Source organism: Leishmania martiniquensis, chromosome 12 (genome assembly GCF_017916325.1).
Source record: "Leishmania martiniquensis isolate LSCM1 chromosome 12, whole genome shotgun sequence".
NCBI classification, from domain to species: domain Eukaryota; phylum Euglenozoa; class Kinetoplastea; order Trypanosomatida; family Trypanosomatidae; genus Leishmania; species Leishmania martiniquensis.
In genome coordinates this window covers 413,242-479,881 of record NC_090147.1, presented here as the reverse complement: position 1 = coordinate 479,881, position 66,640 = coordinate 413,242, and the positions used below count along the sequence as shown (strand labels likewise).

The window sequence follows — 66,640 nt, the reverse complement described above, 5'->3', positions numbered from 1 at the left end:
TCCTAACCCTAACCCTAACCCTAACCCTAACCCTAACCCTAACCCCAACCCTAACTCCTAACCCTAACCCTAACCCTAACCCTAACCCTAACCCTAACCCTAACCCTAACCCTAACCCTAACCCTAACCCTAACCCTAACCCTAACCCTAACCCTAACCCTAACCCTAACCCTAACCCTAACCCTAACCCTAACCCTAACCCTAACCCTAACCCTAACCCTAACCCTAACCCTAACCCTAACCCTAACCCTAACCCTAACCCTAACCCTAACCCTAACCCTAACCCTAACCCTAACCCTAACCCTAACCCTAACCCTAACCCTAACCCTAACCCTAACCCTAACCCTAACCCTAACCCTAACCCTAACCCTAACCCTAACCCTAACCCTAACCCTAACCCTAACCCTAACCCTAACCCTAACCCTAACCCTAACCCTAACCCTAACCCTAACCCTAACCCTAACCCTAACCCTAACCCTAACCCTAACCCTAACCCTAACCCTAACCCTAACCCTAACCCTAACCCTAACCCTAACCCTAACCCTAACCCTAACCCTAACCCTAACCCTAAATGTCGGGCGACTGTGATGTGTGTGAGACGAGAAAGCGTGAGGGGAGGAGAAGAACGTGATGTAGGTGGCTGACGCTCCTGCTAGTCGCATGCGCTTGAACAGCCCCCCTCCACATTTGGGGAGCAAATCTCGCCGCGGCTTCGCTGCGCTCGCGGGTCTCACTTCTCCTGTAAGCAGACTTCTGGCCAGGACCAGCCCTCGTCCCCCTCACGGCGCGTGGGGACACGCCGCCGGGGACGCTGGTCGACAGAGCACGCCACTATCGTTTTATGGGAGAAAGCACACACAGACATTAGGCTGCTCGCGGGACGGGAAAGAGGTGCAGACGGGCTCCGCCCGCGAGTGCGCTTATACTTAGTGGTGGGCCCCTCGCTGCGCAGTCCGTGTAGGCAGTGCCACCCGAACACCACTCACGGGCCTGGTGGGGTGTCGGCGCGTCTGCTCCCTAACAGGATGGGGGGAACTAGGGAGCCGCATGGCAACACGTTGACTGGGCGCAGCCATATTTACTTATGAATAAGGAAAGCAATCAACTGCTCACAGAAGGAATCGACGCTCACTGGTTGCAGTTACGAGTTCAACGAAAAGACACAAACTATTTAGGAATACGGCGCAGCCAATCGTTACGGGACAGACAGCAGCTTCGACGGGCACCCTCACTGCCGCTACCGGGGGCCTGTCAGCAACCTCCTGGGCGGGCGGGTGGGCGTTTTTTCCCCCGAAACTATTGTGTGAAAGGCGATGGTGGCGTGGAGGGCGAGAGGGCTTCGCTGCTTCACCAGGTATCCACCGTTTGCGTGCAGAGCACCCATGCGTGTGCAGGAAAGACGATGGGAAACGCAGGGGGAGAGGTAGAGTCATCATCCCGCGCACAAGGTGGCGTCCACGCGTGTCCGGTGCTGTGCAGCCTGGTCGGCGAGCCGGGCCTCCGGTTTACCTCCGCCCCATCTGGCGGGGCATAAACGCATCGAGCTCTGCTGTCCGATTGGCAAGCGCACCCTACATTACCCGACACGCTCTAACCTCGCACGGTGGAGTTTTGGCCACATTGCCTTCTCAAAAGAACTTTGCTGTTCTCTCCTTCATCTCTGTGGCCTCGTTTCCTTCTCGGAGTATGAGTACTGCTTTAATCTCCAGGGGTTGATCATTGGGCGGCCGTAGTACCCCAGTCGGGAGTATGGGGGGTATTGCAAGCGCATGATCCGTGCTTTTTATAAGTCGGCAGAGTGCAATACAGGCGGTTCACGACATTCTAGTTGTGGCCGTGCGTGTGGTTAGAGGTGGGAATATTCGTCAACAAGTATGGGAGTTGAAGTGTCAACCTGCTGGTTTTACCTGAGAAAATAGTGTAGACCGTAAGTGTCTTCTCGACAATGGTGAGCTGGTGAAAGGTTGCGGAGGCATGGAAGCCTTGCTGATTTCCTTGAGCTGGGCATCTCCTCATATCGAATCGAGAATCGTGGACCTTGCCGGCTTTGCCTGTCTCGTTTTCGCTGTAAACGGGTAGGGTCGATGGTGTGGCTCTACCTGGATGGTGTTGTGGACACGCTCATGACCGTGGCTGCTCGGAACCTCCATTAGCGGTAGTGTCAGAAATCGCCGTTTCCCTCCTGTGCCAGCGATGAACGCACTCGCTTGTGGAGCGTTTCCTCGTCGATGATGCTCATCGCCTTGAGCTGCCGAAGGGTCTTGTTGCGCTTGTGTGCGCCATACCCGTCCGTTGTTTTGATGTTAAGAGGCATCGTTGTGCGATAATGACGGGTACTGCTTGTAGACTCGTGAAATATACAGGAAAAGGGCGCATAAAGGCTGAAAGGGTCATCTCTCCGGCAAGTCGCGGTTTGTGTGCAATCCGCAGGCATAGAAGAATAAGGATGCGTGTGAAGGGAGCCACTTTCATAGCTCAATTCATTCATGCACACACGCTGTTGTATTTATTTTTCTACCCCGTTAGTGAGCGCGGTATCACCTCCTTGCACGCTCACACACGTTTGCACAGGTGCCGAAAAATCGCTGTGTGGCATTTTGTTCGATAATGGTTGGCCCTCTGTTCTTCGAGGCACTGTCAACGCGCACGGTAGTGGTTCGGGTTTTTGGTACTCACCTGCAGAACGCAAATCGCGGATGCGAGGAAGTGTCAGTAATAGCCTTTTCGTCATGAGGGGTGGAAAGGTCGTGGAGCGCTCGTTAAAAGGGTGTTTTTGTTTTCGTGGGAAGTATCTCGGCTCATCAAGCTGCGGCAGAGGATACGGGTGTAGCGAGGGAAGAAACGCAGAAGGAAAGTAGTCGGCGGCGCCGACCTGCCGCAGTGCGTGCTATCTGCAACAGGAATGCCCCTTGATCCGTTCCACGGTAACACGTCAAAGATGCGAGAGATAGGAAAGAGGGGCTTCGGTCGTGAGACAGAGCGAGACTACTTGTAGGGAGCGTGTACAAAGGAATTCTGAAGGAAAACTGATGCAATCGCCAGCCGCCGCTTCTGGTGGCACCGGTACCTGGCGGCGGACTAGGTTAAGTTTCATGACGAGCTGCACGTCCTGCGTCATGGAAGGCCTAATGGGGAAGGCAAGAAAACGTGCTAAAGCAACTCGGCGAATAGGAGATAAAAAGAAAACGGGCTGAATCACTTACCAGACTCGATTACACATTCGACAAGTTTGCTGGTGCCATTAACATAGGGGAGGTCATATACTGCAACAGCGTCGCCCTCGGCTTCGACATAAGCCGTGCGTGGAGAGCCTCGCACCCATTGAAGATCAAGCGGAGTCTTGAGGCCCGTCAGCATTCTCGGCAGCTTTGAGGCAACGCACTCCCTCATGTTCTGTGTCGCGTTTGCATCAATGGCACCCGCAGTGATGCCCTGACTTAGAAGCCAGCGGGCCTCCTCGGCTACCTTGTGCTCGTTCTTGAAAAAGTAGTGTAGATAGTAAGGAATCGCTGCGTCGCTGAAGTGCATCAATGTCGAGCTCCATGTCCAGATCTCTTTGGAGGTGGCAGGTCGGAGGACCTGATGTGCACGAGAACGTTTGTCAGAAATGTAGCACATTGGACGCTGTGCGCAGACGTTTTTGATAGCATCAGGGCGCGTTCGCAGCTGATTCGCGACGAAGAGATCTTCGTGATGCATCATCAAAGACAGATACTCGTTTGCTGCGCTTTCGTTGTACGGTCGTGTCAACAACTTCAGCACACGAGTGTTAGTGCTATCGAAGGGGTTCAGTACCGCTTTGATGAGGCGGCGGTCTAGCGCGTAGCCGGGGCCGTGGCCAAACACGACTTTGTTATAGTCGTACCGCCACCACACTCGATATTGGCAGACCTCTCCCTCCTTGAGCGCCAGGGTGGTTGGGACAACGCCGGAATGCGGGATGGTCGCCGTCAAGTTGCGCGGTTTCTCCCATCCACCTCGAACATAGCGTAGGTCACTGAGGTACTGTGGCACCTTCAGGTACATGTCGTCGTCGCCCTTCATCAGGTACGGCACGTCAGGAAACGCAGTGTAGGCGTAGTTCAGCCATAGGACGACTTTTTGGCTCATGCCCACTTCTGTCGGCACACCCCACGAATTAGGCATGCCCATCTTTTTGTTCGTAGTCGGCTTTCGGTCTGCCAAAAAGTCGACCCATAACGCATCGCGATGGCGCAACGCCTCCTGCCACAGGGCAGTGGAGGCGTGGCACACGTACTGGGCCGCTGATGTGAAGGTGGGCGTCACGGGCAGTGAGAGCGCAGAGGAGAGAGTCGCAAGCGGCAGAGTCCCGTTACGAACGGCTTCGGGAGTCACCACAGAGGTCGTCACACCAGCGCACGGCGACTTCCACACAGCGTCGTTGCCGTCGGGAATGCTGCGCCACCCATCCTGCAGCACCACACGGCGCTGCGCATATGTGGGTACGCTCGCAGTGCTTCTGAGCTCCGCCGCCAGCCGCTGTGCGCTCGCTGCGGCGTACTCGCTCACCGTTGGTGCCAGCTGCGTCAAGTTCACTGCATTGCCCGTCGAGTCTTCAGAAGGGCGCTCTGCAGCAGCATACACGTAGAGCACCAGGAGCGCGCCGTTGAAGTTGTTCTCGCTGCGCGCCACCTCACGATAGGTCAGCCACGTCGCACGCTGCGCATCTCGTAGCGGGTAGCGCTTCGGCTGGTCCGTCGAGGGTATGCCCATGACAATTAAGTGGCGCGGCGGTGGTTCCGTCCTGCTCTTCCACTGCACGTCGATATTGAAGCTGCGTTGGAGCGCATACGACTGCTGTACCCACGGCCACAGCGCCAGTTCCGCTGCAGCATCCACATCGTCCGTCACACTTGCCATCGCAAACAGCATGGGCCCAATAAGACCCAGCGGTGCAGATGTCGTGGCAAAGACGGGATGCTCCGTGGCCATCTGATTTGGCTGCCTCTCCGTCACGGCCTCTGAGCCCCCAGCGGCCGCAGCACGGTATGTTACACTATCGAAGCACATCGTGCAGTTCTCGTCGATGACGCGCAGCGTCCATGAAGGCAGCTGGTCACAGTCCAGGCGAATCCTGTCGCCTACCTCAGTCAAAGCCAAGCGACGCTGCTCGAGCGTTAGCCGCTCTATCGCATCCTCGTGCCGCACCAGCACAGAGTAGGCCTCTGACAACCTTGGTGCACGTCCTCCCTGAGGCAAGAGCGAACTTCTCTGTGCTGCCTGCCATGCGTTATCGATACTGTATTCGTTGGCGTAGTTGCACAGCAGGATAATGAGAACAACTAGTGTGATTAGGGCGCTGAGGGGACGGTGTGCGGCACGTAGACGTGCGCCTTGAGTGCCACATCGCCGCAAAGGGCCGTGAATGCCAAACGCGAGAAGTGTGGCAGCCTTTGCCGGCCTTACTTGTTTCTTTGACGAGGTGGGGCTCCTCTCGCCTGTGGCTTGCAGCGCTTTTTGATTAGTTTCCGTTTTATCAGGGGACCTTGTGCAAAGAGAGCGTAAGCCTTCCGCAACTCTCAGTACGAAAAAATCATTGTCAGACGCGGTCCATGAGATGTTGGGAATGCAGGGCGGAGGCACAATGGGTGGAGTCTTTTCGGCTTTTTCTTTCTTCTGCATGCTGGTGTTGTCGTGTGATGTCGCTGTGAAGACGACGAGGGCAATACTTAGTGAGCGGGCAGGGATGCAAAGGGTCAAGCGATTCCCTTCGATCGGCTGGGCACGCCAAGAGACGCGGCAGGCAATGGGAACGCGGCTCGACCTCTAACGAGGAAGAGAGGGTTGTATCTGATCGTGAAAGCGGACTGTTTGCTGCCGCTATGTGCACTGGCATGTACAAGGAAAAAAATGATAGCAGCGTAGACGATGTGTCTGTGCCCCTGGGGGAGAGAAGGAGGGAGGGGTGCTCCGATGGAGGGAAGGGAGTGCGCTGCGGCACCCCAGCATGACCGCGGTGTTGTCGAGGGTGCCCCGAGAAGTTGTTGGGGATGTGAGGAGAGAGAGGAGAAAAACGGGTGTGAAGATGGTAAAGAGAGCCGCAAAATCGGCACGTTGCTTTCGTATTCGAGCATGCCCTTGCCGCACGGCATGAAGAAGAAGCGCGTCATGGCACCACGGCGTACTTCCTGTCAACCTGGCCACCACTGTTGCGTCGCACATGCGAACATGCACATTTCTCAAAGCATCATGTAACACTTGCACACATGATGTCCTCAGTGAAGGAAGGAGCGAGCGCCTGTGAATGCGCTGGCAAGCCGCGGCGGGAGGCGGGCAAAGACGGTGAAACGCGAAAGAAACAAAGCAACGGGCTTTGAGTGACTGGACGAAAAAATTCCTGATTAAGCGCATCACACAGACAATGACGACTGAAGGAAGTGACCAACAGGCAAAAAGAGTGAGCCAAGATATATATATATATGCGTCCATTGAGGAGAACGAGTGCAGAACAAGACGTCCTCTGTTCTCCGCCCTTCCGTACCTCTGACGCCTATGTTTTGCTTTAAAGGTGACCTTTTTCCGTGTCATGCAGAGCGCACGCGATCGCCTCCGCTCGGTCACCGGCAGGTCCCGCGCGGCACGTCGCCGCTGCACGCGCCTCCTCTCCCCCCTACATCGGGCGCCAGCTTCCCCTCAGCAGTACGTGGTGCGACGGCCGCGTGAGATTCGCGCCAGCCACGCTGACACCTCACCTGCCACGCACACCCGCACAAACGCGCTTACTGCCAGGGGCCGCGCAGACGTCGCGTCACGCCGACTCTAAGCGCCGCCACCGCCCGCAATGCAGCGCTCCCACATCCCGCAGGCGGCGGGCGTGACACCCCGAGCGCGCATAAGAAGTGGTTCGCCAAAGGAGAGGGGGACGGAGGGAGCGGCTGCAGCGGCCCGCCCACCGACGCGCAGAGAGAGGGGGGCAGGGTGCGACTGGGGCCATGAGGTGCCACTCTCTGGGGTGTTCTCTTGTCATCTGGGGGGCGTTGTTCTGTGAGTTCTGCGATCCCTAGACACTGAGACGTCCGCGACTCTGGACTGCCGTGAAGTTCTTCATGTGGTACTAGAGGTTCTCGCATTTTCCGCTCGAATGACTTTGGCATGTCGTATATGCGAGAGGCCCACTGCCACTGTTCTTTTTTTGGGGGGGGGAATACCTCCATTCGCGAGCGATGCGCGAGTCACTGTCACGGGATTGCGAGAAGGCGAGGTGGGGTGCCCAAAGGAGAGGAGACGGGAAGGCAATTGAAGTCAGCAACGAAAAGAATACGAAAAACGGAGAAGGGGAAAAGGGGTGCTGCGGCCCTCCCACGGTTGCGTGTGCGTCCGGGACAAGCTGCCTTGTGCACCCGCATGCCCTTTGAGTTATGGTGCTCCCACGTTCGTATCAGAAAAAAAGGGACACGAGGGTTGAGGAACACAGGAGTCTTACGACCGAAAGAAAACAAGAGCAGAGGGCAGGCCTCGTGGTGCCGGGTGTGCAGTGGTGATGACGGTGGAGAGAGCGCAAAATTATATCGGGCACGCTCGCCTCCTCGAAAAGAAAAAGCGCAAATGCTGGAAAGCGCGCACCACTGCAAAAGAACAGTGCACTTCTGTGATACGAGCACTTGTACAGAGCGGGAACGGGACGCCTCTTAGATGAGAGAGTGGCGTTGCCGGCAAAGAATGCCCTCCGCCAGCAGGAGTAAAAAAAAAAAGAGGCCCGCGTGATGTGTACTATGTGAGTCGTGCACATATTCGAGCATGTTCGAGGGAAGCTCGATATGGGCATCATTGTGCAGAAAGAGGGCTCGACGTAGCGGCAAGAGCAAGGAAAAAAGAGCGCCTCCTGCCAGACCCGCTCTAAAGGCGGAGTCGTCCAATACGGTGGTGTTTATGGACCGGGAAGTGTCAGTGCAACATGCGATGGTTACTTCGGTTATTCCTTGTTTAGCTTTCATATATGAGCGTCTGCGTCATGGCGCCCATGGTTGGGATAACGCCTCGGGCACTTGTTGCAGGGAATCCTTCCGTGACACAGATATTCTATGGGCGAAATAAGGCAGAAAGCCAGAAGCGACACACAAGTCACCTGAGCACCATTGGCGTCACTTTATGTTGCAGAGGTCTTTGTCAGCCCTTATGGGGTTTTTCCAGGTCTGCGCGGCACTGTGGTGCTGTTAGGATTCTCTGTCGAATCTCCGTCCAAATTGGGAGCGTTTTATAGGTAGCCGCTGAAGATGGCGAAGCACCCGAATCCACTGCACTTTCGTCGCCCTTGGCTGTTCTCGGCGAAAGTTTCACGCCCGTTGCGAAGGTCGTTCAAGGATATATACGCACGGGAGAGGCGAGGTCAGCGCACCGCAGAGATGTCGATAGCGACAGGGTATTCGCGGAAAAGCACTGGGGAACGACCTGCGGGGCGCCAACGGATAGCCAAGCGAACGCACGTCCTGTCAATATGAGGTCTGCCAGCTGACGCAGTTCTTACGGAGACGAACGGATAAGGGAAGGGAGACGGGCACTTTGGATGAGAGGAAAGGGGACGAGCCAAAGCGCGCCGTCAAGGGCAGGGGCCTGGGAAGTGCGGCGCATATCTGTGGCACTGCGCCCGAGGAAACGCGAAATTGGCTGCAAATTCACAGCGGAGAGGGCAGCCATAGGAAACGAAAAAAAGGCGGCAGTCGTACATGTCAGATGGCAGCGAGCGCAGCCTCTCTGTCGACGTGAGGTGGATAGCGGGGTAGAGAGAAGGACAGCGAAGGATAGAATCCCCGTGCAGGGAACCTTTGGTATGTCACTTTTTTTCTCGTGTACGTTGCGTACCACAACGGCAGCGCGCGGTGGGGGGGGGGGGGGCAGTGCTTTTTCTCGTTGGAGATTTGCAGAGGTCCGTTCGGATCGGCGTGCATGCATGCGCGCTCGCATCATACGAGGACATCTGCACATCCCTCTGCAGAGCAGAACTCCGGCGCCCCCTCCGATTGAATCGCTCTGAAGTTTTGTCGAGAGTGCGACGCAGCCGTCTGCCACCGTTCGCACTCTTTAAAGCGCTTTTGCTCTCTCCAAAGCCCAGCAGCGCCTCAGCCTGAGCGATGGGGCCCCGCTCGCCGACCAGCCTTGGAGGTGACCTGCATGACGAGTATGCAGCCCAATAGTGCAGGTACTGCGCCATCAGGGCTGTGCTCGAAGCCGGTGGACACGGCACCTGCTGGAAGGTCGAAAAGGTCGTATGGCCACCGCTCCGCTATGGCGTCGAGAAGTGACTGAAAAATGGCGACGTTACCAGCTCGCGTTAGGCCTCGGGGGGTGTACGCCAGCCACCACTCCACGTTGGGAGGCGGCATGCTTGGGCTGGCACTCGTACTGTACACACTTGTGATTTCAGAGACAGTGGATACCAAAAGGGGCACTGCAGCAGAGTCGTACAAAACATCGGCCGAGACAATGGTTATCGATGACGCAGCAGCGGAGTCGTGAAGGTGGCGTTGTAGTGCATCCTGGATGACTGGGGGATCGCCCCATCGAAGCAATGCCGCAGATGCAGCAAGCCTTACGTGCGGCATCTGCGCCGCGTTGCACTGCTCTCTTAGGTTTCGCCGGGTTAGCGAGACACACTCGGGGTTGCCGTCTGTCGCCCACAAGCGAACCGCAGGCGGGGTCGCCCGTTTCGCAGGATCTGCTAAACCAAAACCACGCAGCAGAGCACACAGTGCCACAGATACAATACCAGAGCCGCATCCCAGCTCGATCACGTGAGCCTCTGCCCTGCCAGCGGCTCTCAAACGCACTTCTAGGCGCTGAGGACTTTGCGCCAGCCACTCTATAAACGCAAGAGCCCCACCCCACACAATAAGGCCTGTTGAGTCGACGCCAGATAGCAAACCAACAGCGTCGCACGGAGGAAGCACGTCGAACGCACGGAGCTGAAAGGTCAAGTTCGACGTGGCTGGCGCGATGTCCGCGGCGGATGCCAGTAGTGTATACATCGCTAAGCGATAAAATGGCTCGCCCTCAACTCGCTCCGCTCTGTCAGGCGGATGCGTGATAGTAAACGGCATCGCTGATTCCCCGAAGCAGCGCGGTGCTACACGGTGGGAAAGGGGGAGGGGGGAGCAGGGTGCCGTTGCTGCCCTTTTTTTACTCGTTTTGGGGTGCGTTCGGGTTACACGGAAAGGCAAGGAAGGTGAAGAGTGTGAGGGGAGGGGAGAAGCCCCACAAATCGGGTGCACTGCAGACGTGAGCTCAAAGAGAGACTACGCACTGAAAGTGCTGAAGTGACGATGGGGTACATAGCGAGGGAGGATCACAGGCACCGTGGCATGATTACAGTGGCAAGCTGGTGATGGGAAGCGAGCGAATCAGCGGCTCCCCTCTCCTACTCGAGCCGAGTCCTCTCCCTCAACCTGCGCTGGTCACAGCTGAGAGAAGAGCCGACTGATCAGGGTATTTCGACATGTGTCTATGACGAGGGAAACAGCCACTGTTGAAAGGGGAAGTGGAGAAAGCCGGCACGGACTGCAGTGCAGAAGAGAGCACAGAGGGAGAGAGCGAGAAAGTGAGAGAGCGAGACAGAGCTGTCCGCGATGCCCTCCGCCTTTCCGACCGTAACGCGCAGTCTAAAAAGAGAGGAGAAGAGGGCAACCACGAAAGTGTGCACGGAAACACGCCCACGCAGCTGCACGAAACGTCACACACGTACACACAGACAGAGACTCGCAAGGTCGACTCGTCATACGCGCAGCCTTCACCAACTGGATCGAGCCCTTGACCGTGACTGGGAAAGGTGCCTGAGATAGCTTCGGCTGGCTGGCAGGAGGTGAGGTGCTCCTAGCCTGCGGTACGCCGTCGCCTGAGGGAGATGCGTGCCTGAGGAGAGGCGAGCCGTACATCGACAGAATCCGTGACGCCGCTGAGAGTGACTGGTAGCCGCAGTATCGGCGCCTCGACCAAACTGGCGATGTTGGCTGCAGAATTGCCTCGAAGGCTGCTCTCGAAGCTTGCACGCGCGTAGCGAGACGCGATGTAGCTCCGAAGTCGTGCCACACCTTCAACGTAGCCGGGCGGTACGCTGGGCGATGGCCCTGGGGCTGGATGGTAAGTCACCCGCGGCGTCTCTGGGGCACTGCCCTCGGCATCCTGCTGAGCTTCCTGTCCCGTCAGCTTTGCGAAATAAGACCGTGTCGGCCTATTGTACTGCACACAGTTTGCATGAGGGGCCTTTGTAGTGTATGGAGTGATGTGCGGTTGGAAGGTGCACTCGGCGATCGCCTCGTCTACCGGTTTTGCTGATGACCGCTTCCGATGTTGCTCCATTCCCTCTTCGTACAAGCGGAAGAAGACGGTGTTATCGGCGTGGGCGGGAGTGCGGGGTGTCGCAGGGGCTGGCGATGCGTGTCGAGGAGGGCGCGCTGCGCTCGGCCTACCTTGGGCTCTGTGAGAGTGGCGGCGCGGCGTCACGACCGCTTTCTTTTGCTCGCTGGAGAGGGTCTCCACTGCGTATCGAGGGAAGGCGTTCATATCAGCGCGCCGCCGCGGCGGCGAAGTTATTCGTGGCGACGTTGGGGCAGTCTTCACCTCTTCTGACTTGCTCTTCTCCGGGGCTATAGGCGCGAAAGCTTCCGCCTCCCGGGGTGTCGGCGTAGGAGGGGACAAAAGCACTGTTGTGTTTTGCTCGTTGGAGGAGTGCCTTCGTCGCGGGGGTGTCGCCAGCTCAGCCGCCACTGGCGGGGCGGTAATGTGGCGCTCCAGAATAGGAAGAGGGGAGGCAAGACAGTAGCTGCACACGCACTCCGCCACACGTGCCATGTCCACGGTCTCGGCACACGGCTCACCCATCACAATGTCATACCAACAGTCGTCCATATCTTCCTGGTTCCAGCCTAGGGACGCGGCCAAGTTGACAAATCCTGCGTAGTTCAGACGTCCGCCGTAGCCGCCCCGCTCGGGTGGCCGAGTGAGGAGATCGAGGAGGCGCTCGTTCGGCTGCCCTCGGCCAGGCAGACTTTTGCCTGGGAACGAAAGGCTACATGCGGAATCCAAGTCGCCACGGCGTGATGTCGTCATCCTGGTCGTCACAAACAGGGGCAATGTTGTAGGTGGCAAGTAAATAAGAAGCCGCCGGGGCGTCGAACACGAAAAGGTGCGGTGAAGCGCAGCGTTGCAAGACGCTTCCCCAAGGTGTACCGGTCGGCTGTCCGAGTGACGCTGCCGGCCCCCTTCGCTCTCACATCTGTCTAGAATGGCGAGGAAAGAAGGAAAGCAATAGAGAGGGAGACAGTGCTGGTGGCCTGCAGGAGGCAGGAGCGGTGTGCAAAGCCGTCATCAGCGGAAAAAAGATCCGCAAGTGTGGAAGGAGTTGTGGAAAAAGAGCAGCGGAGCGAAGAGGACGTGCCAGAGGATGAGAGGTCGGCACCCGCAGAGTTGCACAGCTGAAATGACGCAACAGCGGCCAGCCTCACAGAGTGTGTGCGTGTGCGCGCGCTACGGCATCGGACGTCAAAACGAAGAAAATGTACCGCAAAAGGGGGCAGAGACGGTGCGCGTGCGCAACGGCGAAAGTGCCCCAATGCGCTCTCCTCGCAGCCACTCCGTCACCATGGAGACAAGGGGCGCCTCTTTCTCGCTCGTCACACGTCACGCCGGGCCCTCGGGCGGTTGAGGAGGCAACGAACGCTGAGCGCAAGAGTTGCTCCACGGGTCTTTGTTGTTTGGCAAGTCATCTGTAGCCGGCGGAGATGACAAAAGCGGCGCAGCACTGTAAATGCGAAGTGCGTGATAGCGTGCCCTGCAACCTTGTATCGTTTCTTCAGCGGAACTGCAAGTTGGATGCAGGCGGTGCTCTTGTCTGCGCTCCGCACCGGCTACCCTCAGAACATGGCAACCAGAACAGCCATAAAGAGTCGAAGAATAGTCTTACGCGTCCTCTGAACGGGCGCTAGAGCGGCCTTCCACATGCGCACAGTGAAGGCGAGGGAAAGGGTGTGTGCGTCTGGGGGAGGGGAAGGGCGCGCAGGGAAGGTGGCAAGAAGAGAGAAGGGGGCGGCGGATGCGGACTCCTGCGATATAAACGAGCTGGCGTAGCGTTCATCAAGGCAGAGACCCCAGGGAGGCGAGGACGTGCGAACTTTACAAGAGATCGGTGCAGAAACGGAATACCGGCAATGGACGCGCCTTCGCGTCGTCATTCAACGGAACGATTCGAAGGCCAGACGCGTGCGGGCGATCACCGGAGTGCCCCTCAGAGGCGATCCCGTTTCTGTAGGAAGCGTCGCCTGCGCTCGTTCGGCTCCACTGTTTGCAAATGTTGGCACAGGTCTGCAGGGGAGAGGGCGCCAACGACGATATCCGGAGAAGGCGAAAGCCCGGCAAGCAGAGCCCTCATGTGTGCACACCTTTTTGGGGTGTCTGTGCACCTTGTCAGGATGCCCACATGCGAGCGGGGACGTGGCGAAGTAGGCAGGGGAGCAAACCGGGAGGGAGACGGTGGGTATGGTGAGGGGGATATCATTGCTTGCTTGCCATTCTTGCAGCATAGACGTACGCATCGCGAAGGAACAATCCTATGTACGGCCCCAACGGCGTGTTCGATGAAGATGCATGGGTCAACGGCGCGAATCCCTGCAGAGAAGAACGTATCTGGCGTGCCTTTCGAGCAGCCTCAGAGCGAACCAACGAGAGCAGGGACCGATTTTGCAGTCTTTCGTCCCCTGAGCACAGAGCGGTGCCCCTTCTCAGCACGTCGATATTTCTCTGATGATGATGTGGGGGACTCCATCTACTCAGCATGAAGAGCGTCCTGTACGACGGTGGGCCACCACGTGCAAAGCAGGAGTAAGCGAATACCACAAGCCACCCGTCCCTTCGTCTTGGCTCCCTCTGTTTTACTGGCGTGCAATGGGCACCACACCGCGGTCGACGATGCGATGCAGACAACCGTTCCAAGAGTCTCAGACCACTACTAAACGTCGCGACCAAACGACGTCAAGAAGGAAAACACATAAGGCGATACCTCACGGAAGCGCTCCGCTCCCAATCTGAAGAGGAATCACAGGCGCTCGGAGAACGCGATCCATGACACTGACACACGAGCATCGAGCAAGCGAGAGAAAAAAATTTTCTGTAGGCCCACATCTGCGCGGCAGTAGCGGCCGCCACCACGAAGAACAAAGCAAAGGAGAGCGCACAGAAAGCGGCAGATTGCATTTGCCCATCTCACGTTGCGCATCGGGCACAGCGCCGGCCTGACAGCCCTCATGCGAACGGCGCCCGGGGGCGGGTGCATTGGCTGAATCGTCGACACGATCCGCAGTGAACCAACGTAACTCTCGCCTTCGCCGCACCTCTCGACAGTACTTCACCAGTGCAGAACATGTCTGCCGACGCTCAAGTCTCCGCGGGCAGCGCACTTGAGAGAAGACGGCGTGTGCGCTGTTTCGAAGTTACCCGCTGCCAGGGCGGTGAGTCCTGACGCGACACGCGGCAGTCCGTCGGCGTCGCGAAGCAGGAATCGATGGTGCTCCCCGGAGACAAAACGAAAACTGAGATGGTGCTGGCGGCAGCGTGATGGTTATCAGAACGAGCAGATCACCGCAGTCACTCGTTCAGAGTCCTCATGCGGGCGCGAGAGTGAAACGTGGGCCGCAGATACTGCGCTGACATGTCCTGAAAGAGCATATAGAGTTGCAAGACCACCTCACTCTCTTCCATGGCTTGACAGCACTGGTCCCAGCTCATGCTCTCACTAAGCACCCTCTGTCGGGCAATGGACCGACCGCGCAACAGGTAGTCGTCCCACGGCACCTCCTGCGCCAGTGCGTGTACTGCTGCCCCGTCCGTGCAGGTCCACGGTCGCAGCCACTCTCGCAGCTCTTCAAAAGACTCCGAACTCATTTGGGATGACGCGGATGGGGAGCGCCGCAGGCGTTCATACGCCTTATTGGTGAGATTGTCGCTGAATCCGGCATCCATGTCCTTCAGTAAGGCACATAGGCGCTGCTTGTCCTCATCTGGAAGGAAGGCCACAGCACGCTCGCACTCGAGCTGCACGGCGCCAACCATATCCTGCTGCACGAAGCAGGGAAGCTCGCTGTCTTCTAGCAAGTTAGGAGCCGTGGTAAGGCAGCGCCTGATGCAAGACAGCAACCCCGGCGTCACGGCGATTTCGAGCACACTCAGCAGCGCCCCATTGCTGTTGGTCAGGTAAAAAGCCGGTGCGTGGAGCACCGCTTCACGGCAGGTGGCGAAGCCGAAACATCGCACCTCTTCTGTTGAGCCCAAGCTCTCCACGGCGATGTGAATGGCAAGGGGGCTTCCCCGGCACGCTAGGAACCGCCGAATAAATGCGTCCTTGGTGCAGCGCTCGTGCGCCGCTTTGCCGCACATATTCTGCTTGATGAGCGCGCAGTAGACCTGCCACGCACGCGCGCACTCCATCATTAGGGCACATACGCTTGCTGTCAGCAGCACGTACAGCTGATCCAGTGGCGGCGCGCAAACGTGGAGAGACAGCTTTGCCGGCCACGAGGCCACAGCGTCGCTCAGCGTCGCATAGCCTGACCCGCTGTTGTCGCAGAAGAGCCGCTCGTACACAGGCGCGTGCGCCAAGAACACTCTGAAGGGGTGTAGCGACAACGGCAGCAGAGACTCCGTGACAACCCGCTCTCTAATAATGCGCACCAGCGTGGCGGAGCTGAGGTTGTTATGACCCTTTCCGTCTTCTTGGTAAAGGTATGTGACGCATGGCTTCGCAGCGGTGTCGCGGGCCCGCTGAAGGGTGTAGGAGTGATCGATGCGCACCGTTGTATCGTGGGTACCGTGGTGAAGTACGACCGGGCAACTCACGTCTGTAATGATGTCGATCGTGCGAAACCAGTTGTACCCAAGAAAATTCGCTATGGACACGGCATTCTGCGAGAACTCGTTGATGCACTCGCTGAGCGCGGTGAAGGGGCACTGGAGAATCAGGAGGCAGGGGCACAGGAGCGGAGGCAAGAAGGCAGCCAAGAACGCGGCAGGGGAGGCTCCGAGAGAGCGCCCACAGAGGATTACCCGGTTCGCCGGCACGCCAAAGTAGCGGCGCAGGAAAAGGTAGGCAGATAGTGTGTCTTGATGAATGCTTGCTTCCGTTATGGGCGTGTGGGTGAGACCGTAGCCCGAGTACTCGAACAGCAGCACACTCACGGATGCCTCTCTGCTGACGTAGCGGAGCTCTTTATAGGCTATCCCGATGTCCACGGCATTGGGGTGAGCGTACAAGAGCACGTGCGTCGCCTTGGAGTTCACAAGCAAGTAGCCGTAGGTGAAGAGGCCGTTTTCTACGTGCTGGCGTGGGTCTACAAGGGGGATGTGAACGAGCTTGTTGGGCCGGGTGGAGGTGTCGTACGTGGCAGCTTTGGGACGAGGAAAGATAATCGACTTAACAAATGCGTCAAGACGGCTGGTCATGACTGCCATGCGAGCAGAGAGAGACGCTCCGCTACGGTTCGCACCTCTGCACCGGCGCGTATGCGTCGAGTGAAGACGCGGAGGTTCTCGGGAGAAGCGAAAAAAAAAAGTAGACTTGAAGAGGAGCGAAGGGTGGTGGCCAAGGGTGCAACAGAGAGCACAACGGCAATGCGGCGAATGTTTCACACGCCGGGCTACGGGGGAAAGGGGAAAGGCGTGGGTGTCAGAGCCGTACAGACATGAGAGAGAGCGTGGGGGGGCGTCCCAGAAGATCTTCCAGTAATGCTGACAGCGGAAGAGAGAGAGCAGCAACGCAAGGAGAAAGAGAGGGGGCAGCCACCACTGAAACGCGAGAAAAGGGCGGCGGTCGGCCTCTATTCCGTGGCTTTGTTTCGCTGTGTCGGCGCGGCCCAATCGCAGGCAGGATACCCACACGGAACGCCGCCACAGACAACGACGCAACAACCCTGCCACGCCAACGTTTGCTGCGACTATATGGTAGCAATGAGGAGAAGAGTAAGAGAGCAGCAGAAGCGCTGGCGCATACGCACAGACGGACCGACTCGCATACTGCGCTGAGAGCCGCCAATGGGCGGCACTGGATAGGAAGGGCCACACCAGAGTGTTGTGAGCTACGCCGAAGCACACATTAGCCAATGGGCAGACAGTCTATCCATCACAGGAACACAAAGCGCCGCCAGGCGCCGCAGGGGTGTGTCGCACTTATCGCCAATCTGTATTTACTAGCCCATTGTGGTGGTAGGCCGCCGACATTCAGGCAATGAGCGCGCACAGGCGGCAGCAGTGGGGCCGTCGCACGCACTCATCCCGAGCCCCCAACGCCCTTTCCTCTCTTCTACTGCTTCACGAAAGCGTTTGCCGCAGAGGTCTTGCCCGGGCCGTTTCACAAGTCCTCGAGAGCCGCATACGCGTCGCAGCGGTAGTCACGAAGAGTTGCGGCACACACGTGCTTGTCCAATGCGCAGCTTTGATGCAGTATGACATTGTTGGGATACACTGCGAGCACCATGTCAGGGCGAAGGCGGCGCTGACATACAGGGCACACCATCCCTTCCTCGAGGATGACCGCACGTGAGGAGAGGCGCACGCAGCTCTCCTCGCCCTGGAGTCTCTTTGCCTTCAAGATGCCACTGTACACTGCTGATGTACGATACATTGCCGTGGTGGCGCGTAGCGCGTGCAGAAGAAAGCCGCTCACACGCGAAAACGGCATATCATCTGGCAGCATTGGCAGGACAGCGACAGCGTCAATGCCGTCGCACGTGTTCATGATCTCGAGAGCCTCCGACACCCGCGGCGCGCCGGCGGCGGGTCTTAGTAGCGCCTCCAGAAGCGCTGTGAAGGCGTCGCTGCTGCCGTCAGCATAGACACTGCTAGCATAGGAGGTTGCGTCCGCCAGGCACTGGGATTCGCTTAAAAACATTGCGATGGCCGCCCGGTGGCTCCCCTTGCGCCGATGCACGGCAGCGCGCTCTTGCACGCATTCCAATCGGATCTCCGGCGCAGCAAAGTACGCCTCAGCTGACTCAAGATTCACATGCGGTGAAGTTAAGAGAAACTCACGGAGGCGACTTCGGAGGCGCTGGCGCTCTCCTGCTTCCGTGACGGCTGCGGCTGGGGAGGTGAAGAGCAACTCGCCGAGCCCTCTCCAATAGTTCTCGTACACCGCGGGCTCCGTCACCCGCACTCGCGCGTCTGCGAGAAGCTGAAAAATGTACTCGACAACAAGCAGCAACCTCGGCGTGGTGCGTGGGCCTTCGGGGTAAGCCTTTAGTATCTGTAGTGCCGCGCCATAGTTGTGGACATTCTGGTCGGAGAAAAAGATGCAGACGGCACTGTCAGCCGGCACTGCACCGAGTACCCAGCACGAGTGCTGCTCAAACAGTCGAGGGCACTGAGCCAGCGACCGACGCCGAAGAAAATTCAGAGCAGTCATCGCCGCCGTTGCAATCGTACACGTTGTGTGTGTGTCTGCAGCGGAGAGAGAATGCGCAGACGAGCAGGAGGTCACCCATTCACGTACAGTGTTTTGTGCAAGGAAGTCGTCCCCTCTCGCGGCAGAGAGGGGGTGTCGCTGAAACAGCTCCCGAAGCACTCCGAGAGAGGACGGCGGCAGCTCCAATGCTCCCTCTCTCAAGTTTGCGAGGTGTCGCAGCTGCGACAGCGCCTCCTCATATTGGCCGTGTGCCTCCAGCAGTACTGTGAGGGCGACCCATTGCCGATGCTCACGAAGGATGGCTTCTACATCTGCCACGTCGCACGCGTTCTCGCCACACAGCAAAGCCAGAAGCGCCTCCTCTTTCTCCATGACGCAGAAGGACATGATCAGTGCCCTGTCCACAGCCTCCAGCTGCGACTGCACCAGCTGAGAGGGCGCACTGCCGCTCAGCACCATCAATGAGGAGCGCTGCGCCTGCAGATAGTCGACAAGCGCAGGAAGAGCCGCCACTGTAACGGCAGCAGGCGCCTCGACAGGAAGCGTCGGAAAACTCGGTGCGGTATTGCTGAGGCGCGCGAATCCCGGAAAAAGCTGAATCGCTATGCGTGGGTCAGAATCGACGGAGCCGAGGTCTCGAAAGCAGCCGACGTGGTCCTTCTGGTGAATAAACTTCTCCAACGCCCCAGCCGTGACTATGCGCCGCAGCGTGGGTGACGGGACTTCGTGAGGGCAGAGGCGGCACAGTAGATCGGCGGCGGCGAACAGCTTTGCAGCGGCGAGGGCCTCCACCTGAGCAGCCACTGAAGTGCGCGCGAGCAGGTAGAGGTGCTGGTCGGCGTCAGCGACGACAATGGGGAAGTGCGTAAACACATCCGGCGGTTCTGCCTTCGAGGGCATAGCGCAGTCGTAGTCGACCCAATGGCACTGCGCTATTTTGGTGACTTTTGGGAGGTCGACCGTCTGGCAGAGACAACTCTGCGGGTGGGCGGTGGCGCCCTCCAGGGTGGCGAGGAGAGGAAGGCGAACTTGCAAAGTGTGGTGCGGAGCTGACGGATGGTACGAGACGACATACGGGTACTCGTAACGCATCTCCACCGGTGGTGTTGCCCATAAAACACGCGAGTCGCCGGGCACCTCGCTGCCGTCGTACAGGAGTGCACGCAGTCCCCCTCCATCGCTTGCGACGAGGATTTCGGGTACCGGTGTCATCGGCAGCACCAACGGCGTCGCACCTGACCGCGGCGTTGGATAAAGGACGGATGTGGAAGCGGTGGAAGTGTTGTAGAGAAAGTACTCCTTGCGCCCACCGAGAAGAATGCTGCGTCCCATCCAGCTAATCGTCTTGATCCCGTCCGGCAGCGGCACCGTCACCTTCAGCAAAAAGTCGAGATGTGTGTGCGAGGCTTCGTAAAGGGCGACACGCTTGCGCTGCAGCACTGCCATGGAGATGAGGCCCTTTTGCTGCTTTACGTGGAAAGCGACGATGTCTTTGAGTCCTGTGATGGCCGTGACGTCTCGCAGCTGGAACCCGCTTGCAGAGGAGGCCGCGTCGTCGTGGATGTGGTAGACAGCAATGACGTCACCGACGAGCACAAGTAGGCGGCGCGCAGCGACAACAGTCAGCTGCCGCACGGCATGCCTCCGGCAATCTGTGATTTCCTGCAACAGTGTCAGTGAAGTGGTGCTCCCTTCGCATGCTTCAACTCGGTACGCAACCACCTTGCTGTCACTGGTGCCCACCATCACGAGCGTGCCATATGTCGTGATAGACTCGACCTTGTATGGGATGGGGCCCCCGAGGGACACCACCCGATACGCCTCCACTGGTAAGGCGGAATGGCTTGCCTCCTCCGCCCGCATTATGCCTGGCCTTCCGTGAAGTCGAGCGATCGTTGGAGAGGGGAGGAGGAGGAAGACAGAAACAGAGGCAGAGAGATGTTCAGGCGCGCACGACTTATCGAAAAGCAGCTAGCGCGTGGTTGGGCGGACCCCCTTCGATAGGGGCGATGGAGACAGGCGAGAACCTGTTGACAGAGGAGTGAGCGGGGAGGCTGTCGTCTCGTCACGGCGTAGCAGCGACACCTGAGGAGGGGGAGGGGGTGTGGGCAGAACGAGAGAAGAGGTGGGCAGGAGAGCTGGAAGGTCGAGGAGATGCTCATGGCGACAATGGGAAAGAGGGCGCGTGCGATTCATCGCCAGGCACGCGAGTTAGATGTTCCTTGGACGGCTGAGGGGGCATCACTCGGGTGCATGAGCGAGACCGAGAAGACTGCAACAGCAGCGCGTTACCGGGGTACCGCGCACTCGACCAAGCGCAGTAGCGGCATTAGATCACCTCGGCAGCGGATAGAAAGGGGCACATCTACTTCACCGTTGCCGAGAGGGGACCGAGAGATGGGGGAGCCTGATGACCTCATTGGATGCACGTCGATACTGTGGGCTTTGCGTACTTTCTTGCCGCCCGCGCATTGGCGGGGAAGTAGCAGGGAGCGTATCAGCGGTTAGTGCGTGACGGCCCTGGCGTGCAGCAGCGCGGGCAACTCTCAGAATATCAGAATCGAGGCAGCCACGAATGGGAAGCGGAAGCAGTGCTGCACACTTCTCTTCACCACTGCTCTGAGAGCGGATCGGCGTCGTCCGTGACACTCAGGGACGTACCATCAAAAGACAGTAGGGTCGCCGGATAAGGAGCACCGCCGAAACCGCCGACCTTGCGCAAGTGAAGTTGCGTCACGGGTCCGATGGTGGTAGTCGACTGAATCGTCATCTTCGCGTGCACGGCGCGGGTGAGGGTGGAGTACCGCTCGAGGAAAGCGCCGAACTCAGTCACGCATTCCCGCATGGCGGCGTTGTGGCGCTCACTGCAGCCCTCACTGAGCAAGCGAGGAATCGCATCAACAAGCAGCTGGCACGCCTCGACGTGGGTGAGCGGGACGCCGAGGCCGACATCCACAATGTACACGGTGTGCAGCTGACAGCAGAGCTCTGAGGAGACGGCACCATCAGCCGCTGGTAGGTGCTCATACGTAAGGGTGAAGGTGAGGTAGCCAAGGGAGTCCTGCAGCCGCAGGGCGGCGACGCTGTCGGTCAAGAGGCTCCACATTGCATGGGCGTCGTCGATAAGAGTGACAGTCGACGCAGACGGATGATGCGCCGCGATAGAAGCCTCAACGAGCTGATACAGTTGTGCCTGCGACACCACAAAAGGCACCGCAACTTCGAGGTGCTGATACGCAGTGTGGGCTGCCACACTACCGTCCTTGTGCAGGACGAGCGGAATACGCGCTACCTGCTGCACAAACACCGGTGCCGTGGAAGTCACCTCATTCAGCAGCAGCAGCGAGCTGCTGAGGTCCGTGTGGCTGACCTCCGCATCGAGCGTCATGGCCTGCTGGCGCATGATCACGTTGTACCCCACCACAGCAGGCGATCCCGCCTCCGCGATCACCTCTCTCTCAGAAGCCTCCTCGAGCTCATCCAGGAACGGCGGCCAGCAATGCAGCAACGTTCCGAACGGGAGCAGCAGCGATGGAGGCCCGCGACGCAGTTTCGTGTAGAGAAAGAGCAGCATCCACGGCGAAGTCATAAAACTGACTGTGCTGCCGTAGACACAGCTGAGCTCGATGTCGATGAGGGGTGCAACTGAAACGGGAGCCGTGATTACGTATGCCCAGTAGTTTCGCCCGAGCACCGAGTATCGCGTCGTCGCCTCCAGCTCGTTAAGCGCTTCGATCTTGAGGAGATCCACCCCAAGAGCCCCATCAGGCCCGACCACCTCGCACAGCGCACGGAGCAAGCGCCGCACGCACATCACACTGTTGATGTACTTCTTCGCCTCACCACCGAACCTCTCCATCTCATGCCAATTAACGCGATCGAGCAGCGCCAGAAAGGCAGGCACCATCTCGTACGGCATCTTCCCCACCTCGAACAGCATCACTGCCTGCTGCTTGAACGTCGGATCATGGCTAAGGTTTGTCATCATGAGGAAGCCCGTCAGCGTAGCATCGTAGAGGAGGGCAATGCGCTTCGACGGGTGTTGACCACTGGCAGGGTGGCCAGCGTCAGACCTACCAGCGGTATCGCCGTGCTCCGTGACGCAGGTCATCGAACTCTGCAGCTGGTGGCGTGTAAAGGCAATGACGCGGGAGGCAACTTCCTCTTGCCAGCTGGGATGCACCCCGTCGAGTGTAGCGACATCCAGCCCCGGTGGCAGCGAGGGGTACTTCCACTCCACAAGCCCCAGCCGCAGGAGCAGTAGTACTGCGTTGCACACGTCCTCCTCGTCCAGCATCAGGAGCTGCGCCAGCAGGCCGATAGAGGTGCGATCGTCTATGGTGGAAAGCAAGCGGTAGAGCAGCTGCTCCTGTGGATCGTCAGACGTGCGGTTCATCACGAAGTTGCCACATGGCGGCGGCACTACAACGTAAGCATCTGGCGAGACGTCGAATGTCGCAAGCACCAGCCCGCGCTGGTACAGCCGCCGCACCATCTCCTGGGGCAACTCATACATGTAGACGGTGTCCTTTGCAAAGACAGACTGCGGCACCCGTAAGGCAGTCAGCATCTCGGGCCGCACAAAGGCGGTACCCTTGCTGAGCAGCATGCGATACAGAGCCACATCCTCCGAATAAAGCTCCTGGGAGCGTTTCTTCAGCACATCTGCCGCGTAGTCGACCGTGCCAATGGCCCAGAAGGGGTCCACCGTGACAGATGGCAAGAGCGCGCTGGGCAGGTACTCGTTGACGTAGGTGCGATTAACGTGCCAGCGCAGCTTACTGCGCACCTCTTTCGTAAGCTGCAAGTATTGATTTCGCCCGATGCCGAGGAGGTTGAGCGCGTCTATGGCGGTGAAGTTTGGGAGGCGGTGGTAGCTCTGCTCCTGCTTGAGCATTTCAGCAAAGATACCGGTGTAGTACGACAGCGGTGTTTCCTTCGTGTACAAGGCGACACTCCTCTGGTGCACGTACGGGTACAGCTGGAGCTGCTCCGCGGCGTATCTCACCATCTCCTGATAATACGCCTCCTCCCTCACTGCTGCGCGCACAAACTCTGGCAGCCGGTCATACGCGTGCCCGCGCAGAATGGCGTGATGAATCGTTTTGGTTTGGTAGTCGTGGGGAGTCATGCGCTGCTGCAGCGGTGCAGGGAGCAGGTGGTACGGCACACGGCCTCGCAGTGCCTGCTGCAGCTCTGACCCGTCCACGGAGGCCGCCATAGAGGAAGGCGCGCTGTCAGATATGTCGTGCGTGGCACTACGTGTGGAAACCAGCGGGGAAGGGGAAGGGGGGGCTTCTGTGGAAGACCAACCGCGCACACCACGGGAGGTTGTAGAGCTAGGTCAACTCGGCAACCACAGCGAGGCTTTCTAGCGGATGCGCTGAACGCGTTCACCGTATTCTCTGGTGGCTCCAGCACCCCCTCTTCTCCCCGCTTTTCCGTTCTCTGCTCCCTTGACAGTCCTCGCTGAGCCACAATAGCGGCGGCGAAAAGCCGAGAAGAAATGCAGGCAGCTCCACGTCCAGTTAGCGGCAGGTGAAGAGCAACCCAAGGTGAATGTGAGGTTACACATGGCGGAGGGCGAAACAACGAGCGAAAGTGGGAAGGCGAGATGAGTGTAGAGAGAAAGAGAGAGCATGTGCCTTACATGTCGCGACTGTCTGGACAGGAATGGGCCATGCTGGTCGGATACGAGTGCCGAAAACAATCGACAGCGCACGCACCATTGACGGTGTCGCTTTCACAGATAGGCGGCAAATGAGGAAATGGTCACCGCCAGCCGGCCTCCGTGTGCGTGAAGTGGCCGTCATCGCATCAGCGTTTCGGCGCCGTTGCCTCGCTTGGAAGGCGGCTGCTCTTACGCAGCTTTTGTTCACACGCGCCGCAGCAGCCGTGGGCCACAGTCAACTGCCGCAGTTCGAGGGGGGAGGGGTAACGCGAAGTCCCTGCCTCACCCAGCACTCACTCAGAAGGGGTATGGATCAGCTGCGCTAGTGTAATCCACTGCGAGATTGCAGCAGCAGTGGTCGGTGCTTTGTCGTGCTCCCACACCATGTAACGAGGCGCACATGCCTCGACGGACACCTGGGTGGATGTCTCGAGTTCATCAGCCTCGGCGGTTGGGCGCGCGGAGGGGAAAGGGGACGAAGAAGCGGAGGATGCCGGACAGAGCGATTCCTTCGTGGCGATCGTCGTCAAGGAAATAGCGTAGCCCTCGGGCAGGTGCACATCCTCTCCCAGCAGTGCCCGGCCCCGAAACGTTGCACGCCAGAGGCCGTCATTTGGGCCGCGCGTCATCGCAGCAGTAAAGTTTTCGCACACATCTGTGACACCTTCAAAGTCTGTTCGAATGGGAAGTGAGTGAAACATCTGTGCATCTGGCGCTGCTGGAGCATCTCTGGATGGCGCGGTCGCGGACACAGACACAGGCATCCTCGTAACGTGCGCGGAGGACGGACGCAAAGATAAGGATTGGAAGTCGCGCGGCTGTTGTTGAACCTTTTCGTCAAGAGGAGGAGCGTTGGGGGAAGATGGCGAGGAAGGGAGTGAGAAGAGCACGAGGCGCACTGCAGGGAGACAGCGTCCTATAGCAAAGGCAGAAGCACCTGTGTGCACACCCCCGTAGGCACCTGGCGCTGACAGTGGCGTTGCAGGAAATGTCTTGCGAGGCGTTGGAGTGCAGGCCTTCTCCAATGGGCAAGTGGGCGGTTCTTCCCGTCTCGTGGGAGCGTCTTTGAATGTTTTGTTGAGCTTATTAGTGCTGCGCAAGAGGTTCTGTGCGAAGGGGGCCACAATTTCTCTGAGTGCGTGACGAGTAGGCGCTACTCCGAAAGCCTGCAAGCTTCCGTTGAAGGCGCTGCAGTGCACGAGGGGGGGGGCAAAAAAATGTACGCAGGCAGAAGTACAGGCGCTCAGTGCACCGCCGGCCGCGACACAAAGCCGCAAAGTTGTGTGTGTGTGTGTGTAAGTCTGGTAATGTCACCCACAGCTCCCCTCTCCCACCTTCTCGCTTATGCTCCTGTGTGTATTGTACTCCCAGTCCGAAGCAGTACTACTTAGAAGCGACTGCCCCCCTCCCTTGTGCGTCTCAAAGAGGTCCATCGGCGTCGTACACCAGCGCCAAGCGCGAGAGATGCGGGAGCAGTGCAGAAGAGCAGCTGCTCACCTCGGCGCCCAAATCCTGCACACACTCTAAAGCGTTCTGAATCTTCATCTTCTTCACCGGCAGGCCGCCGGGCAGGAGGCACTCCCACAGCAGAAGTTCGTCCAGGCAGCTGCAGAGGCACTGCCGCGTCTGACCGAGGACCGCGTGAACGAAGCTGAGGCAGTTACGCACCTCATGGCAGAGATAGTGAAAGGGGAATAGCTGCTCTAACAAGTCGCTCAGCAGCTTGCTCAGCTCGTCGGCGTCCTTTTGCGACACGTCGGCTGCCATACGCGAGCGAATCGTCGCGCAGGCGATCTGCACTTTGGGGTGAAGATGTTTGGTGGCGTCTTTCGGTGCGTGAGGCCGCTCCATGCTGAGCGCACGCTCAAACGGCTCCTTGTCGCCCTTCTGGCATCGCGGGCAGCGGCAAACAAAATAGAAGCATTCACTGAGACGCTCACGGCGCAGATGCGTTGGCCAGTACAACTGCGGGATGTAGGCGATGGTCAGCTCCTCGCCGATGTGGACGGTGCGTGTGGTGATGATGGCATGCCCCACCGTGTCAATCGCGCAATTGGGGGTGCAGGAGTGGTTGAAGAATGATGTGATTTCGCTGCCGCAGTACAGCGCCTGTGCCACGCCGAGCCCGCTGCGGTCCGCCACCTCCAGCGCGTTGCAGCGCAGTACGCCAATGATTGTGTACAGAGTAGCGGCCTCCTCTTCACCTTTGAAAAGGTCACAGATAAGGGGGCCGATCGGGTACAGCGATTGAATCACTTCATTGGCATGAGAAGTCAGTGAGAGGACGCGCTCGTGGCCCTCGCGCTTCGCCTTAATCCCGGCGAGAGTTGTGATACAGTGGTATGCTAGCTCGAAGAACTGCTCCGGCACGTCGAGCTGGCGCGTTTCGATGCCCCCCATCATCTCTGAGAGTCGCCTCATCCACGCGCATTCGAACTTCTCGTGCTGCTCCCGGTGTGCATCGGCGCACGCAGGACAGCAATAAGCCACCATGTGGCATGTGGTGCACGTCAGCGACTTCCTCTCTTTCTCGGATGCCTTCTTGCCCTCACTATTGACGTCCTTCCCGTCACTGTCATCCTCACTCAGCGCCTCTGCCGCCGCTTCAGCATCGTCGAATCCAAAAGCCTTGCTGCACTCCACGCAGCATCCTTGTCCAGCGAAACCTTCGAAGACACCGACGGAAAAGGGGCTGAGGAGGCTTGCTACTATAACGAAGGGGGGGATGGTGCGTATTGCCTCTACGCTGACCCCGCAGGGTCCGCGAAACAGCCGCACACCGGGCTCCTTCGACTGCAAAAACGCCTCGGTCCCACTAACATGCTCTGCGATGAGGCGAGTGAGCGCCTGATCCACGTAGTCGCGCGTGCTCACCTCCATTGACGGGAGTTCGTAGATGGCGCGGCAGAGGTGCACGAGCGCGGCCGCCCCAGCGCTGCCGCAGCCGGCGCTCGCAATGTCCACGGAAGGGTCTTGCAGTGCGCAAAGTCCGTAGAAGGCGTTCGCTTTTGCTAAAATGGGGTTGCACGCGAGCGCCCGCGTCGCCAACGCAGCGCACCGCTCCGTCTCTCCCATCTTGAAGAGACATGTGAGCGCGTTGCCGGCGCTCTTGGTGAATTCGTCTAGCGTGCACGCAGCGTCTCTGTTGTGCCGCTGCTCGTAAAGCTGCACGGCTTGTATGTAGTACTCCGCTGCCTCCGCCGGGTCGTCCACGAAGCAGGCGTTGCCTTTGAGGCGGAGCTGCAGCATCGTCTCTCCTTGGGCGGAGACTGCATCGGGTGCAGCCGACATGACCTCAGCTGAAAGCACTGGAAGCAACACAGAAAGAGTAACTTTGCACGCCTTCTCTGCAGTGGATAGGCGTCTGTCTGTCGGTCTCTCGCCGTCTCTGTAAGTGTGTGTGTGTGTGTGTACATATGGGAGGAGATGGGGCGCATTTCAGTAGGCGTGTGCGAGAGGAAAAGGCGCAATGAGGTGAGAGAGCGAAAGCGGTGAGCATCACTCTTCAAGCAGTGCGCACAGAGAGCGGCCGGCGAGCACCGTGACACCACTCAGAAGTGCGGTATGGCAGAGGGAGCGGCGAGAAAATCCCCCGTATGGAGCTTATCGAACAGATCTCAGAGCGTACGCGCGCTATTGGCCTTGGGAGGGGGAAGTGATCTGGCATGAGCCCCTCTCTGTTCATTGCACTCCCTTCGGCAGTGATATGTCCACGCATTCTCGGCAGCAAGCACAAGCCGCAAGGACGCCGTTCTCCAGCGACACGCAGAGACGCAGCTGTGATGCTCTGCCAAGGTGCTGCCGTCGCAGACTAACCCTCATCGCCGCCGTTTTGAGCGCCGTCGTCGCATGGCGTCAGTGCTTCGACTGAAGCGGAGGTGCTCGATCATGTCAGCCCCCATCGCAGCGGTCAGCGCTTCTCTGGTGGGGTGCGAAAGAAGTCCATCCACTTCGCGATCGCCTCGCTCGAGTGGTGGCCGAGCGCGCACTGTTGGGTGCATCAATGGTACTGTAAAGAAGGGTGCCCCGTCACCCGCTGGCTGCTCCACGAGTTCGGTGGGAGGCAAGCACCAAGAGGCAGAGTCGTAGAGCGAGCGTCTCATCCCCTCCCGCTCCTCGATGGCGTGAAAGGCCCCAATGTGGAGCGCGTCAAATGAGATGCGAGGGTCTGTGTTGAACAGAGCCTCCATGTACGGCGCCGACATACATGGCGGCATCGCTTCCTCGCTCAAGACGCACCCCGACTCCACGAACATGTCACGGCCGTCTAGCCCGGTGGAGAAGGAATCCTTCATGTCCATGTCGGCGATTTCGATAGCGTCGCCCTCCGCGCTGCGCGTCACCGGATCGGTATAAAGTACAGACGAAGGCGCCGCGGCAAGCGTCGGACCCTCACTATCTTCTCTCCTCACCGGCAGCGCGTCCATGGGCACAGTATCCACAGGAAGAGAACGTCGGACAGCGAAAAAGCGGCAGTGCCGCAGCGGCGCTCAACAGGGGCCGCTTTAAGGCGTCAAAGAGTGAAGCCGAGAGAGAGGGGTGGGGGCGATCGGGTACCAGCCGTGCACGACGTGGTCTGATATCGGGCCTGCAAGCACAATGTGGCTGCGCTCACCGTTGTTGTCTCAGCGGCGGCTGCCTCAGTGGTAAGCGCACCCCTCTCGATCACCCATCTCGTTGGGATCTGAAGAAGAGTTCCGCTGGGAACGGCACTAGAGGAATCAGAGAGGGGGAGTCAGCTGTGTGTGTGTGTGTGTGTCTAAAAGGGAGAGAGGGAGGGGGGGAGGGGCTCGCAAGCAGTGGGCTCGGCTTTGGCTGCGGTGCGGCGCGTACTTCTGGGAGAGAAGGGGAAGGCGATGGAGAAAACGCAGCAGTCGGCAACCTGAAGGGCAGACTTCGCGAGAAATCATCGTTGGGGAGAGGCGTTCGCCGCTGCTGTGCAGCTCCTGGGCGAATGCTGGTGCAGCGGTGCCCCTTACGTGCGTGTAGCGTAGCCAAACGAGGCGCAGAAGCGAAGCTGCACCGACCAGGTGGGGCGCGCACCAGCATCGCTGCCCACGGCCGTCGCTGAGGCCCCAATGTGCGCCCATGGCACAGGCTGCCTCTTTTCTGGGTTGCTCTGCAGTTGGGGCTGGTCGAGCGGAGTGCCACCAATTCACATCGAAGCTCTAGTCAGTGGTGTCCCGACGTCATGCGTGCAACGACGAGTTCCGTGAGGGCGCGAGAAATGTGCATTCGCAGGGCGCTCAATCGGAAGATCTCAGCGAAGGCAGAGGGCGTCGCCCGCGGCCTCGTCACGAAAGATTGGGAGAGGGAGCGACGCGAATGCAGGGGGAAAGTCACCGATGCGGCAGACGACGCGCGCCATGGTCGTGCGCGTTCGCGTCAGACAGCGTCTTGAACGGAGCACTCGTCCTGCGATCGAAGCTGCTCATTCCATGCGTAGAGCTCCCGCCGGCGACGTTCCTTAAGGGCACGTCTGGCAAGCTCCTCCGCGAGCATTTCGGCAGGCGATTTGGTGGGGGGTACGGCAGCGGCGTTTCCGGGCACGGAGGCAGTCGTGGCGGGCGTCTGAGGCCCATTGCGCTCGGATGACTTTGTCACGCAGCGCGGCGGGCGAGTGGGATTCGGGGAGCAAAAGGCTGGCGCGGTGTCGCCGCAGCCTACTAAGGTCCCTCTTGCGGCACCGCCACCCATTAGACCCTCTCTCGTCAGCTTTGAGCGCAGAGGCGCGCCATAAGCCGCGGCCGAACTCGGTGAGACGCGCTGCAACGGAGCCGACGACTTCACTACATGTGCGGGCAATGGCAGGGTGGGGCGCTGTAGGTGCTGCTCCGGCGCGTGGCCTATGGGCACCGCCTCTGGAACAGCGTGCGACGCAAGCGTGAGAGCCGCACCGCGTGTATCGGCAACGACAGGGTTGTGGGAGAGCACCCGCGTGCCAAGGGAATGTGGCCCGACAAGTTCGGGTGCGCCGCCGTCATTTTCTGCTGCCCTCGGCGCCGGCGTCGCGCTTGCCTCGTGATGAGTACCGTCGAGTACGGTGAGGGACAGCGCGTTAACGGATCGCAGCCCGGAGGCGAGCGACTTGGTATGCGTTGTGGGAGAGCACCCAGAGAAGTCCGTGGTGCTACCGGCAGTCGACCAATTCAAGCAGCTTACCGTTGGCGGCGTGACGGCGGCCTCCGTCAGTGTGGAGCAATGCGAGCTGCCGGTGATGCTGGCCACAGATGGGATAGACCTTCTCTGTATGGCGATCGGTGGTATGGGCGGGTTCCACGAAGAGGCGGTAGAGACTGGCAGCTCGTGAGTCGCCACAGGGCGACTCGGTTGGCGCAAGACAGAGGGGTCCCCAACGGGGTGATCTTCGTCCTGCTGGCCTGAGGCACTTTTGCTGTGCAGCCCAAGAATCGGCATCGACTTCTGGAGAGGGGCGGTGGACACTAGTGTGGGCGTCGCCTCGGAAGAGGTACGTATAGGGGATGAATTCATCGAGCTTAGTGTGCGCGGAAAGGCGTATGAAGCGGTGCCGCTGGCCCGGCCGTTCATTGGCGTGCTATCTCCAAGTGCAACCCTCGATGTCGATGCGGCCACCCCTTCCCGTCCGTACAATGGTGTATGGGAGGCAACTGACGCAGGTACCGCCTCTGGAGAGGTATGCAGCCCCACTGCCTCCCCGGCTGAGTCGTCGGTGCTTCTGAGGCGGCTTTGCAGCGCGTGATGGGTGTTGAGGCCCTCGGCTTCGCTCGTGGAACTGACGGACAAAAAGTTCAGGGAGGGCTGCGATGCGGCAGGCAGAGCGCTGGTGATGGGAAGTGGCCGCGCAGAGGTAGCTCCACCACTGGCACAACGCACACGCTGCCGCCGCGGCATGCCGGCGGCCACAGAGCGGCTGCCAGGCTGTCGCTCCGAAATTTGCTCCCGGCGGTAACGCACCTCGCCGCTACTCGGCAAACGGCTCGTTTGCGGAGTGGCCGCCGCCGCAGTCTTGGCTTTGCCGAGCGGTACTGTGGTGCGGCGCTGTGCGGCAGGCCTAGTGCGCGAGCTAGGCTGCACCAAAGCCACGTCGATGCCAAGCCCCGTTGACCGCGAGATCGAAAGCGGCGAGGGAGCGAGTCCGGCCCGGCTGCTATGACTGCGCAGACGCCGCGACGGAGGCGGCGGCGTTTTGAAATCGTTTGAAGAGTGCTCCTCAGGCACCGCTGTTGAAATACTGCGGTGTCCTGCGGGTGGGCGCGACGACTGGCCGGTGCGCACGCGAGATGAGGACTGTCGCATCTAAAAGGGGGATCGGGCGATGTCTGTGTCCGCATATGCAACGAAAGCGTGTACGAAAGCAACGTGAGTTCGCCGCAGCTGTAGGGAGCAGAGGGCGCTGCAATGGTAAAAGGCAGTCAGTGGGGCTGTGGGTGCCCGGGCAAGGAAGAGTGAGAGCGCGAAAACATTGAGTGAAACAGCGGAGCGGAGCGTCGCGTTCGGCAACAGCATTCACCCGCGTGCATCAAACAAAACGAATTTATGGCCACTCAGAGATGCGTCGCGTGCCTCCGCATCGAGCGCATGCGACCTTAGTTGCCAGGGCACAATTCATCTGACGGCGCGTCGGCTGAGGTGGAGAGGAGCGCTGCTGCAGCATGCACGGGCCACACATACCGGCCCCTCCTTTATGATTGCGGCGCTGGCGTTCGCGTACACGCATGCACTAGCGCGTGTGCCGGTAATGCACGTGCATGTCGGTCGACATAATTATTTATTGTCGGCATGCGAAACTCGGCGCAACATCGAATTCATGGCAAGCCAACATGAGAGGTCAGGTGTTCTCCGCCATCATGACCTGCTCGGTAGGCACGCGGGGGAGAAGGCACGTCGCTGCATGCGGAGGAGTGCAAAGAGACCGGCCTAGCAAGGCAGCCACGCAGCCGAGGCTTCCATGCCTGTACCCCGTAACCGGCACATGCACAGCGTCGCTCAGATTCGCCATGAGACGCGCCCCGCAGCACTGTTAGACCGTGGCGTCTCCGGAAGGCGCAGGAGAGAGCGAAGACTCCGCGCACATCTTCGCTTCACCCCCTCCTCTCTTCCCCAAACCGCGACCGCCGCCGCCACCCCCCCTCCTCACCTCTCTCCCGCCCACCCACCCACCCCACTAAATCGCGCATGTCAGATTACGTTTGTTATTATTCGGAAGTCCTTCCTCGCCGCGCACCGGCCAGCGAAACACACTATTACGCGCAGAACGCCAAAGCACACGCCCGGCGGAGCGGCAAACATTAAATTGGGACACTTCTCCTTAACGTCACCTCACGCGGCACCAAAAAAGCAAACGTCGGAGAGAAGAGGCCGCGAGTGGCTAAGGGCGCCAGCGGCTTGGCAACGCACACACAGAGAAGGGAAAAATGCGTAAACGCTGTCGCCTCCAGGCAGCCACTCATGGCGCCGCACACGCCGCCTGCCGCTGCCGCCTCGCTTCGTTTGCCTGCGTCTCTGCTTCCGGCGCCACCCGTGTCTGGGCGCCGCCACACCCGCGGCATCGTCAGCGAAGGCGGAAGTCCTGGTTGTAGTGGCACGCCTGCAGCTCGCCGTCGAAGTCGACGCGCAGGGAGATGTCGAGGTCTCGCGGGTTGCCAGGGTTCGGCACACACTTCATCTCAAAGTTCGCCCTCTCGCCACGCTTCATGATCAGCGGGTGGAAGAGGTAAAGCACCGTCTGCCGCCAGTGCGTAGGCGGCACCATTGGCGACGTGTTCAGCACCACAGGTTCGTGACCGGCGTAGAATGGGGTGTCAAAGTGAACCGAGATGGCGTGCACGAAGTCGGCCTGCTTCGCCTCCAGCGTGAAGGTGCTCGAAAAGGACAGCTCTGCCTCCGTCACCCTGTCAATGTCGAAGGAGAAGAAGAGGACGGTGTCTGTGATGATCTGCTCCGGGTTTACAGTATCGATGAGCGGCTCTATGTAGCTGAGTCGCTTGAAGTAGGAGAAGTCAAGCCCACTCACGTTGTTCCAGATGTCAAACTTCTGCTCCACGTACTGCGGGTCGGTGATGCCGCATGCGTACATGTTGGCACTGCTCGGCAGAATCTTCACATTCGGCGCACCCCAACGGTCGCGCGCGTAGAGGACTGTGTTCAGCATGGACTCGTACAGGAGGAAGTAGCCCATCCACTCGCTAATAATAATGTCCACCTTCTCACCCAGGTCCAGCTCCTCCACTTTTCCTTGAATGATGGTGATGACATCGCCGAAGCCATTGTCCTGTACAATCTTGCGTGCCTGTATAGCCACATTACTGCAGTCGATGCCGATTACCTTGCGCGCGCCGGCGCGGGCAGCGAACATGGAGAGGATGCCAGTGCCGCAACCGACGTCAAGGACGACCTTGTCCTTGAACATGTATGCATTACGCCATATCGCATCGCGATAGGACGTCGTGCGGTGGTAGTCCTTCAGCATCTCCATGTGAATGCCGTAGTGACTGTAGGAGTCGAAGTAGTAGTCCCGGCTCGCGGATGTCGCCGCCATCGCACACCCCTCCGTGGCGGCCTTCTCAGGATGCTGAGTCGACATGAAAAAAGCGCGCGACGTTCGAGGCTGATGGGAGAGACGTTGTTGGCAGCGATGAAGGAAATGCAGTGTGCGCATGCAGTGGGTGCACGGTGCTGGGCCGGTCCGATGCACATGCCCAGCAGTGAACGGAGAGAAGGGGGGCGAGGGACGTCCCCCAGTGTGGGCAACGGCGATGGTAAAGCCAGATGAGTTCCGCACAGTAGGCAAGCGCACCGGTGATTTCAGGCGCATGGCGGGTAAGAAAAGAGAGGGAGGCACACACACACAAATGGAAGCGGTGGCAGGATGACGAGAGAAGGTGTGCGTGCAGATGTGTGTGTGCGTGTGAGGGAGAGGGGGAGAAGAGGAGAGCGATGCGGAGCGTCTCCAAATGACGCCTCCGGCACTCTGTGTCGGGGTGCCACAGAGTACGGCGGAGAGGTTCGTGAGGGCTTGCAGCGCTTGAGGCTGCCATCCATCTTTAGACATTGAGAAGGCGGCTCTCGCTCATGAAGCTCAGCAGCCAGCTTTGCTCGAAAGCAGAAGCGATGTGGGAGCTGTGAGGCAGTGCCTGCTCACTCGCCTGCACTCGTGCGCCCCACCACACCACACCACAGCGCCGCATAGTGCCATTCTACTCGTCGATTGCTTGAAGTGTTCTCTACGCTCGCCCTCGTCTCCCTCCCACTCTCTCACGTGGGCATACAAAGTCTGAGACACACGCCAAGAGCATTACACAGCAACATAACAGTGCTGCGTTCCTCTGTCCACTCACGCGTCCGCTCGCCCGTGAAAGAGGCGCGTCAGCACTGTCATGGACATGAGAGAGAGCGAGAGACAGGTATACAGCTGGGTGCTCCTCAAGAGGATGTAGGCAAGGGGTGCGAAGTGCTCAGAGGAAACGGGGGGGGTAATGGGCGCATAGCGGCGCCGTCGTTTGTCGATGTGAAATGGGCTGACCGTTTCCTCCTCCTCGCCTTCGCACGTTGGACCACTCCGAGGTAGTGGCATGTTCCTGCTGCGCTCCGGGCCAATGTGGCCGCTCGCACGCGGTCCACTCCCGCCGCAAGAGGCTCAGTGCTGCTCGAGAAGAGCTGCGAGCCCACCAACGAAGTCTTGCTCGCCGTGCACGGGAGGGGAAAAGGGTGGCATCGCCTGTGGAGGGCGCGTGGGATACGGATGGGTTTGCCGCGCACAGGACGGTGCAAAAAGGCTGCCGGGACAGAGAGAGAGGGTTGGGTGCGTCGTCAAGAAGCAAACGAAGAGCTGACAAGAAATACGCGGCACTTGAAGGCAGGCTGGGGTACTTCGCTTGGCAACAGGCACCCTCGAACCATTCCAAGGTTGCAGCTATCGTCGCTGTCCCGCGTCACCTGCACACACAGACACATATATATATATATATATACGTTCCCTCGCACTGCGCTGACGCAGACGCACAGACAGAGAGAGGGAGAGTAAGTGAGGCGCCACATCAGCCCTATGCTTCTCTGCACGCATGTCCGGCACTCCTGCGGGGAGAGAGCGCCACAGCAGCAGAAGGAGCTGGCGGACTTCTCGACATGAAAGGAAGAAACTCAACGCGAGCGCCGACACGCGCACAGAAAAATCGGCTTCGAACAGGCGGCACGCGGCTGACAACCCGTGGCAACGGAGAACTCGGCCCCAATGCGCACGGATAAACTGTATAACACGTCAGCAGCCGAATATGCCTCTGGAACGGAAGGGCGGGAAAGGGGAGGGGACGGCTGCACTGCAAGTAAAACCCCTGAGAGACCCGCCTGTCACATGTAGACACGCTCATGAAGCAAACATTTCTGTTTCTTTGCCCTTGCACACGTCCTTTCTCACTGCCGCGCAGAGTGCACGCGATCGCCTCCGCTCGGTCACCGGCAGGTCTCGCGCGGCACGTCGCCGCTGCACGCGCCTCCTCTCCCCCCCTACATCGGGCGCCAGCTTCCCCTCAGCAGTACGTGGTGCGACGGCCGCGTGAGATTCGCGCCAGCCACGCTGACACCTCACCTGCCACGCACACCCGCACAAACGCGCTTACTGCCAGGGGCCGCGCAGACGTCGCGTCACGCCGACTCTAAGCGCCGCCACCGCCCGCAATGCAGCGCTCCCACATCCCGCAGGCGGCGGGCGTGACACCCCGAGCGCGCATAAGAAGTGGTTCGCCAAAGGAGAGGGGGACGGAGGGAGCGGCTGCAGCGGCCCGCCCACCGACGCGCAGAGAGAGGGGGGCAGGGTGCGACTGGGGCCCTGCGACACCACATGCGCGGAGGAGCGCCCGCCCCTCACCCCTTGCTGCAAAGGGAAAAGATGCGAGCGGAGAGGTGCAGCCCGCCAGCGCGCGCGGGAAGGGGAGTAGAGGTAAGAGGCAAAGCCCTTTCGTCACGGTTTTCCGAGACGGCACTGCTGTGCATCGTTCCTCGTCCAATGTCGAGATCGGCGTAGACGCGCATCACGCGCCCCGCACCCCGTAAGCAACTCCCTGTGGCGCACACTCTACGAAATGCGCCGATCGGTCTATTCAGTCACGTCGGACACAGATCACATTCCGTCCCTAACCTTTCCTGCATCGCCCGCGTTAGGGATGGTGCGGTGCTCAACTTCCTGAGACTGGCGCGAGTGTGCTTCTTTCCGTATGTAGCCGTGCCGGCGTTTCGCCTGTTTGCCGAGCGTTCCTCGACCCCTGTCAGTGCACCGCAAGGATGGCGGCACAGCCCACGGTGTCACAACCACACAGCTGCTGGACGGGCCTAGCCGCGACCAGTGAGACGCCGTGCCGGTGTCGTCGACTGACCCTCCTCTACCACCAACGGCGACAAGGGCAAAAAGAAAGGGCGCTGCGCCGTCACCGCGGTGCGCTCCTGCACATAGCTCTGCAGCCATTGCTGCTGCTCCTCGTAGACATAGTAAACTTGCAGCTCCTCCGTCACGCGGTCCACGTCGAAGAAGGCCTTTCGGTTCAGCTTCACTTGGAGGAGCGCGGCTTCTTCGCGGCGGACGTAGATGGAGGCACATCCCTTGCCGCGGGGAGCGGCACTGGCGCCCCCGTCGTAGTGGCACTCCACACGGTGGATCATGATGTCGGGGTGGGTGGCGTAGAAGAAGCGCACAAGACTCGCGGCGCAGTCCACTTCCTTGACTGCCTGCCCAATGAACAGCTTCGCGAATCGCCCCGGGGTGCGGCAGCGTAGGCAGCTCTCGCGGACAACACTGTGCTTGCTGCCACAGTTCTCGCAGGCCCATCGGCTGGAGGCTGCGAGACCAACCTTAGGAGAGGCCAACAGGTCCGCCTCGTAGGGGCAGTCGACCTTACTCAGGTCACAGCAATAGATGATTGGGAACATCTGCTGGTACTGGAGGAAGCGTTCCGTGATGTGAACAAAGTTATTTGAGCCGGTGCTGTATGCCATCTCCATCACATGAAGGCGCGTCCACATAAGGTAGCTGTGAAGTGGACGGGTCTCGCTCAGCATCGTGACCGCATCAGTACTGAAGGGGCCGTCCGTCACAGTCCCGCTGCGGCGGTGATGGCGGCGATGGGGGCGGCGGCGAGAGAGAGACGATGATGCAGCGGACGAGGTGGTGGTCGCCTCATCCGTGGAGGTGCCTATGAACGATTTAGAGAGACCGTCACTGAGCACAGTCTCCGAGTCAGTGCGGTGGTGTGTATGAGAAGCGGCGCTGTCCAGCTTTGTTGGGTCCGGTGGAGCCGCGTTGCGCGGCTTCACTAGTGATATCGGCTGCGCTTGCACAAGACGACCGCTAGAGCCCCAATCGAGGTGCTCCTCTTCCGCAAAGTCTTCCATCGCGGCGAAGGTGGCGAGCTGCAGCAACGCGCTTGGGTCACTGTTGGCTGTGATGATGCTGCTGAGCGCCGTAAACTGGTTGTTCATGGCGCCATCAGAAAGGACGCTGAGGAGGAGCGCCAGGCCAAACAGGAAGCGACTGCACTCGGGCAGCGCTGGCCTCCTCTTCTGAGGCTCCGACGTTAGGCGCAGCATGGTGCGAGGTGTGCAGACGGAGAGCGGGTTTTCGGAGCAGAGGAAAGGCGAGGATCGCTGGCGCGGCCGCGGAGAGAGAGAGAAGGGGGTGGGTGAGCGCAAAAAGAAGAGCTGATGCGCACAGCGGGGAGGAAGCGATGCCGCTGTGCACCACGAAACAATGGCGGGGGTGCAAAACCGCTTTGGGGTGCCTCTTGCCTCACCAGGCGGCTCCTGCACAGGCGGCAAAGCAAAGGAGAGAGAGGGGGGAGTGTGGCAGCGAAAGGTGATCTGCTGCACGAGGAGTGGCCTCGAATGGCGATGAAAAAAGGGGGGAGGGGAGGAGGGAATGAGTTGAGGAGAGGGGTGTGCACGCGAGTGGCAGTCGCAGTCCCCGGGCCTGCAGTCCACTGGTGCGGTTCAAGCGGCAGACGGAGATGCCGTGGATAGCCTGGCCGGTGGACGCATGATTGAGATAGGATGCGAAGAAGAGCGCGGGCGACGAGGCGCCGGAAGAAGAGCATGGCTTCTCCCCTCCCCGTGTCGCTGTACGCCAACAGTGAATCGCAGACCTCTCGCGCTTCCCCTTTTTTCGTTCCTTCATGTCTCGTCCGCCGCCCCACAGCGCCTCTTTCCTGAGGACGGAGAAGGGAGCTGTCGCCGGGTAGAGAGGGGGCAGCGATGTCTCTCGCAAAGGACCGCTCAGGGGTGGGGTGCTCGCGCGTGGTGCATACACTCGCCCCTCACCGCGCGCGCCGACCCGGTGTTGAGAGAGGAGGGTAAAAGGCGCAGCCCGTACTCTCCCCCTGGCTTTCTATTCCTGCGGGGGGAGGGGGGAGGCGGAGTTGGTGACCGGTGCCTGCCGCACTGTTCAGCACAATGGACCGCTTTCGTGTCCCCTCTGCGAGGGTGCACAGACGTGTTGGCGTACACATGAACATTCACAGAGAAGTCGAGGGAGGAGGAAAGAGAAGGGCGTGCGCTCATGAGCACGCAAGTTCCCATTGAATCGACGCCGACGACCCTCTTAGCAGCGAGGCTCACCTACATGAGCTAAGGCCGCTCCCTTTGCCTTTTCCCCAGCGCTAACCGTCAACTGGTGCGAAGCCTCTGAGCGCTGACGCGATGAATTCCCCCACATCGCTATCGAAGTGTGTGTGTGTGTGTGTCGGATGCACTCATCTCTATTGTGTATGTAACGCTCTCCCAAGGAGAATATATGCCAATGGCCATTCTTTGTGTGTCCACTCCACTCCGCTCCGCTCGGGCCCTCACGTCGAGGCCGCCAAGCTGCTTAGGACTTGGTACCACTCCCATGCACGACAAAAGTGGGTCGCGGCATTGATGGTCTGCGTCAATGGCTCACCGGCTGCAACGCCTTGCCATGCAGCTGCTCGCGCAGAAACTGATCGTAGTGGCTGCAGCAGTAGTCCATCCACACGCAGTTCGACTCCATGCAATCCAGCGCCGCCGCTATCGCAGGATTTCGCGCGCGCAGTGCGCTTCGCTCTGATGCAGGTGTGCAGCTCGAGGAGAAGGGCGAGACGGACTCGAAAAACGCTTCGGAGGGAGATGAGCCATTTAGGTGTGGGCACTCGGCAAACTCTGCGCGTTTGTACTGCTCCACGCTCGCGGTGCGGGGAGCGGTGTGCCCGGTCGAGTCCGCCTGCGCCAGCATCTTCAGCTGTGCAACAGTGTAGCCGTTTCCGCACGCCTCAGCCCCATAGCGAAGCAGCAGTTCGAGCGCGCGACGGTCCGCCGTCAGACGCCAAGTTGACAGCAAATGGGCCACGAAGAGCGAGTTGTGAAAGAGCCTCATAACGGCCGCTGACTCGATGAGCGGTACGGCGTGAAACACTTTGGCCATGAGCGGGAAGGCCGGCCGCTGGTCGAGCGTGAAAACAGCGGGAAGAACGAGCCGCAAGACGCTGCGCCGCTGCTTGGGGCTTAAATTTGTCAATTGTGGCACCGGCGCCGGCGCCCCACCCGCAAGCAGCAGCTCCTTGCGGTCCAGTCGCAGGAGCTCTACCGCGACAGCTGCGGCCGCCATCCAGTAATCAAGTCGGCCCTGAGCGACCAGGTGCGACAGCGCAATCGAGCCGGCTTGAATGTGCGTTAGGTCGTCGACGTTGAACTTGCTGGCACCTCGGGACGGGTAGCTTTGCACACGCGCGCTCTGCACTCCGGATCGCTCCCTCCCGCCACTCGCAGGGTCGCCGTGGGAAGTGGTGAGCAGATGACTGCCGTCGCTGCCACACTCGGTCGGCGAGAAAGACGAGTGCAGTCGCCCGGAGTGGGGCTGCGTGGGGGCAGCGTTTCCCCAAATCAATGATTTAGATGTATTCTGCTCCTTCGCAAGCGATGTGGTGATCGCCACAGAGCCGCATGAGTAGGAGTGCGCAGCGCCTCCGAGCAGCACCGCCTCGGCCGGCGTCGACGTTGTCGACAGAAGCTCGCCGCTACCTTGCATGGCAGGAATATCCGCAGAGAGCGGGGGTACGGTTCTCACACCTGAGTCAGAGGGCTGACCTATGCCACTCGGCATGCTCACAATGACATGCTCTGCGACGCTGCCGCTCACCGCGCTCCCGGCGGTGCTGGCGAGGGTGTTGGTTGTGTTGAGGGGCGAGTCGCCGGATGCCAGCAACGCCATCATCGACCGCTGCGCCATCTCCTCTGCCTCCACCATCACCGCCGGGCTGTCGCAGAGAGAGAGAAGTTGCAGAATGCGGAGCACGAGCTGGCGGGAGAGGTGGACGGTGCTCTGGAAGGACACCGTCTCCTCCTCGGCGAAGAACGACAGCGCGCAGCTCTGCCGCAGGGGTGCGTAGAGACCGCTCGCAAACACCTTCATCAGCGAGTGGCAGTCACGCCCCTGCACCAGCTGGACCAGTGTCGTGAGCGCGTTGGTGACAAGCTCCCACAAGAACGAGTTCATGGCGCTCGGCGTGCCGGTGAGGCGCAGCAGCCACTCCAAGAACAGAGTGCAGCGATCACCGGTGTCGCCGGGCTGGTGGCCGATCTGCGCCTTGGCATGATTAATAAAGTGCATCGTGATCATTACCCGGTCCGCCTCTGAAAAGGCGGCGACGTGCTCGAAGAGGCAGCGCCACGTCGTTGCGTCATAGTCGCACTGGAAGAAACCGCTGCCGCCCTGGTTGAAGTACCATGTGTCGCTCGTAGCCCCAAAGGGTGTCGACTCCGAGGGGATCTGCGGAGTAGGGGAGGAAGAGGCCACCGCCCGTGTGGCTGCTTCAGTCCCAGTACCAGTGTGACGAAAAGGCGTGAGAAGGCTACCTTCCGTGGCCAGTGGTGTAGACGCATATGCGGGGCAAGCAAAGTGGTGCTCTGTTTCCTCAAGGAAGATGAGATGCGCATTACTGCAGCCGCCTGGAGTCCACTGAATCGCTCGCAGCGGAATCGAGAAGGACGCGGTGACACGACGGAGCACAGTCTCCGGCGTCCACTCAAACGACGCACGGGCGGGAGCGGACAAGAGATCGATCACTGGTACGCTGGCCTTACTGCGCTGCTGCTGAAGGTACTCGACGAGGAGGCCGCATTGCTTGCTCGGGGGCATATACTGAGTGATCGTGTAGGACTCGCCTGGCCTATGATGAATGTAGAGATAGGGGTGGCTTATCACCTCCACCATGCGAAGGCAAGCATGAATCAATCTCACGTGTCGCAACTGCTCCTCGTCGCTGCGGTGCTCCTCCTCTGTGTCAACGATGCAGCTACCGAGGTCCTTGGCGTTGATCGCGCGGCCGGCGAAGCGCACCATCAGCAGATGCGTCGCACGCTTGAGCCACTCCACGCCGATGATGCTGAAGAGCATCCGCAGCACGCAAGCGCCTTTGCCATAGCTAATCGCGTCGAAGGAGTCGTAGATACGCCGCGGCGCCGAGTTGCAGCAGTCGACCGGGTGCGTCTCGCGCGGGTCTGCGTCGGCGAGCAGCGCGCTATTCATGATGTTGCACAGGAATTCATTCCACAGCCCCCATCCAGGGAACACGGCGTTCACGAAGAAGTATTCGAGGTAGCGGCACATGCCCTCCTTCAGCCACAGGCAGTTCCACCACTCGATGGAGACCCAGTCGCCAAACCATTGATGGCAAATCTCGTGACCGATGAGCCGCGCCACGCGCTGGCGGCGCTCCAGCGGCGTCGTCTCCGCCACTACGAGGTAATCCGTGAGGAGGTTGATCATGCCCCAGTTCTCCATGCCAAGCACGCCAAGCGTCTCCACCCCGACCACATCCAGTTTCGTCAGCGGCAGCCGCACATCGAAGAAATCTTCGAAAAAATCGACGGCTTTCGTGGCCAAGTCGAGCACAAAACTGCCGCTGCCGATCGCCTCGGTGTGAGGCAGCACCACACGACACAGCACACCTGAATTTCGCGAGCACTGCTCGAGAAGAGCAAAGCGACCGACGTGAAAGCCAACGATGCAGGTGTGAAGCAGTGGGGTGATGTGGAAGCGCACGCAATGCCATGGTGTCGCGGCAGGCGTCAACTGCGGCAATGTTGAAGCGCGCGCCCACAACGTCAGCTCCCCCCCGCGCGGGCTGTTTGCGTCCTCGCCGGTGCCCTGTCGCGCCTGCACAAGGTATGGCAGCTCCGGCAAGGTGATGTCCGCCTCGACTTCTGTGTTGGAGAGCACCGTGTGCGCCGCCGCGGCGATGACAGAGAGCTGAAAGGTCGCTTGAATCCCTGGCTCATCAAAGCAAGGGAAGAGCCGGCGCGCTCCAGTCGGCTCGAGGTGCGTGCTCAGCACGGTAGCGTCAGCCGAGTTGGAATGGAAGAGCCCCTCCATTTCCGTCGGTGATGTGATGAGCCCGTCAAAACGCTCGATGATAAGCACAAAGATTTCGCCCACGTCTCTGGGCAAAGGTGCGTCGAAGACGACCAGCAGCGTCTCACTGACCTCGCTCCTGTGCAGCCCTTGGCATTCCATATAGCTGCCGCCCTCTGTGCTGAACGGTCGACGGCGCGCGACCTCGTCGCTAAGGTGGTGACTCGGGTGAGCCGGCTGGGGACCACCTCCAACGGTACTGGAAGGTTCGGAGGGAATAAAGATGCGTATCGATGATACGTCGATGTGAAGATCAAGTGCGTGAAGGATGAGGTGGCGAATAGGAGAGGCAGACGTCTCCTCTACGCGCAACGTTATGTACGCCGAGCCGGCAAACGTGTGGCGGTGTGCGTCAGGCTGAAACTCAATGGCATAATGCTGCGGCCGTACCTGAGGCGGCATTCGGAATGTTGGTGATAGCAGTGCCTCAAGCACCGGCCGCGGTACAGGCGGCGGGGACGCAGAGAGGGAAAGGTCCGCCATTCGTGATGGTGCCACAAGAGGGGGAGAGCAATCTGCGACAGCGGCTGCCACGTGGGCGGCAGAGCTGCTCTTGAAAAGACAGAAGCAGCGCACGTGCTCAGATGTTCTCGACCCCCTGTGTGCGGCCCGATCTCGACATGCACCCTAAGCACCTCGACAAAAAGCAACGCAGCGATGCACGACAGGAAAGGGTAAAGGAATAGGGGCCTGAAGACGGCGGCGAGCAGCAGCAACGGAGGGGGGCTGTTGCAAGTGTAGACTGAAGATGCAAGCGCGCACCCGTCACAGCGACGATGGGAAAGATTGCGCCACTCAAGCTGTACGCGAGAGGAGAGGTGCGACTGCTATGACGTCCCGCAGCGACTCGTTCCGCGTCCCATCTAGAGAGTCCAGCGCAACCGCAGTGAGAGGAGCGCGACAAGATGAGCGAAAAACGCGCGGTGAGAGAAAGGCAGTCTGTCAACGGGGCTCAACTCAGCCCGTCGATGTCTACAACAAAGCGAAGAAGGGGAAGGGAGAGGGGAGCGGTGATAGAGGCGAGGATGCGATGCCGCCTCGTGCCGCCGACGTGATGCCGGTCGCGACCTGCTTGCAGCCTGAGGCGGCCAAAAAAAATGTGATCAGCCGAAAATCCGTTTTACGTGCAAGCGGTGCAATGGAGACGGCGGGCGAAATAAACGCGTTTCGTTCTCAGATACGCATGACTGAATAAAATCGCCCCACCGCTCCGGCAGCGTCCGCGTGCCCTCTCAATATGTCCGCGGGCGCGGGCGCTACTTGGGGGAGGGGGCACATCGGCACCGGAGGAGGAGAAGAGAGTGAAGCAGATAGCAGAGGGGAGAGGAAAGAGAGACGAGCAGCGACTACTAAAGGACTTGACAAAAACTGCTCTCCATAGAAATGCTTCGACAGCTGAGGAGTGCTGAGGGCAGGAGCTCAGCGGACACAGCATGTCCGCACATGTAGCCGCTGGTTTAGGAAGCGACTGCAGGACCAATGGGGGGAGGGGGTGGAGAGGGAGGCGGCGGAAGTCGGCGGTACTGACCAGCTGTGCTTCAGGGAGGCGCGCAATCGACTGCGCACGCAGCCGATAGAGAGAAAGAAGTGACGAGATGCAAAAAGAGGGCAGGCGCAACGTTGACAGTGCACAGTTCTCCCGTAGGCGTGATTTCTTTTTGTGCGGAGCTCAGTCGAGATGCGCACGCAGCCGTGGCGGCACCCACACAGACTACTTTCAGCGGTTTCTGCTAGCCTTCCCCCTCCCCCTCAACCCTCCCCACGCCCCATCCAGTGCAGAATTTGGCTGCAGCACCGCTCGGCGAGCGCGCTGCTTTGCGTCCCCTCTTCTTCCCGGTGTCCTCTCTCCCGTGCTCATCTGCGCTTCCTTCTTGAAGCAACGCAGCGGCGCAGCAGGTGCGGTATCCGCAGCGTCCTCGGAGGCCACAGCCATAGCAGTCAGCTCGGTGCCACGCAAAGCGTGAGGGAGGGTGAAGAGTTGCATACATGTCCCCCTACCGCTCACCAAACGAAAGGCTCACATCTGCGCAGAGCGCGCGCTGCTCTCCTCATCATGCAGCAAATTCTTTTCTTTGTGTGTGTGTGTGTGTGTGTGCGTGTTGGAAGCGAATTCGCGATCACCGCAGCCCAGCCAAAAGGAGTGCAAGGCTACGCTTCTTATAGTCGTACTTCGCCGCCAGCTCGCCGAGAGCCCGCAGCTCCACGACCGTCCGCACACTCGCAGACGCGCACTCAGGGCAGAAGAGGCTCGCGTGCGGATCGGACTTGCTATGTAACCACTGGGCCACCTCTATTCCACCCCTCGCGTCTGCTGCCCCGCTCTCACCACCCGAGGCAGACACAGCAGAGGTGAGCGACGATGTGATACTACACAGCGACCGATTCCGTGGGTGCCGCAAGAGACACTGTGCGCAGTATATGTGCCCGCATGGAACACAGGCAAGGGGCTGGCAATACAGCCTCAGGCATAGGGTGCAAGAGCACGTGCTCTCAGTGGCACTCTCAGCCAACTCGATGCGCTGCGCTGCAGCGTTCACACTACACCTGTATTCGGCAAAATCTTGACTAAGTCTCTCGAGTGCGGCATGCGCCTCCTGCACCGCCAAAGTGGCATCGGAGGCGCGAGCGACCGCCGCTAAACGCGCTTGTTCTTCTTCTCGCAGATTTTCCTGCAGCTGATCGGCGCACTCCCGCCATTTGTCGTCGCACCCGGCTGCCTCTGCGCGCACCTCTTCCAACCTGGAAGCCGCAGCAGCAAGAGATAGGGCGTGGTGAACCTGCGCCTTGTGCGCTCTCTCTCTTTCAACGAGTGCCGCCCAGTCCGCGGACGCGGATGCGCACAGCAGAGCGCGACTTGCGGCCTCATCCTGCGTCTGGTGCTCTGCACGCTCTAGCAGAACCGCAGCTATCACACGATGCTGCGTGGTGGCAGCCTGCTCGTCGCGAAGTTGGCGCGCCTCCTGCCTCCCGTGCAGGCGGCACAAAGCCGCACGCTCTTCTTGTTCTTGATACACACAGCGGCTACGGATGCGCAGCTGATTGAGCAGCAGGTGCAGCATGGCTCTGCTACAGGCGCTCAGCCGCTCTTGACACTCTTCCAGCATTGTCGTCCAACGCTGCTCGCAATCGCGCAACGCGTCGGATAAGGCAGACTGCCAGTGCGCCTCAACCGCCCGTACCTCCGCAGCGTTCTCGCACTTCAGTTGAATAAGAGCGTCCTCCATGGTTCTACTGAGCCGCTCCGCTGCAGCGCGACGGTCCTCAGCAGTCTGCATCTGAGCCGAGAGATCGCTTCGTGCTTGCGCCAACTGCATCGCATAGGTCCGCTGAATGACTTCGATCTGTCCTCGCCACTCCGCATGCATGGCCTGCACCTGCGTCTCATACAGGCTCTGGAGCTGTCTATGCTCTCCCAGAAGCGCCTCCTGCCACTGCTTGTCGAGCACCCATGATGTTTCCTTCACGAAAGACTCAACGGAGCGCTCGAAGTCGACGAGTCGGCCCTCTGCCGCGGCGCACCATTCCGAAACGCGACACGTGAGCAGAGCCGTCGTCGCCTCTCGCAACAAATGGGTGGCCGCCGCCGCTGATTCAGCCCTCTCCCTCAGCAGGCGCACCTCGTCAAAGGCTTGCTCAGCAGCAGCACGCGCCTGCAGCTCGCCGTAGAGAAGCTCACGACGGACTCTCCGCTCCTCCTCCTCCGTCGCAAGCAGTCGAAGGCAGAGTGTTTCCCTAACCGCACGCTGTCCTTCCTCTTGCTGGCGTTGACTTAGGACCTCTGCAAGCGCGCGTTGCAGATCCGCTGCATGCGCAGCCGCAGCATGATGGCGCACCGCCTCTGCTGTCTCGCAAAGGCACTGACGCACCAGCTCAAGTATGGTGGTCGCCGACGCCTTCCCTGGCTCCTCCAGCTGCCGCCACGTGTCAGCGGCAACTCCTCTCATCGAATGCGGCACCATCTGCGCGTGGTGATCTGCCAGGAGCTGTGCGACGCCTTTGCATAGCAGCTGCTGCTGCGCGCCTGCGTGCTGAGCACCTATGGCGGCACGCTCGATCACAGAAGACGTGTGAAGCTGTAAGAAGGCCGCCGCCTCCTCGTGTAAAACCTCGCGAAAGCCCTCTGCGTGTGACGCGATCAGCTGCATCACTAGTTTCTGAAGCTCACAAGACGACCTCGATGCCGCCAGCTGCTCTTCCAGCTGAGCGATTTTGCCCTGCTGCTCCCCCACGCTCTGTCCCATTTCGGCCAAAGCTCTCTCCCGCTGCCGCAGCGCGGCGTCGCTGCAGTCGGGCTTCGCTTGGAGCCGCGCCTTCTCGCCCAAGCGCAGGCGCTGAAGCTCGAGCTGCTCCGCGTAGTGCATGGAGCTGAGGCGCTCAAAGTTTCGCTGAATTGCATTCACGCTGTCTGTGCGCTGCGTCAGTTCCTCCTGCAGCTGCACGATGATGGCGAGCAGCTCTGCACGCGGAGTCTTATCCGTGATGACGTACGGCGCCGAAGACGAAGCTTTCTTCGGCCGCTGGGGCACGGCCACGTCAGATGAGTGCCTCGCCGCGCTCGAATGGGAGACAGAGGAGACGACAGGCGAAGAGGTTGCTGTGTCCTGCGGCGGGCGAATGACGGGCAGCGGAGGGCATGACCTTGAGTTCTCGATGATCCGGATGCCTCCAGCGGTGCCTGGATCAACGCCGCCGGTCCGCCGGGCCGCCATCATTCGATTAAAAAGGGTGCGCTTCGAGCTGGGAGGGGCATGGAGGGCCGGCTGCATTCTGCAATCTTCGTTGAGGCACTTCTTATCAGAATGGCAAGGCAGCCACGGGAGAGAGAGAGGAGGAGGTGGTGGGCGCCTCGCTGCCCCGCGGCTTCGCCAGAGGAATGCCGTGGCGAGAGAGCGAAGAGGAAAAGACAACAGCGGGGGAGATGGCGACAGCGTTGAGCGGAACGGGCCTTTGATAGGAGGGAGCGGGAGAGAGCGGGAGAGGGGGGTGGGGGGAGCCGAAGGGAACGCCGCTCATCAAAGAAGCGGCGGTTCAGTTTCAGCTTGAGGGTGCCTCACAACCGCACGCTGCAGCAGCCGGGGCGCTCCTTGAGAGAGAGAGAGAGACGCCGAGGAAGCTCTCTTTCGAGTTTCTGTTATTGTGCGGTGAGTGTGTGTGTCGGGGGGGAGCATCGTTGTGCTGCTGCATGCCGGCTCGACGCCTTTTCTTCCACCGCGCACGGGAGGGTGCCTTTGGGTGCTACGCGTTCGCAGTATGGTCGCTTATCCACGAGATCTTTGGGCAGTTCAGAAAAATGCGCACGGAAGGCGCGTGTTCGCCGGCGGCCGTCGATCAGGAATAGAAGCGCACAGAGTTCAGAGTAACGGCACTTCAGATACTGCCTTATTTGCAGCGCTGGCGGTGTATTACACTGGCGGCCGCACACACACGGCACCGCCTGAAGCGGCGCTGACGGAGACCCTCCCTGCGGCCACCCCGCCACCGAAGCCATCTTTCCGCTCCTGCGAAAATTTCTTCTTCAGCCGGAATCCAACGAGGACGCCAACGCCTGTGACAGCTAAGAGCAGCGTATCCCACGGCGTGACGATGCGCTTCTTCTCTCCAGGCTTTCCCGAGTGCGCCAGCGAGCCGAAGCGCACGGTCAAGTATGTCTGTGGAACGATGCCCAGCATCGTCGCTCCCGCAAACGTGTGCAAGGGCACCCCGATCACGGGCGAGGCCAGGTTCACCAGCCAGTTCGGCAAAATGGGTGTCAACCGCAGGAATATAAGATAGACGAACAGCTCACCGCGGTAGTGGGACACCTGCGCACGAATATTCGTGAGACCTCTTCCCTTCATCAACCGCGCGTCAGCAGCCTCGACCAGTGATGTTCCCACGGCGCGGGAAAGGAAGAAGCAACACAAGGCACCCATAGTTCCCAACAGGGTGCAGTACGGCACACCCGACAAGGTGCCCATGATGGCCCCCACAGCGGCATTCAGCACCACTGTGCCAGGAATGCAGAGCGTCTGCAGTGTCAGATAGAGCAACGTGATGAAGAGCAGCACCTGCCAGTACTGCTGCTGAGCCAGCTTCTGCAGCTCCCGGCAGAACTCAGATATGCCCGACGCAGAGCGCAGCGATGTTTCCTCCGCCTGCACAATCTCCTGCACACGAGCAAAGATGCTGAACGTGTCCGTAATGTACAACAGAAAAAAGATGCTCGAAAAAAGAGGCACCAATACACGCAGCGCGTTGCGTGCGGGCCGATCAGCATGGCTTCCTATATGCATCATGCCGGCCATGACTAGAAGAGCCCTCGCGCAGGCGACAGAGGCTTCACGACAGTTGAAGAACGTAAGTGAGTGAGTGAGTGAGGTGCACAGCGATGACCGCGAGGAAAGGAGCGGAGGATCTGGCGTGTGGCCGCGCCGCGCGAAGCCGCGCCAATTTGCTGACACAGCGACGCGCCCGCACCAATCTCGGCGAGTGCGTAATGGCGAGCTCTCGATGGCGATGTGGCGCAAGCCTCACACAGCAAGGTGAAAAGGCAATAGCGCTGCGTGCAGAGGGGGACGGTTACTCCACGACGAGATCCACCGAGGCGTTGACCGAAGCTCTGCGGAGTGGTGAATTGTGCGTCGCCTCTTTGCGCGGCTCAAAATGGAGAGGAAACACTTTGCCGGTGATAAATTCTCTTCGCCCAAGTCGTGTGCGCAGCGCTCCGCGCAGAAGGATGACGCCGAAGTGGTAAGCCGCGGACAAAAAAAGAAAAAGAGGGAAGCGAAGGAGCCTCAAGAGGAGAGGCCGGCACGAGTTGAATGCATTCGGGTCGCAGGCGCCAAGAGTGGTGCACACCGCGAGCGCATACGACATGGACAAAACCTCGCCAGACCTGATTCCCGGGCCGCATATCTATAGAGCACACGTATCCGTCTGGCGCCCTCCACTGCAGCGCCTTCGGCACGGAAGCGGATGACAAGGCAGAAGGGGCTCGTGCTCTTCCACCGCGCAGTGCGGCAACAGCTCCCATGACGTGACACGCGCGATGCTGCACTCCGAGTTATCTTGAGACTGACACAATTTTGTTCAACGCGCCCACTCCATCACGAACACATCCACAGCACGTACCCATCCGCACACGCGCCCCCCCTGTCCCTCTGCCCGCACCACCGATGAGTCCAGGCCGTGCACGGCGGACCGCCCCGCCGTCGAATCGGGCCATGCGTCTCACGGCCACCCGCTTCCTCAATTCCTCCGGTACCTGCTGCACCACAGCACGCCACACAGACTCGGGTGGGCGGCATGCCTTCATCCAAGTGGGCCGCCCTCAGGGTAACGCTCCACAGCGGCGGCGATGGTGGTGGTGGCGTCGGCCATGGGGGCCCACAGGGAAAGTAGGGGCATACGCGCATGCTGGGTGAGCCCAACAGCCAAGCAGGCCACACACACACACGACCAGGCCCGCAGCCCATGCGGGTGGCACTGGTTCCCCGTCTATGGCCAATTTCGCAGGCGTGTTGGCGGTGCTGCCGCGCTCCAGTCCGCGGCCGCCACAGATATGCGGGAGTAAGTGCCGCACGCGATGGGCCGGCAGCGCCACCGCGTATGTCCTTGCCCTCCGCCGCAGGGCCCGTGCTGGGCGCCATCCGTACGGAGATGGGGTGGGATGAGGGAGGGGGACACGCCCGCATCCCCGTGTAAGAGCGGCCCCAGAGCTGTGGCAACCGCGGCGCGAGGTGGCGTGTGCACACGCGCATCTTACAATAGCCCCCATACACCGCACGACGTCATGAATGCCACGATCACTGTCGTAGGGTGCAGCATCGGCATCACCCCTGATAGCGTTGCTGACGCCCCAGAGGGCAGCCTCCCTGAAAGAAGCAAACACATCCGTTCGCAGAGAGCTGACGCCGAATAGGCTGTGTGAGCTCTTCTCTGCACTGAGGCGCCCCCTCCGTCTCCCACCTCGCCCACCCCACCCCCTTACGATGGGGGGACTCATGACAGGGATAGTTTAGGGAGCGGCACCATCGGTGCCTCAGCGTCATCGTCCTCATCCTCGCGGTACCGCTTGCGGAGCGCCTCGCCGAAGCTATCACTGCGTACCACTGGTACTGTTTCGCTGTGTCCGACGTCAAGCAGGGATTGTACGGACACCGGTGTCTCCGCTGGTGGCGCCGTGGAGCCGCTCTTACCATCTAGTGGGCACTCAGAGGCGCCAGAGAGCGCTTTGGGCGGCTCCTCGAGGAACGGATCGACAGCGCCACTGCTGAGACGGGTTGCGCCGCATGCCGCCTTTGTCGCGCTGCTCGTCACCGGCAACTCGCGGGCGACAAAGGCGGCATGCGATGTCCATGTGGCGGTGCGATGCGCCTCAGACCTGCTTGCGGCCGCCGAGAGTGAAAGTATGACGCCGCTGTCCCTGGTGTCCACATCGGGTGGAAGAGCGACCTCAGGATTAGGCGAAGCGTCAGTGCGCCCAGCACCAACACGCAATCCAGGGGACGTCGCGTCTGATGGAGATGCGCCCGCCGCGGCGTCGCTCTCCAGAGCAACGGTGGCAGCGCTCTTCTTTGCGCCTGCCATGCCGGTGCGCGGTGGTGTGTGCAGCGGCGAGGAGCCCAGGAGCGCGACAGTTCTCGTGGAGGGTGCAGCGGACGAATGGGCAGCAGAGGAGGGCGTTGCCACCTTCAAGCGGGACTGGTGCTGATGTTGCGGCTTCGGGATGCTTGGCAGCGTTGAGTGCCGCGCCTCGTCGGCGGCGTGGATAGGCTTCTCAGAGGGCTTTGCAAACGGATTGGTGACCTTGTGCGGCGGGACAGGCGCACCACTGCTGCCCGTCGTGCTCAGTGAGCTCTGCGATGCAGGCGGAGGCGTGGCGATCTCCGTTACAAATGAAATGTGCCGCCGCGCCTGTCCCGGTAAAGGGTTGGAGCGCAGCACCGTCGCCGTCGTGGCTGTCGACACTGCTGACGGTGACGTCGCGGTCGAGTTCAACGCCGCCGTCGAAGCCGGTCCGCGGAAGGGGCTTGTGCGGCCTTCCGTCGGGTTGTCCCTCAGCTCTGCACTCTCGCTGTCAGCGGGGATGGGAGGCGGTGCCGTAGCCGCAGCATCGCCGGCGCTCTTTGCCTTCTTGTCCTGCGGCAACATCTGGCCCAGCAATTTGTGCAGCAGCTCGTCCTTCTTCTTGTCAGACACGAGCACCTCCTTATTGGGGAGTGTGCATTTCCGCTTCCGTTTAGCCGACATGCGCATCTCATAGAGCGCCAGCAGCTTGGGCACCAGCTTCACGTACCCATTAGTGTTGGCGAGCTGCGCACACTTCACAATGCGGTCATGAATCTCCATGAGCATCGCCAGCTCCATTGCCCGCGTCGTCTGTTGGCTCCTCAGCGCACTCTCGAAGAACTGAAGGAGGAGCTGGTCGTGCACTTCGTCGTACTTGGCGATAGTCGCGTTGTAAAAAGTGCTGTGCCGCTTAAGCTCGTCGCAGCGCAGTTGCTGACGCAGCAGCTTGTCCCATCGCTCCAGGCCGTCCTCGCCCATCGTGCGCGTCAGCGGGAGAAATAGTGGTACTAGCTCCGTTCGAAGCCCACTCGCCGCGGCAGCCGGGTAGGATGGGTCGTCTCGGGAGTAGCGGTACGCGAGTAGCGCGTTCTCGCTGATGCCGTACACCCAGAGTGCATACGACTGATCGACCAGCGTGCGCGGATCGTACACCGGGACCCACGATCCCCCCCAGGCCTCCGTGAACATGCGGACCACACCGGCTGTATCCACAACGTGCAGAAGGCCGTCCTCTGACCAGCCCAGCCACTGCAGCTGATGTGTCGAGCCATCTGGCAGCTCGGTGAGCGGCACCGTGCGCGGCGGCAGCGCCGACGTACGTGCCCCGACGTCGATCACCTCCATCTGTAGCTCGCCGGTGCCGGTGAGGGTGGTGATAACCAACGGATCGAAGTCGGCCTTGAAGCTGCTCATCAGCTTACGGGACGACGTGCCGACCATCGTGACGATGCGCTGACACTTGCTAAGCACCGCCATCTCCAGCCCAGATAGGGAGAAAATGCGCAGATAGTGACTTGTAGCGACAGCGAGATAGCGGATGCCGGCAGCCATGCACCGCACCGTCTCACCCGGAAGCAGCGCCACACGCCATTCCGACTGCGCGCCAAGAGGTGTGAAAGCGTGGAAGAAAACAGAGAGACGCGGAGCCTCGTCCACGCTGCCCTGAGCCTCTGAGGGGTCCGACGGGATGACGATGAAGCCGGCCCCGACGGGGCTGAGCGCCCCCATCAGGATAGTGTCCCGGAGCTGCAGGCGCACAGCAGGGTGAGAAATATCGTGGAAGTGGACGGTGGTGGACTCACGGCTGCCATGGATGTACCCCACAGAGTTGTAAGCGAGATAGCAGCTGCCCTCCTCGCCGACTGGGGTGGCGCCGACTTGAAAGGAATAGTCCTGCACCGCCTGTGCACACCGCAGCGGCAGCGTCGAGTCGTCAGCGCGGGCCGCAGCAACGCCCTTCGACTCGCCGTCGTCTTCGGCGTTGCCCTCAACGGAAACGCTGTCGCCGTCGCCGCAGCGATACTCTTCGTCGCTCACGGCACAAGTATGCCCTCGTGTCCCTGCCACGTTACCCACGTCGCCTCTGCTGTCTTCATCATCATCAGACGTTGCCTCTTCGGCCTCATCGTCGAGAAAACGGCTTCGGCCCCGTTGCCGCTCCGCCTCGCGCTGGGCATAACGGAGGGCCGCCTCCTCATCGCCACGCCAGCGTGAGGGTCGCTCACCGTCGTTGTCATGCAGTGAGGCGCCGTTGCGTTGTAGGTCGACCATGACCTGCCCAAGGTCCTCTGAAGCGGCGCCGCTGCCCGAGGACGCAGTCGGCGAGGAAGCTGAAGAGGCGGACTCGGCGGAGGAGTTGGAGGCCGTGCCGTCATCGCTGCCGTCCTCGAGAGCGCCGTCCTCATCTTCCTCCGACTGCCCGGTGCGAAATCGCTTCCTCTCTGCACGGCGTGCGCGGCCGACTCGACACAGCTTCCGACGGGTCGCCTCTGCCCTATCGTCCTCCTCCGCGAGGCTCTCCACATCTTCATCGGCGCGGCCCTCCGTTAACGCGGTCGCCGAATTCGTGGCCACTGACAGTTTCCACGCCTTTGGCGACGCTCGGTGCAGCAGCGAAACGCGCCCGTCGGAAAGTCCCACAACGACGTCCCCATTTACGGGATCCACCTGGACATCGGTGACGGCGGCTGTGCTGCCGCGGCACTCGCCTTCAGCTGCCAAAAGTGCGGAGGCCTCACTACTCGAGACAGGAGACAGCGGCTCGTTGTACTGCTCCGACGTATGGCGCGTCATAGCCAACGTCCTGCCGTGCACCTTGCCGATGAAGAGTCCGTCACGCGCCACCAGCAGGCACGCCATCTGAGTCTTTGTGATCCGGTAGGCAAGCGCACCGTGCAGATCCGAAAGGTGTCGATCAGATAGCCCGCCGGCAGGACGCAGGCGCGGCGCGGAGAGGTTGCCGCCGCTCTGGCTGTCCTCGAGCAAGTAGACCTGCACCTCTGTGAATGTAGGCACCATCAGCATGAGCCCGCCGCCGGTGGCCGTGTGGCACCACGATATGCGATACATCGCTGCATCCTCCCTCTTGGCGGTGGGGGATAGGACGGAGCGGAAAACCCACGAAGCCTTCAGCGCCGTACTCACCCCCACCGCCGCCGTGGGGTCCGTCGACACCACCCCGAGCTCCCCAGACGCGCTGGCCATGGCTATGTACCGCCCACAGGGCGACACCGCGAGCGACACGAGCGGGAAGGGCACCACCAACGGGATGGCTCGGATGCAGAACTTCTCCTGCGACATGTCGAGGCACCGCAGCGAGTCTCCCGCGGTGTACAGTCGCCGCCGCTCGATGTCCACATGCAGGCAGCGGACCTCACCCGTGACCTGGCATACGACACGAGAGACGAGCTTTGCAGCGTGAAAGATGTTCTCGTGCAGCACGATACGGCCATCTCGACCGCAGCTGAAGGCCAGCTCGAGCGCATCAGAGAGTGCAACGTCGGTGACAGCCCCCTCGTGGCACCGGAGGGACCACAGCGCCGTCGCTTTGGGCCACTGCTTTGTCGGATAGAGGGACACGACTCCGTCCGCGCCGCCTGTGAGTAGGTGATGCCCCCCGATGCTGACACGGGTTGCACCGCGTGCGTGAGCATGTCGAAGCGCAAGCATGGGAAAAAAAGGTCAAAGAGGGGTGGTCGCGGCAGTCACCACACTTCTGTGTTTAAATTGAGGGCAAGGAGGTGGCGGTTGCCTCGAACGCAGGGAGCGGCTGTTGACGAACGAAGAAGACCAGCAGGTTAAGCAAGCCGTGCGCACGTGTCGGCGGCGCTCAAAGAAAAGCGGCAGAGGATGAGGCTGGCGCTGGACTGTCCCCAGAGAGTCACACTGAGGAGGGGTGCGTGATGGCGTGGAGCGTCACGCGGAGGAAGAATGGCCGAGCTCCTACTGGAAGGGAGAGGGGAGGGGGGTATGGTGAGAGAGAAGGGGGCAGGCAAAGCAGCCCGCTGTGCCCCCAGCCCTTTGTGGTTTCTATTCGCGACAATCTATGGATGACCCTGCGGAGCACCTTCTCTCTTGTGCGGCGCGGTGCGATTAGAGAGAGAAAGTGAGGGTGAAGAGGCGGTGTAGCCCACTTACCGTCCTGCTGAGGACGATGGAAAGCAAAGACTTTTTTTATGCGCCCGCCCCTGCTCGTTCGGCGTTTTTTTTTGGTGTGGGGGGGGGGCTGCGTCTGTACTTTCTGTGAGCGCGGACCCTTCAATTGGCAGAATCGGTTGCGCTCCGGTCGAACGACTGCCCTTTGCCGCTTCAGCAGCGCCTACAACTGATTCTGAGGCGCGCACGCAGAAGCTTTGGGGGAGGAGGAGAAGGGGTCAGCGCCACCGGCCGGTGCCCTGAGGGGTAGACAAGCAGCAGCGAACGGACGAAGCGCGCGCCTCTTCAGCGCACGCGCGTGTTGTTGGCTTGCTTGATGTTCGATCGACGCGTCGAGTGTGCGCTGCCGTTGATCGGCGACGGCAAAGCACGGCTACGCGGCAGGTTCTGAGCACGTCGCTGTGGCGAAGACCCCCGCCCCCGGAAAGCCGTGGAGAGGTTGCGTGAAGGTGCACAACGTGAGGGTCGAAAGCGCTTCTTTCCTCGTTTTCGCTTGCCCGCGTTTCCGGTGGATGACGGAGATGCGGGTGGCGTGCGCGTCCGCAATGCAGCCCGCGTGCTCAGGGTGGACGGGAGAGGGTGGGAGAGTGGAGCAGGACGGCGGAGACGTGCGCCGGAGTGAGTTCGATGGCGAGGAGGCACTGCCGCCTATGTCAAAATGCTGAGGCATGAGGGCGACCACCTGTGCAGGCGCCCGCAGAGTTCCTCTCCTCATGGAGCACGGCGCACAGCTCGCCGTAGCCGCCCTGCCCCGCCATAGACACACGGGCATGGAAAATGTGGCACGGGTGAGGGAGCGAGAGACATGGCGCGATCGCCGCATGAAACCAGCACTGATGCGGCTGAACATTCGCGTGCGCGGAGGCGACCGTGAAGGAATCAGTCAAGCGAACGAAGAGCTGCGGCAAACACGCGTAGTGCATCCACGAACAGGAGAGGGCAGCACATGACCACAGGAACGAAAAACTTCAGTAAAAGCACTCGGCAAACGAGACACACAACGGGCGAGCAAAGACACATCACTCACGGGAGCAAGCGGAGAGAGGGTGATGGGAGAGGAAAGGAAAAAAAAGCTGACAAGAAAAACGCGCGCGCGACACGAAAGAAGAGAGGAGCGCACACCAAAGCACTGGCCAACAACGAAAGAGCAGCACACCGCAGGAAGAGCCGGAGAAAGCTGATGAGGAGACGTACAGCAGCCTCAGTACGCATTTCCCTGCCGGTGTGTGTGTGCCATTCAGTACAATAGAAAAGAAAAAGCTATGTTCTGGGGTAAGGGAGGTGCGGGCCCCCTGCGCTCCACCCTCTCACACTACCGGGTCGCACGCTGCCTCGTTCGCAGCAAGGCTTCTCGCACATGATCCAGCGTCGTTGCGGCGTCTGCGCCACTGCCCTCGCTATTGGACGATACGGATGATGCCGAGTTTCCCAAAGGAGCTTCATGAGCACCAGAGTTGTTTTGTATGGAGGCTGAGCGAGAAGGCGGCGGTAACGCCGCCGGCCTCGAGGGTGAGGCGGTGCGCAGCACCACCTCCGCTGTTGTTCGCTGCCCCACACCCAACGCCATCACCGCGGCGGGAGGGCGCGCGACGCCGGTAGCAGTCCCTGAAGCGATCGCTGTCTCTTGCATCTGGCGCAGCTGCTGCACAACTCGCTCGTACTGAACGCGCATTTCGGCCAGTTCAGCGCGAAGCAGCCGAACTTCTTCATCAAGTGACGGCGCCGAAGGCTGAGGGGTCGAGGTCTCGCCAGATTCCTTGACAGGTGCGGTAGCCGCACAGTCTACCCCTACCGTATCCCCCACCACATTGCTACGCTCCTCTGCTCCAGCCGTCGCCAGCGGTCGCTGTGTGGCTGCCTCCGCGGAAGCACTCGCTGTAGCGGCGGGGGAACCGGCCCCCGCCTCAGACTCCCGGACGACCGTAGGCGCAAAGTCGTCCTGCTGTGGTACGAGCGGGAAGGAAGGCGTCATAGGCGGCACGCGAGCCCCCCATGGCGAGCCTATCTCTGTGGTAGCCAGCGCTGGAGCGCTCGCAGTCGCAGCCGCTGCTTTGGCGCCCTCTCGTGGAAGCGGCGCATCCGCGCGCAGCGCTTGGGAAACGCTCGCCACACTCGGTGACCCGATCGGCGCGGAGGAGGACAGGCTGCCACCCTCGATCGGTTCGTCTGGCTTCGCAGCCGCCTCGGTGGAAACTGCTCCTGGTGTGCCTGGTGCAGTGGCAGTCATGTTCGTGGCTGCCGTGCGCTGTTGCCCGCGCCATGCTGCTTCTCCGTCCACCGTCGCTTGATTTGGGTCGCCCTCGAGGCGCATCTCGGCTGCGCTCGCAATCAGAGAGCGTGGTGACACCTCGGCCGACGTTGATGAGACCGACGCCGCCGTCGCCACAGCCGCGCCTTCGCCCTCGAGGGAGCAGTTAAGGTTGTACTGGTGTGCGGTGTCGCTGTTGTGCCTGCCACCGCCCATGGCTGTGGCGCAAGGAGAATCCAATGAGGGCTCTGCGTAGAGGCGGCGGGGAAGGCCGGTCGGCGTCGTGCCGCCCTCGGCAACGACTGCGTCGCTATCTGTCTGCGTGCTGGCAGTCACCAGCAAACGGCGTCCACTGAAGGGCGCACCTCCGGCAGCCGAGGACATGTAACCGCCGCCATCAAGCGACGAGGCGACTGAGGCCACCAGTGTGCTGTTTCCGGGGCTCGGGGGGCCGGAGCGGCGGCGTGGCGTGGTGCGTCGCCTGCGTGATGGCGGATACGCATCACCATTGCTGTTCATCGGCGTGGCGCAACGGCTACCCGATTGCGACAGGGGGACGTCAACCCAAACGGCCGCCATCATATTCGAGGCAGTCCCCACATGCGACGGCGGTAAGGGTACCGAAGGGCGCGCCGATGACGCGGCAGAGTGCACTGAGGAGGCGATGGAGGCAGTTCTCTCATGCTGGCGCTCGCCCGTGAGCCAGGTGCGCGCCGCACCAGGTGCTGCGTGAGCGCTGGTGATCGGAGACCCAGCACGGTGGATATAGCACGGGAGCACCTCGTAGCCGAAGGCGGGAGCGGGCAGTACCCCGGCTGTGAAGGAGAAGGAGCGACGCAGCATCGTGCGCTGAGGAGGACGCGTGACACAGCCGGTGCTGCGCGACGACTGCAGCTGCACACTCCCGTCCGTCGGAAGCGGGCTCGAGACACGGGCGCTGGCGCCGCCGTTGCTTCTATGTTTGGTGAGGAAGAGTGGCTGTGAGGAGCGCGCGAGACCACCGGTGGTGTGTGCGGAGAAGGCGTTCGAAGCACAGCTCTGCAGCGATGATGATCGGCGCGGGTGCGTTGGTGGGAGCGGGGTCGGAGATGCGGTCGACGTGGCGGAGGCAGTATTCAGCAGAGGTGACGTCACCGCGCGTCGCTGCGCCGTTGCTGCGAGAACGTCCCGGAAAGCCGGATCGACATCCGCGGTGCATTGCTGCGGTAGTGGCGGGGACGCGGCGCTGTGCGGTGCGCAGTAGTAGGGATGCATCTCACCTGCCGCAGTCGGCACGGCCCCGAATGGGATGTGCGAGGCGGCGGCAGAGCATTTCCACCATGCAAGGTCCTGTGCGTGAGACGAGTCGCTGCCAGCATCCCCGTCGACGTGAACGCACGAGGCTGCTGAAGCTGTACAGGGCCCAGCGTAGTGGCCGTGTCGCCTGCCCCCGGCAAGAACGCTGGCAAAGCGCGTGTGCTCAGACGTCTGCACGCGCTGTGACGCTGCAGCGAAAACACGATCGTTGGCATTACCCTGCGCTCCGTCTTCACCATCATAGCAGTGTCGTGGGAGACGGTGACAGTGGCCGCCGCGGCGGTGTTCCTCCCAGTGGTGATGCTGATGGTCCGCCGTCGGAGCACCAGCGCCATCCACCGTAGCGCATTCGTTGCCGGCCGAGCACGAAAAGCAATCAGAAGCAGATGTGAACGAGGACGACGTCAGCGACGAGGAGGATGACGACGAGACGTCGGAAGAGTGCGAGACTGCAGTGGCCACTTCGTCCTCGTCAGCGCTGTGTATCCCCTCAGCGTTGTCGTTACCGTCAGTGGGCTCCAGCGATGAAGGCGTCATTGCGGTCACCGGCGGCGCGGCGCTCGGCGACGGCAAAGAAGGACCTGGCTCGGCGTGCTTAGCGTCGTCGTCAGGAGCGTCTAGCGGCTCCTGCATGGCGTACGGATGGCGCATGAGGGCTGAGGTCGCGGCTGCCTTCGTGAGGGCCGAGCACCTGCGAAAGGTCAAGCGGAAGAGAGGGGCGCGCGGGCAAACTTCAGAAACAGAAAAAAAAACGACCCAGAGGTCAGAATGAGCCGGTGTCCGTACGCTTGCGCGTTGCAGAGAGGAGTGGAAGCGGATGGGGATGTGTGCCTCTCTGTCGGTCTGCGTCTATTTTGGAGGAGGGGGAGGATGGCGGAGGGAAAAGGGTCGGTGTGCGAAGACAGAATTGCAGTGATCGTCGGCCACTGCAGCGACGTGAGCAACGGATACACGTAAGCGCCTCTTTATCACGTGAAGTGGTAGCCACTTAGGCTGCGTCATTCATGTGAAGCACGCCGGCGAGCACTCGTGCTGTCAGGCGTTCATAGGAGCACCGGTGGCCAGAGAAAGCGGGGCGAGAGGTTCACAGGAGGGCGATGGGTGGGGTGAAGGAGCCACCATGAAAGCGATGGCAGCAAAGTGGACGGCTGCAGCGGCAGATGGGTGAGCAGAGACCAGCTGCCCAAGCCCGGCATCTCCGCGACGCACGCCTCTCCCTTGCTAATATCAGTACCATCGTGTCCATCGCGTTCGTTGACAGCCTAAGGGGTGGGAAGAGGCGGTGTCGGCGCACCGGTGAGGCGCACCTCACCATCCACGTTACTTTCTTGAACGAAGCGCGCCCATGCGAGCAGACAAGCAGAGAGAGAGCGAGAGCGAGGCGCCGCCAAAGGGGGACACCCTTCACTTCTCAGAAACGAAAGATTGGGAGGTGCGCTTCCTTGACGACGACGGGAGGGGCGCTTTGCAGCTGCCGTAGACCCCACACGAAGAGAGAGAGTGAGAGAGGAAGGGAGGGAGCACAGGCCCCGGCGGCTTCTGGGTGCGGCATCGCCCACTTCAGCACGTTGGCAAGCACAGGATGGGGAAAATAGGATACCCTTATGAGAGGAGCGGTCGCCCGGCAAGAACAAATCTGCGGACGACACTGAGGTGACCGCGCCTCGCGCCCAAGACAGCTGAGGGGCGTGTGAGAGCCCGCAGGGGACGAATGACGGCGGCGGCGCGCATGCAGCTGAGCGCAGAGAGAAGAGAGAAACGGGAGAGGGGGAGGGGGGAGCGTGTGCAGACTGCGTGGCTCATCCATCACGGGACAGCGAGGCCCCTTTCATTCAGGCGTGCCACATCGCTCATTCTTGTGAGCAAGCCAACCCCCAGCGCCCGACAAGATGCGTGCGCCGTCTGCTAGCCCACCCCCGCCCCGCAACACGTGAGGTGCATCCGCAGATGCTGATGTGCGGCACCAACTGCCGCGACATTTTCACCGCGGCTGTCAGGGCGGTGTCAGACAAGAGCTGACAGAGGATAAACAAAAACAGCCCACTCAGAAGAGCACTTCCGCCGCTCGCCGCGCTCCGCTTCTCTGCCGCGCAGAGCGCACGCGATCGCCTCCGCTCGGTCACCGGCAGGTCCCGCGCGGCACGTCGCCGCTGCACGTGCTTCCTCTCCCCCTCCTACACCGGGCGCCACCCGCTGCATCCCTCGCACAACGGTGCTGCCGCGCTCCAGTCCGCGGCCGCCACAGATATGCGGGAGTAAGTGCCGCACGCGATGGGCCGGCAGCGCCACCGCGTATGTCCTTGCCCTCCGCCGCAGGGCCCGTGCTGGGCGCCATCCGTACGGAGATGGGGTGGGATGAGGGAGGGGGACACGCCCGCATCCCCGTGTAAGAGCGGCCCCAGAGCTGTGGCAACCGCGGCGCGAGGTGGCGTGTGCACACGCGCGCACAAGCACAAACGTGCTTCATACGTCGGAGGGGATGGGGCGCAGAAGGGCTATGAGGCCAAAAGGGAGGGAGAGTGATCCCTGCTTGCACGGAGCTGTGTTGTCTACGGGCGTGAGGATACGCGCTTTCACTGCGGCCGCGTCAGCCTGAAGGTGCGCAAGGGCCTCCCGAAGTTGGCACGGGCACTGCCCCCACCGCGCGTGGACACCGTGGACTTGCATTGAGTCCATCTGTGCTGTGCACATGGGGCAACGAAGATCCTTTGACGTCCCCCGAGTTGTCTGAGCATGGTGCTCGCAGCTCGGCAGGCAAAACCGTGAATGCTGTGTTGACCTCTGCGGCCTGTCGGCCAGCGCGGTGCGTCGCCTGCAGTTCCACACTGGGAAGGCGCGGTGAGGCACTTCTTCTCCACTTCTACTCGCGCCCCCCGCGAGTGTGCGCTGCTCCTTTGGCAGGCTAACTCAAGCCCCACCGAGTTGTTCACTGTGCGGTCCCCTTCTGCCCTGCTGATAGCGTGCCCGTTGTGCGCCGCGCATGGCGGTCTGTTCTGCAGAAGATGCGAATAGCGAAAGGTCCGCTGAGAAGGCGTGGCGCAGTCATGGCGCCTGAGCGCCACCCCGTAGCGGATCCACGAACATGACCGAGAGACGAGAGCCACGCAGAGAGTCGCGTGGGAGTCAGCCTCCTAAGCCATTCGTCTATCATTTCCTCTCGTGACGTCAAGAAAGGGAGGGAGAGGAGGAGAGGGGGGGTGATGGACTCCAGAGATGTACGGGCAGCACCGAGTACGGCGCACGTTCGAGTTGAACTCCGTCAGCAGAGGGATCGTGTCGAGCGAAACACATGTGTGTGCTCTGCAAGAGCCACTCCCACATCGGTAACTCACTAGCGCTGGACTCCTGCGTCGGGGAGCGAGCTCTTAGGGTGTGCACTGGTGTGGAGAAGACGGAAGCGATGCTGCGGAGGCGGGAGCTTGTGCTCTACATGGTCAGGCAGTTGCGGGGAGATGACTCGCTCGAGTGACTTGCAGAGACTGCTGCGCCAGCGTCGCAGCAGGGGTGGTGGAATGTGCAGCCGTCCCTATTGGGTTTGTGCAGCTTCAGAATGGAGCACAGTCAGCCCTCTTTTCATGCTGGAGAGAGCCAGCCGGCAGAGAAGCGTTGTGCTGTAAATATTCAAAGGCCCTCTAAAAGCGCACATCGGTAGGGCCGTGGCACTGGCAGTGTATTTTATCCAGGTCCTGCGGCGAACTTTGCGCGATGCACTTCCTACCTCCATCAGTGTGCACTGTGTGAGAGAGAGGGGGAGGGGGAGGAGGGGGGTAAAAGCCGTGGGGTTGCCGCATGATGCGCGCCCCCCTCACACGGCGAGAAAAGTGTCTCCGCCCGGACGCGGGCCGAGCGAAGCATAAGTGAAGCGACAGAAAACAAAATGCACACCGAAAGGGGAGGAATAGAGCCTTTTTTCTGTTGTTGCATCGCACCTCGGTAATTCGGCCCCCTTCGGAGAGACGGGCGGTAGCTGTTGACGTGGCGTAAACATATATATATAGATAGATGGGGGAGGGGGAGGAGTGTTGTGGGTGTGGGTGTGGGTGTCACTGCTGAGAAAAATGACACAGCGGACGAAGGATCAGCAGTACAGCGAAAAAAAAAGAGGAAGGTGCACCGACACAAACGCTTCACGACAGCCGATCTCCTATGCGCGAATGGGAACCGCACGCATTGTCAACTGAGATGGAAAAAAAATGTGAGCAGCTCATCAAGAGGAAACCTCTTCACAAGCAAAGGCGAGTCACGTCAAGGGGATGGCGCGGCGACACACCACGTGAGGAACGGGTGCGCCGCGTGAAGCACTTCACCGAATGGGAAAGGGCCCCTTCATCTTTACAAGCTCGCATGTCGGCCCTGCCTCGAGCTTCGTCCGGACATCCTCCACGTTCAACTCCCTTCGGCATCACCTCGAGCGTAGTGCGCGCCTGCGCCGACTTCGCGGGCTCCTCGACGGCCGCTTCGCCCCGCCAGCTCTACATGGTCTTCCTCTTTCTACACGGCACAGGCGCCGAGCTACTCGCGCTCGCGCTGACGGCTGGCAGAGACGTCGAGAAGCTCCATTTTGTCTGTGTGGCGCACCGCTGGCACATGTGAGTGCTCCTCTTGTGCGTCTTTGGTGACAGTCACCTCCTCCTCTTTCACCGCATCGGCTGATGGGCGCAGCTCCTCGGGCAGCTCCTCGGTTGTGAAGCACTTGTGACACCGGCGACGGGGCTTGCTCAGCCTCTCATGCCCCTCGTCCGCAGGTGAGCGCCCCCGCTCAGCCGACAGTGAAATACTCATCAGCGTGCGCCGAGTCACACCGCTATCGAACTCGGGCATCGGCAAGGAGCGCTCCTCTTCCTCCTCCCGCTGCGCCGGCTCTGCGGCTTCCTCATTCACCACATCATCGTCAGCCTCGCCGCCGCCGACTTTCACGGGGATGGGATGGCCGTCCTCGAACTCAAGCTGGTACGAGTAGCAGTGCACCAGTCGCGTGACGCGGGCGAGGTAGTTGAGCGAGAAGTCCCTCGTGCGGACAAAGAAGATGGCGAGGAGCAGATGGCAGAACTGCGCGTAGGCGCTGGGCGGCGATGTCCAATAGCTGTGCCAAGAAGTGAAGAAGGGCACACCCAGAAGCGCCGGGGCGGCAAAGGCGGGTGCGGCCTCGCCATTGTGAGCCGCCTCGTCGTCGTCATCCGTCCCAGAGGCGGCGCCGGCGGCGGCAGGCGCCTCCGCGGCCCGCTGCTGCTCCTCCAGGAGCTGCTCCACGTAGCGAATGTAGCCCGTCTCAAAAAAGTTCAACCAGCGCTGCCAGACGCCCTCCCGCAGCACAGGAATGCCGTCTTCGGCACTGAGGAAGTCGAGACACTCGTCCCTCAGCTGCTGCTCAGCATTGGGACGCCTTTTTACCCCGCCGCTCTTCCTCACCGCGTCGCACGCTGGCGGCCGCAGCGGCGTGCAGAGGAGTATGCGGTTGACTACTTCGACGGTGGCCGCGCGGAAGACCTTCTCGTCGCCGCTTTCCTGCGCAGCCTTGAGCTTTCCCAAGATGCTGCGCAGTGTATCCTTGGCATCGTCCTCTGTCTCGCCTGTGAAGACGAGGGACGTGGCAAAGATGACGTAAAGGCAGCTGTTGAAGTCGGCCGTCGCCTCCACCTTTCGCGAAATGTGCCTCCCGCCCTGAGAGAGAAGCTCCTTTCCCTTTATTCTGTTGCTGAGTCCGACACAGTAGTCGCGCACCACCAGCATCTGGCGCCGCAGCTCCTTGGCTGCCGCAGAGCTCGACGCGCTGCTGAGGGAGAGAAAGTGCGTCACACTCGAGGGCAAGTCGCGCGACGCGCCGAGGCGAGGAACAAACACAGGCTCGGGGCTGCCGTTCGTCTTTGAGCTGTCTCGCATACTGTGCGAGCGGCGGTACGCATCGTTCACGCAAGCCGACGAGGCACTCTGGCTTGGAGAGTGGTACCACGGGTGCGGCGGCGGCGACTTCACAGCCGTCTCCGCCGGATCATCGCCCGCGCACCTGTCCACAGACATCATTCACTGAGGAGCTGCACAGATGGATAAGGAAAAAAGTATGAGTGAGAGAGAGGGGGAGGTCAACAAAGGGCACTAGTCATCGAAGAGAGTGTGCCGGGATGCCCTACAGATTACGGGCCGCCGTGTGTATAGGCGGAGAGTGCCCAGACGAGGTATAGCCGGCGCCGAAGCAGAAAGGAATCAGCGGAGGCAAATAGGCAGACAGGGACCCGCCGCACGAGTGCGCGTGTGTGTGTGTGTGACGCTTCTGAGTAGTCTGTGAAGAAGCGTAAAGCGAAGACGTCCAACGCAGAAGGGGAGAGAGGGGGAGAGGGGGAAGCGGTGAGGTGAAGAGCCGAGGGAAGCGTACGAGGATGAGCGCAAAGGTGCGACAGGCCATACACACGCATATATATATATATATGCGTGTGTACGTGTGTGTTATGGATCGCCTAACGACGTGCGGCAGGCGAGTGCGCGCGGCGCGGAGGACAGAGAGAGGGGGGAAGCGAGGCGGAGGAGGCTGGCGAACAGACACAAAGACATCTCTGTCAGCCTTGATACATTCGCCGCCACTGAATTCGAGCGCACAGAGTGCCAACAAGCTCGCTTGGAAACGCCCTCATAGTGGTGTGCGTGCCAGGGCTGCTTGCCCTTCCCACCATATCGGCCCGACTGCTCCCTCTGTACAACTCACTACATGGAGTAGAGTGAGTGAGCGCAGCAGCAGTGACAGCAGTGACAACAGCCTTTTCAAGCATACACGTCGCTATTACCGTTTGCTAAGCCGCAACTGAGCACATCGCCAGTGTTACCGGGGCGCACCGGCAGATGGGGCACATGCCCCCCTCCCCATCACAAGCGTAGTCTCGCACCCCTCCTCCTCCTCCCTCCTCGACGCCCAAAAAGAGGAAGCACCGGCGCCTCTCAGCCTTTCCTTCGCTAAGGCAGACGCACCACCTCATCTGCCACCGCGATGAGATCGTCGTCGTGAGTGGCACATATCGTGCCGCGTACAATGCCGAGGTCCAGTAGCTCGCGCCACTCCTTGAGCATTCTGAGCTTCACCTCCTTATCTAGACTAGCGGTGGGCTCGTCCATCAGCAGCACAGTGCCGCCGCGCCGCCCGTGAAACAGCGCACGCGCCACCATTAGCCGTTGTGCTTGGCCGCCACTGAGCCGCACCACGCCACCCCCGCCGGCACCGCCGCCTCCAGTCGCGGAGGCCGCGAGTGGAGACGACCACGCCCCTGTTCCGCTGTCGGCGATGAACGTCATCAAGCCTTGTGGAAAGCGCTGGATAAACTCGCAGTGAGCCCAGGCAGCGCACTGCGCGATCTCAGCCAGCAGCTCCTCCTGTTCAAGGGATATGTGATTCTGCAGGCTAATATTGTGGGCGATCGTGGCCCCAAAAAAGATCACGGGGCTCTGAGGCACGAAGCTGAAGAGGCTCCCGCGAAGAATGTCGCGCGGGATCGAGGAGACCGAAAGCCGCTCGAGAGCCACCGCCGCGGTGGCAGAAGCCGCCGAGGGGGACGCAACATCGGGTGAGCCGGCCAACTCGAGCCCGTCGGAGGAGGAAGGTGGCGAACGCGGCAGCGCCAACGTGAGCACAATATCTGAGATGCCGGCAGGAGAGGAAGTCGCGCGGGGCAGTCCCTGTGCTTCAGTGCCGCCCGCCTGTCGCTCCTCGCAGTCGCCTATGCCCTTTCCGGCATTGCTGTTGCCGCTGAGGGTGTGGCTAGAGGTCCCATAGTTCGTGTACATCCCCAAGAGCAGACTAAGCAGCGTAGACTTGCCGTGGCCACTCGGGCCAACGAGGCACACCATCCGGCCTCGGCTGCCGCGGTCACCTCTCGCCAGCTGCGGCCGCGAGGCGCTCGAGAGCGACAGCGAAGATGCGTCGCGGGCGCCTTGGAGCGTGAAGGAGCA

General features: G+C 60.7%; 17 protein-coding genes across 17 annotated transcripts in view; all 17 read right to left on the bottom strand.

Moving 5' to 3' along the window:
• Positions 1-9,077: 9,077 nt before the first annotated feature.
• On the bottom strand, positions 9,078-10,055 carry LSCM1_07912 (uncharacterized protein; the record flags this gene model as incomplete). Its single annotated transcript, XM_067325261.1, has 1 exon — positions 9,078-10,055. One exon carries the CDS (start codon positions 10,053-10,055, stop codon positions 9,078-9,080), a length of 978 nt encoding a protein of 325 aa, XP_067180474.1.
• Positions 10,056-10,824: 769 nt separating this feature from the next.
• On the bottom strand, positions 10,825-12,060 carry LSCM1_07911 (uncharacterized protein; the record flags this gene model as incomplete). Its single annotated transcript, XM_067325260.1, has 1 exon — positions 10,825-12,060. The coding sequence occupies one exon, from the start codon at positions 12,058-12,060 to the stop codon at positions 10,825-10,827; it is 1,236 nt and encodes a 411-aa protein (XP_067180473.1).
• Positions 12,061-14,589: 2,529 nt separating this feature from the next.
• Positions 14,590-16,449, bottom strand: LSCM1_07910 (uncharacterized protein; the record flags this gene model as incomplete). The annotated part of the gene is made up of 1 exon (XM_067325259.1): positions 14,590-16,449. One exon carries the CDS (start codon positions 16,447-16,449, stop codon positions 14,590-14,592), a length of 1,860 nt encoding a protein of 619 aa, XP_067180472.1.
• An 895-nt stretch (positions 16,450-17,344) lies between these two features.
• LSCM1_07909 (uncharacterized protein) lies at positions 17,345-20,260 on the bottom strand (the record flags this gene model as incomplete). The annotated part of the gene is made up of 1 exon (XM_067325258.1): positions 17,345-20,260. One exon carries the CDS (start codon positions 20,258-20,260, stop codon positions 17,345-17,347), a length of 2,916 nt encoding a protein of 971 aa, XP_067180471.1.
• A 745-nt stretch (positions 20,261-21,005) lies between these two features.
• LSCM1_07908 (uncharacterized protein) lies at positions 21,006-23,618 on the bottom strand (the record flags this gene model as incomplete). Its single annotated transcript, XM_067325257.1, has 1 exon — positions 21,006-23,618. The coding sequence occupies one exon, from the start codon at positions 23,616-23,618 to the stop codon at positions 21,006-21,008; it is 2,613 nt and encodes an 870-aa protein (XP_067180470.1).
• Positions 23,619-24,361: 743 nt separating this feature from the next.
• On the bottom strand, positions 24,362-24,832 carry LSCM1_07907 (uncharacterized protein; the record flags this gene model as incomplete). Its single annotated transcript, XM_067325256.1, has 1 exon — positions 24,362-24,832. The coding sequence occupies one exon, from the start codon at positions 24,830-24,832 to the stop codon at positions 24,362-24,364; it is 471 nt and encodes a 156-aa protein (XP_067180469.1).
• A 655-nt stretch (positions 24,833-25,487) lies between these two features.
• On the bottom strand, positions 25,488-27,359 carry LSCM1_07906 (uncharacterized protein; the record flags this gene model as incomplete). The annotated part of the gene is made up of 1 exon (XM_067325255.1): positions 25,488-27,359. One exon carries the CDS (start codon positions 27,357-27,359, stop codon positions 25,488-25,490), a length of 1,872 nt encoding a protein of 623 aa, XP_067180468.1.
• Positions 27,360-27,886: 527 nt separating this feature from the next.
• LSCM1_07905 (uncharacterized protein) lies at positions 27,887-28,495 on the bottom strand (the record flags this gene model as incomplete). Its single annotated transcript, XM_067325254.1, has 1 exon — positions 27,887-28,495. The coding sequence occupies one exon, from the start codon at positions 28,493-28,495 to the stop codon at positions 27,887-27,889; it is 609 nt and encodes a 202-aa protein (XP_067180467.1).
• A 958-nt stretch (positions 28,496-29,453) lies between these two features.
• On the bottom strand, positions 29,454-31,346 carry LSCM1_07904 (uncharacterized protein; the record flags this gene model as incomplete). The annotated part of the gene is made up of 1 exon (XM_067325253.1): positions 29,454-31,346. One exon carries the CDS (start codon positions 31,344-31,346, stop codon positions 29,454-29,456), a length of 1,893 nt encoding a protein of 630 aa, XP_067180466.1.
• Positions 31,347-32,601: 1,255 nt separating this feature from the next.
• On the bottom strand, positions 32,602-33,708 carry LSCM1_07903 (uncharacterized protein; the record flags this gene model as incomplete). Its single annotated transcript, XM_067325252.1, has 1 exon — positions 32,602-33,708. One exon carries the CDS (start codon positions 33,706-33,708, stop codon positions 32,602-32,604), a length of 1,107 nt encoding a protein of 368 aa, XP_067180465.1.
• A 2,666-nt stretch (positions 33,709-36,374) lies between these two features.
• Positions 36,375-37,625, bottom strand: LSCM1_07902 (uncharacterized protein; the record flags this gene model as incomplete). Its single annotated transcript, XM_067325251.1, has 1 exon — positions 36,375-37,625. The coding sequence occupies one exon, from the start codon at positions 37,623-37,625 to the stop codon at positions 36,375-36,377; it is 1,251 nt and encodes a 416-aa protein (XP_067180464.1).
• A 1,333-nt stretch (positions 37,626-38,958) lies between these two features.
• On the bottom strand, positions 38,959-42,942 carry LSCM1_07901 (uncharacterized protein; the record flags this gene model as incomplete). The annotated part of the gene is made up of 1 exon (XM_067325250.1): positions 38,959-42,942. One exon carries the CDS (start codon positions 42,940-42,942, stop codon positions 38,959-38,961), a length of 3,984 nt encoding a protein of 1,327 aa, XP_067180463.1.
• Positions 42,943-44,576: 1,634 nt separating this feature from the next.
• LSCM1_07900 (uncharacterized protein) lies at positions 44,577-47,225 on the bottom strand (the record flags this gene model as incomplete). The annotated part of the gene is made up of 1 exon (XM_067325249.1): positions 44,577-47,225. The coding sequence occupies one exon, from the start codon at positions 47,223-47,225 to the stop codon at positions 44,577-44,579; it is 2,649 nt and encodes an 882-aa protein (XP_067180462.1).
• A 3,214-nt stretch (positions 47,226-50,439) lies between these two features.
• Positions 50,440-54,678, bottom strand: LSCM1_07898 (uncharacterized protein; the record flags this gene model as incomplete). The annotated part of the gene is made up of 1 exon (XM_067325248.1): positions 50,440-54,678. One exon carries the CDS (start codon positions 54,676-54,678, stop codon positions 50,440-50,442), a length of 4,239 nt encoding a protein of 1,412 aa, XP_067180461.1.
• Positions 54,679-56,476: 1,798 nt separating this feature from the next.
• Positions 56,477-59,359, bottom strand: LSCM1_07897 (uncharacterized protein; the record flags this gene model as incomplete). Its single annotated transcript, XM_067325247.1, has 1 exon — positions 56,477-59,359. One exon carries the CDS (start codon positions 59,357-59,359, stop codon positions 56,477-56,479), a length of 2,883 nt encoding a protein of 960 aa, XP_067180460.1.
• Positions 59,360-63,220: 3,861 nt separating this feature from the next.
• Positions 63,221-64,729, bottom strand: LSCM1_07896 (uncharacterized protein; the record flags this gene model as incomplete). Its single annotated transcript, XM_067325246.1, has 1 exon — positions 63,221-64,729. The coding sequence occupies one exon, from the start codon at positions 64,727-64,729 to the stop codon at positions 63,221-63,223; it is 1,509 nt and encodes a 502-aa protein (XP_067180459.1).
• Positions 64,730-65,650: 921 nt separating this feature from the next.
• Positions 65,651-66,640, bottom strand: part of LSCM1_07895 (uncharacterized protein) — a gene marked incomplete at both ends in the record, with an annotated part of 4,914 nt that continues 3,924 nt past the window's right edge. The window contains one exon of the mRNA XM_067325245.1: positions 65,651-66,640. This exon is cut by the window's right edge and continues 3,924 nt beyond it. Coding sequence (XP_067180458.1) covers positions 65,651-66,640 — 990 coding nt within the window.